Raw genomic sequence first — 51,294 nt, forward strand, 5'->3', positions numbered from 1 at the left:
AAATTACAACTTACAAAACAAAATATAGAACTGAATAATGTTAGTTATAATAAATTTATTTTAATAATATGACTAATAACAAAAACTGTAACAACAAAATTTTTGTAAGTGATTCGTACAAGTTGATTTTGTCCCCATTCACCCCATTTTTATGAAGAAATTACAAGTTTGATAAAAATCAACTGATCATTTTTTTAAAAATAGGAGGATCTTTAATATTTTTTGTGTAAAAACTTACCAGACTACACTAAAAGCTGACATTTACTTCAAGAAAACATAGAAGCTGAATAATAATCTTGTAGCAAACAACATTTGTGATGGCACAATATGGCCTCCCAATTCAACAGCTGTTAACTAGGGCTGCCAACATGAAATAAAAGCTACAAAATACAATTGCACTTGCTATTTTAGATAAACAAACAATTTTTTAACGTAGTCTACTATATATAAATTTAATACTCATTAGTTTAAGCAAAATATATTATAAATATAGTTTTTTCCCAGTTTTTGTCCCTATTCACTCCAGATTACTGTATTCATTATGTTTGTATTGTAAACAAATAGTTGGAAACAAAAGTTTTTGTTTGTCATTTTTTTCAAAAATATTACTAAAAAAATTTAATCTTAAAATGCTAGTTTTCTTACCTTGGACAAATGGATAATCTTTCCCTTGAATTAATAGGTCTTCTCCAGTTTGTGGTGGATTTCATGATTGTTGGCTCAATCAGTTCATGAAGTTCTTCGAAGCACGCTCTTGACATTCAAAAATATTTGAAGAAACGATCTTCATGGTCTTGCAGTTCTATACATAGAAGATGAATTTCACCTATGTTACTGTTCCCTTTTTCTGTTTATTTCGTGCACCCAAAACAGCCTACAATTTTTTCTGTTGCTAACTATTGCTAAAAGGAGATGTTCTTCTTCATCCGAGCTTGACATTTTTGAACGAACTATGCTGAAGGAATTCTGAAATTGAACTGAATGCTCGTTGAACTGAATATAGTGTATTGCCAAGCTGATCGCAGATCGCCGTTATTGCTCGCTCTCGGTCAGAGATCGCAGGACGCCGCATAAGGACGCGCCCTGTCTGGCCAGGCCTTTAATTTCGCAGGAGATACAATGTCAACATGAAATACTAGAAATAAATTAACAGTAATGTAATATAATTTTTTCTATAGAAAAAAAAGATAAATGATTTATTTTCACTTATTGAATATCAGTTTTTTTTACAATAAAATATTAAATAAAAGAAAATAATTGGTTATGTTTGTGATGCAAATCGTATATTAAAAAAATATTTGATTTTAAAATAATTTAAAAAAATAATAAGGTACAATAATACAGAGAATTTTTTTGGGTAAAATATTAACATATCGAATAGTATTTTGACTTTAAAAAATAAAATATACAAGTTAGTTAAATTTGTATGATATTTGAAACTGTCCGCCGCCGTTTCCTCATATGCTCGGCCGAGAGCGTGTGACAGCGATATCAGAAACTGTCCAATTACTAAAATATTTTAGGACTTTTAATTTATGCTCTAAAGTTTTGTTATAAATTGGATACCTGAAAATAACATTGTTTTCGAAAGTAAATGTTCTGTGGTACATATATTATTGTATTTTAACGTACATACTTATTTCAATTAAGTAAGTTGTAAAATGTGTTTGTGAGGCTTAAACTGTACTTTAAAAAAAATAATCAATTTGTTTCTGTGAATTATAGATTTTTTAGTTTTCTTTTTTATGATTATAATTTTTACAATGTAACATTTTTATAATAGAGATATATTTATATTTTACATGAATATATCTTGTTGTGTGATACTGCGTTTTTGACCATAGAGTACACTTTTGAGTAAATTCGTGTTGTCTGTTTTTATTTTCTATGGCTAATTGTGTCCTTTGTGTTTACGTGTGAAGTGTGTGTGGTGTTTATTTTTTATATTTTAATAACTCATATTAACGGGAAGACGTTATACAAATCAGCAAATGACATTCTGATAATTTTTGCGTTTTTCATTTTGGGTGTTTTAGCAAATGGTGGATTTAAATATAAAATTAAGTGTGGATTTCATTTTATTATCGTTAATTGCATTTAGTTAATATGAGGGTTAAGTGTTTCATTTAGTACAATATGTCAAAAACTCGTGCTGGCAGGCATGAAAGGGATCAACGACGTGAAGGACACAGTAGCTCACCCCCTCAAAATGTTTCACACTCTGAAAAGACACATTCGAGGAGTGAGGTAGGAGATCGTCATAGTAAAGCTGGCAGTGACAGATATTCAGGAAGGGAGAATGTTGTGGGAATGCGTTACTACGGCCAAGAGTCGTCGAAAGAAAGAAGTAATGTTGATTCTGAAGATGAAGAGGGCCAGCGAGATTCAAAAAGAGAAAATTATAAGAAAAAAAGATACTTTGATGAGAAAGAAAATGTAAGAGGGAAGGAAAGAGATGACAATTATGGTGAGAACACACATGGTAGAGTCAAAAGGACTCGCGAGGATGATCGTGATCGTGAGGATACTGTTGAACCTAAGATTGATAAGAGGAGGAAGCAATATTACGATCATGATGCAGCTATTTCTAACAGTAAATCTTCAGACAGAATTGATGCTGGGAAACAGAGAGAAAGTGTTCATTCCTATAGAAATGAAAGAAGAAAAAGGGAATTAGCTCGTGAAGATGATTTAGAAGTAGATGCACGAGTAAATTATAAGGAATCAAGGGGTTCTAATATGGGATCAACTAGGGAAAGGCATGTAGAACGAAGTCGAGGAAATGATGTAGTAGAGTTGCATAGAGAAGATAGACGTTTTGAAGACAGGAGTAGAGAAACTAACTTTGATAGACATACAGAAAGTTCCTTCAATAGGCGAAGAGAAAACGACAACAGCAAAGGAAAGCGTGATAGTTTAATGGAACAAAATACCAAGTTGCAAAAGAAAACGGTGGATATGCTCACATCTCGGACTGGAGGCGCATACATCCCACCAGCTAAACTACGAATGATGCAAGCCCAAATCACAGACAAGTCTAGCGCTGCATACCAAAGAATCGCCTGGGAAGCCCTTAAGAAATCCATCCATGGTCTCATCAATAAAATAAACACTAGTAATATTGGTCCAATAGTGCGCGATCTTTTCAAGGAAAATATAGTTAGAGGTCGTGGTCTTCTCTGTCGATCCATCATCCAGGCACAAGCAGCATCTCCTACTTTTACACACGTGTATGCAGCTCTGGTCGCTGTCATCAATTCCAAGGTAAAGCATCTACATGTTGTTACAGTTCTAGTGAGGATGATCACGTGATGATTTAATATTGTTGATAGGCTATGAGATTCTGTCTCTTGATTTGTTAAGCAATAGCGATTTACCTGTGCCTGTCAGTATGAGACGTTCTACGTCTCAAGTATAATTTTTTTACATGTAAATTTAATTAATTAAATAATTAAGGGCATCATTTACTTTTGTGTTTTCTGTTAGTCTTAATTTGTTTGTTATCCACGATTAATACTTAGCAGGACAAGATTAAAGACTCTTTGCGGTGACAAACTCGGACTAGCAGCTATAGCTCAACCTCGTCACAACTGATAAAGCTGTTATTTGTTCAGTAAAATAATTCTGGTAGAGTGCATGAATGTCATGTCGACTCTGCATATCAGGGAATTTCTTTGCTATTCCAATGATTACATGCAGTTTTAAAGAGATGTGGGCATGGCATTTATGTTTGGGTCAGATGCGAGGAAGTGCGAGCAGGCTGTGTGCTCGGGGATTCTGCGCAGGCCTGTTGAAAACACCATGGTGGTCCGAAGAAAAGACTAGGGTTTCTTACCTGAGATTTTTCACAGTTAATTTACCGTTATGAGACATAGTTTTAAATTGCATGTAGTGACATCAAACTTTTCTCCAACCTTTGTGTGAAACTTTGTACAGTTAAGTAGGCTTTTTCTTGTTTTATTTAGCATGAGAATTACGTTAGGTATGTATCAGTATTAACGTTAACGCTTGCGACAGGTTAAAAGACCCTAATTGCCATGATCTGGAAGTATGGAGCTCATATTGATGCTTGGTAATGAACTGTAAATCAAATCACCACAGTTTTGTAATCAGTATTATTGTATTTACATTCTTAATGTTTTATTTAGATTGGGTAATTCGGAGATGCACCCCGGTAGCAAGTGTGTGTTCACCCAGGCCATTATTTAGGATGATATTGTAATATCACTGTGTTTAAATTTTCGTAAAGTAAAGAAAACAGTGAACAAAATTTTAAGCCTTTTATTGTGTTTGTGCTCAAGTCAGAGTAAGATGCTTAGATGCTTAATTCATGATAACTTGAGCTTGCCTCTGACTTTAAATTTTATGTCCACCACCTGCATAAATACCTCACGTACAAGAAAGTATTTTTATTGTGGAAAATTATATTGGTAATTTTATAAAGTAGGTGCTCTTCTGAAAAAAATTGAAATAATGAAAATGGTATTTTTCTGTTCTGTTTGATGATTGTTAAACTGCATTGTGATGTTTCTAGTAGTTTACCAGTTTAATGTAACAAGAAACAAAGGAGCCTTCTTCGATTTCCTTGTGCTCATTGACATGCCATTAATTATGACTTGTCATTTATGCTAACTGTTCTTAAGGGCTTATGCCCAATTCCATGTCATTATTTTACATTTACATTTAATTCTGTTAAATTCTTAGAGTTTTTGAGTTACAAAAAAAAGATAAATATAATATTGTATGTGTATATATAACTATATTTTATATATGTAAAAAAAACTGTTAGATAGGGTTCATCACTGCTACTACTTGGTAGCCGCTTAAACACACACACATAAAATGCATATTTTTGACATAATTAGCTGACAATATAGAATGTTTAACATTTTTGTGCAGTATAGACAATACAAACCAGGAGAGGGGTGGAAACCAACCATTTTGCTTGAGTAAGGTAGGGGAGAGTTGATACACAGGGAGAGTTGATACAATAAAATTTTTTCAAGTAATTATCAATGTTGGTACCAATGATAAGTTGTGAATTATATGTTAGGTTCTAATAAAAAAACACACAGGTAAATCAAGATGGCAGCTTGAATAGTACACAAAGAAAGAAGCTCACAGTGTTTCTTCCAATGTAAGTTTTTTTTCAAGCCTACTGAATTCTGTTCTATAAAAGTTTTATACAATGAAAGCCTGTCATAAAACATTTAAATTAAAAGAATATATACACTCAGTGAACCATAATTGCTTTTATTAGTTTAATTCTAACCTGTATGAGTGCAAGAGATTATGTTTCTTGTATAAGGCACAACAGGGGAGAGTTGATACACCCGAATCAGGGAGACTTGATACAGTGAATCATTTCTCCTAAAAAACATAAGACTATTTTTTATTTTGTTTTGATAGCCTGTTTGAAGAATCTGTTTGCAGAATTTCTTGATATTATTTTATTTAACTGCTGTAAGCCTTTAAACTATGGTTTAGAAATGAAGTCAAAAAATATTGCCATATTGTCACATTTATTAGGGCTCTGTTTGGATTGTACCTACATTTGGTGTTAAGACTATTTTAACCTTAATATGTTTGTTCTTTTTTAGATGCCATTTTTCTACAAAAGAAAAAAGGAGAACTCCAGGACAATCTATGATCTAGGAGAAGTGATTGGACAAGCATTCCCAAAATCATTTACTCCTGCAAACATCCTAGCCAGTTTCAAAAAGGCTGGAATTTGGCCCTTCAACAGAGATTGTTTTACTGATAATGATTTTATGCCATCATTGGTTACAGACTGCCTGCTAAAAAATGCTGCTGAACCTCAAGATGCTATTATGAGTCACGAAGAGGCATCATCCAGTTCCAACACAAATAACGGTTGCAACAACATGGTGTCACCTTCAGATATTAGGCCCTTACCTAAAGCTAAAGCTAAGGACAATGTCCATAACACCACTAGGAAACCAAGAAAGAGAGCCAAGTCAACAGTGCTGACAGACACGCCAGTGAAAAATCAATTAGAAGAGGAATATGCTGAAAAACAAAAAACCATTATCCTCAACAGTGTGCAACTATTAGTTCTTCTGACAGTGAAGAATACGAGACAGAATCTAATAATGAAAACATCAGCAGCTCTGAATCGAGTGAAAGTGAAGCAAAGCGTATGCCTAAAAAGGGATAAACATAGCACACATAAAACATTATAAAATGCTTTTAAAATTATGGAATTCTATTTTGACGAAAATAATCATGTTCGGTTCTTGTGTCATTCACAACTAAGAAAACAATTGTTTATTTTGTGGGATTAATTGAAAATCTCTTTGATGACAGTGTGTGTAAAATAAAATTTGACAGGTATGTTTCCAATTCAAAGTTTAAGTGGCCAGAAAAAGAAGACATTACTGTGATAGATGAAAACCAAATAGTGAAAGTTCTTAGTGAACCCACATTTACTCTACGAAATGACAGGATTGAAGGATTCAGTTTCATAGAAGGTTTTCATGGTTATAACATGAGGTAATGCTGTTAAAGAAGTTTTTTTTTATGAGACTATATCGTTTTTTTCGTGTTCAAAATTATAGGTAATTTTCATGATTTGTAGAAAAAAATGTAATATAGGCCTATTTTGTGAAAAATGTTAAATGTGTAGTAGTAAAGTGTTGTGAAACTGTTGATTCTGTTTTGTTTAGTTTAGTTAAATGTATTTATGGGTATTATTTCAAACTATTTAGTTTCCTACCATTTAATTTGGTAAATCTTCATTTATTAAAACATTTATTTTTATTTAACATACTTTGTTACCATTATAAATAAACATACTTAACATGTGTATCAGCTCTCCCTAACATACGTATCATCTCTCCCTAGCATGGGGAGATTTGATACACTATGCAACACTGTGTAATATTATAATTTACAGGCACTCACGCAAACATAATTACTTTATTATTTTTTATTATGTGCTAATAACACCATGGATTAGGCAGACATGAAGATATGAAATATTTGGCTTTTATTGAGCACATAAAAAATATATATATAAAAAGTGTCTCAACTCTCCCCTACCTCCCCTAAGTCTTACATGAGACACAATTTTGTACCTCAAAAAATTTGATTTCTCGCTTGGTAATTTAATCACATCCAAGCTCTTTAAATTTGCTCATATCGTGGTTTCAGGTAGGTCATTGTTTTTTTATCCTTACGATTATGTGACTATAAATTAAATATTTGTTTCAATTCATTGTTTAACCCACAAGTGCTTACCTAAAATTTTATATATGCATAAATTTAAAGGGCAGTGCAAAGGCATGGCTGAAGGAACAGTTATAAACCAAGTCTAATTTATGGCATGCGTAGAGCAAAAAAATTTAATTGTGTTGATATTTTATAGTAAGTGCTTTTATTATTATCCATTTTCACATAATTTAAACAGGGGTAAAAAGTTATTGTATGTGAACAAGAAAAATTATAACAAACTAATTTTCTTTTGTTGGCACACTTTCTACTAAAAACTAAAGATTCACTTTTGTCATTGATAGTGAGCTAGTTCTGAATACCTAGTTTTAGGAATGATGCTGTTGGTGTTTTTTCAGCCTAACACTAAGATAAAAAAATTTTCAGGAAATTTTGTAGTAGGTAACTTACTTTTCAAATATACTGCAAATTTTTCAAAATTAAGTAATATCATTTAGGTTATCTCCAGACTTAAACTTTGATTTAATAACTGGGTTGGAAAAACACCAGGTTAAAAAAAAAATCGGCCATATGTTTTTTGGTTAAACTTTGATTTAATAACCAGGTTGGAAAAACACCATTTAAAAAAAAAACAGCTAGGCCTATATGTTTTTGTCTAAACCAGTTTTTTTTATTAAATTATATATTTTGGTTCTCAGCATGTACATATGAAAGCCATACAATATCACACTTTCTGCCACTCATGTTGGACCAGAAATGTTATAACATCAAAAAACTGAATTCCAGAAAATCTGCACATCTGACTGGGTCTTAACCACAAAAACATATTTCCCACAAGAGGAGGATTCTCCATAGAATGGGTGTTTCCCACAGAAAGGGGATTTACAGTACAGTCAGGGATTCCCCACAAAATTGGAATTTTTTTTAATATTAAATTTATTTATTTCTTCTTTTTTTACACTTTGACTAAAATTCGCTAATTAATTTAATTTTAGAGGAGTGTTTAGCTGGGTATAATTTTCATCTTATTCAGATACCTAATTTAAATTATAAAATCTTGATTAGTATATAAATTTTTGTTTCTGTAAATCACATGTAACATTAATAAGCAAACCATTGTTGTTATTACAGTGGAATAAAACCTGTCGTTAAAAATATTAGCGTTGAGTAGCGCGGCCACGATTTTGTTGATAACGGACATGTCTGTGCACGCACCTCACAACTAACTTCATAACCGTAAGTATTGAACGCTAACCATCATTGATGTGTCACTAATTGACCAACCTGAATTATTGGGATTTTGTAAGCCCCTTGAACAAGGGAATGCAGTCATATTTCTCTGCTGTTTAAATTGTAGTCTTCTCGAAACAATTTTTTAAATTCTTTAAAGTTGGGACATAGTCTTTAAGAGAATAAAACGCACTGATTTTTCTGTGTCTTCTTCAATTACTTTCCATGTACTGTTTTTTTACTTCAGGGTGTGAAAAAAGACAAACTGGTTTTGCTCTTTTTTTACTCTGTCAGAATTTGTTTGATTGTTGATATTGAAACACCTTTTGCAGCACTAGTTGTTTCAGCGACATTGTACATCAAATTTCCACTGAAATATGTCGCAGCATTGTAAACTACATCTCTCGTGCATGTACCTCGCAGTGGTGTATCCAATTTAATATGCATATTAAATTCCGACACAGAAGCCATTCCGTTAATAGAATCGTGCAACTTGCACTGCACACGGCCAATGTTCTCAAATACCCTACCTGATGTGCTGTCACGTTAAAGTTTACCATGTTGAACAGTTGGTTAGGCTAGCATAGCTACAGTTAAAATATTGTAAAAATCACTTGAATGGCTAAGCATTTGCTTCTGTAGTCCCATCTTAATCTGAACATTTTGGAACTTCTGATGGTCATGTGAACTATTTCACAAGATTCTGCTTACACGTCATATCTGATGGCGTTGTGGACACTGAACAAGAGGAAAGTGGCCAGGTGAGCAGGGGCAGACCTGTGTGCAGGAAGAGCAGTTGTTAGCGTCTGCGCTGTGTGTCACCAGTTCCCCAACATCGGAGAGCTGCTGCTGCGACGACTGGTGCTGCAGTTCCGGCGAGGCTTCAAGCGCAACGACAAGGCCACGTGCATATCGGCCGCCACCTTCGTCGCCCACCTCGTCAACCAGAGCGTTGTGAGTGGTCCACCTCCTGACCGCCTTCACAACTCCACAACTTCTTCTTGTAAAAATTCATTGAGGTTACAACTTATATTTCTCATTGGCTATGATATATGATATAATAGTAGTGATTTTACTGATACCACACTTAGTTGTTGACCTTAATGTCATTTCACAATCCAAAATAAAATAAAATAAAAATCCACAATGCACGATACAAAATTGTTTGCTAAATTTTCAGATTTTTGTAACCGTTTCCGACTATTCAAACAAGTTTTTATTTTATGACTTTTTGGCATTGGTTTATGGATGAATTGGAGGCTCCTATCTATCCAGGTCACATAAGGAAAACATTTTATAAGGTCATTTAAAACACATGTACAGTAAGGATGTTTTTTGTGGTAAAATTAAACTAATAACCCTTTCAAATATCAAGTCTTTTTTAAAGGAATTTGTAGTGTGTTTTCCTTTGGATGCATTACCACCAGATACAATTTTGTAATATAGTACCTGAAAATGCAACTAGGCCTGCACTAGGAGAAGAAACTTAAAATATTTGTTTGGTTGTGCAGTAGGTAGAGTGGAACACTTTGGTGAGCTGTGTGGACTCGTGTTTGCAGGCACATGAAATCCTGGCTCTGGAAATCCTGACACTGTTGGTGGAGTCACCGACCGACGACTCGGTCGAAGTCGCCATAGCTTTCCTGAAGGAGTGCGGCATGAAGCTGCTAGAGGTCTCCAACAAAGGGGTCACTGCAATATTCGAGATGCTGCGCAACATACTGCACGAGGGGCACCTCGACAAAAGGGTGCGTTCACTGCTGACATAGCTCGTCCTGTGTATTTCTTAACTTTGGTGAGTGTGGAAGATGGAGGTTTATAAGTTTATTTTTATTGTGGTCTAAAATCATATAAGTGAGTTCGTTAGAGGTTTCTTAACTTTTGGGTTTTAGCCACGTCATAAGTGGAGAGTATGAGACTCTGAAATCTGTGTGTATATATCAGTAGGAGACTGTTACCCTGATGATCAGACTTCAATGTTCACCGAAGTTCACTTTTGACGTGGCTTTTAGGTCGTCAGAGATGGTATCATTTGACAACACAGGCTCGGAATATTGGGAAAATACCTAACTGGCTTTGGTTTATACTCTGTGGGAGGGAACCATTCCAGTATTTGTCTGGAGTGATTTTGGGAAACCATGGAAAACCTAAGTCAGGTCAGCCGGACAGAGATTCAAACCCGGGCCCTCTGGGAGATGCGGGTTAAATATCTTTCTTTGCACCACCTTGCTCCATTTTATGGGTGTCACACAGACTATTAAAGCCTTTTGGTACATCATGTACTCTATTAAAAACTTGATATTTTTGTTGTAATAGGTCCAGTACATGATTGAAGTGATCTTCCAAGTGCGCAAGGATGAGTTCAAAGCTCACCCTTCAGTGCTGAATGAACTGGACATAGTGGAGGAGGAAGACCAATTTACGCACTTGATCAACTTGGACGAGGTGACAGATTCGCAGGACATCCTCAGTGAGTGGCTCTTGAGGTCATCTGTTCCTGACAGTTGTCACCAGTAATGCCCCTTCCATGACCATCATTGATTTCTTTTTTCAGATGTGTTTAAGTTTGATCCCGAGTATGAGGCATCGGAAGCCAAGTACGCAGCCCTACGCAAGGAAATTTTGGATGAAGACAGTGAGGGTTCTGAAGGAGAAGGATCGGGCTCTCAAGAAGATTCTGAAGAGGAACAAAGTGAAAATGGTAATGCAACCCGGTGGTTATCTTTATTTTAAATTTTGCCATTTAGTAGGCTGTAATGACATGCTGTTTCAAGGTACAGTGTAAAATATATATATCGACACTTAACGGACTGAGCATTTTTCGGTGTTATAGAGAGTGGTCGTTAAATGGAGAGAAATAAAAGATATGATAATATGTATTTACTAATATAGGAATACATTTTACGCATGAACATTAATATTCATACAAATAACACTTATCCGTATTGTAGACATGGTAGAGTGGCTAAATCCAAAGCATCTTCCAACATCACTGATCTTTTCTCTCGCCTCTTGAGCGTATTAATAAAACTTTTTTGTCAATACACAAATATTTTCATTTACTCGCCATGTTTACAGTTCAAAAGTCTGTAAGCAACTGCGATAATAATAACGTGTAAAAACTTGACTAAAGTCTAGTGACCGAGTTAAACATGTGCAAGTTCATCATACAAAAAAAAAAGACAAAATTTTGTAGAATCTCCGGTACGTCAGTCGAAGTAAACACGTGCTAGATAATACAACAACAAAACAGCAAACAACATAACGTACACAGCTGCAGTTCTTATCAACTTCGACAACTTAGAAAGTACTGCTTAATGATTTATAATTCTGTATTGTTGTCGTTAAATAGATTGAGCTTAACGCTATATAGAGTGTATTATTGTATAGAAAATAAGGTAAACAAACCAAAGTCAAGCAATTTCAACATTTTAAGGAGTTTGACGTTAAATCGAGTGACATTATAAAGAGTTTACACTGTATTATGATGTAGGAATGCATAGTTTAAGCAACAATATACGGTATGTGGCGTATCTCAATTTGCAGGACAGTGCTGACGTACCAACAGGTGTGTGAAGCAACAAAAAAAAAAATTTATTATTTTCTTTAACAAATTTTCACAACCGTCGATTTCCGTCAGTTTAAAAAAAAAAATGAATTAGATGTTCTTGGTTCAAACAGCTAAAATTATCAAGGTAAATCAATGTAACTAGTTTATGTGTCGTAAATAAAAGTAAATTGCGTCTGTAACTAAAGTAGGTGTATTTTAGACCTAATGTGAGTGCGGCAGAGCCGTTGCAGGGTACAATTATTATTATACATACATTGATCACATTTTTATCCTACTAGACTATTAAATTATTCTAGAATGCTTGGAATTCTTTGTGTATGTATGCAACAAGTTTATCCAGTTCAAAACAAAACAAAAAAAAAAAATTCATTCAAAGTTAGTGTAGTGTAAATATATCAACAATTTGTTTTATATCATGTAAACGATTCAATAATTCTATATGTTTCTGTTGAAAGTTAAGTTGTGGTAAGTTCAAATTAAGTAAAAATTATGTATTAAGCCAGGATAGAAAGCACTCGGTGAGCGTGGACCACTGAGTGTTGGTGAAACATTACTACATCAGAGACTAACGTTTATATCAAATTTAATGCCCTGAAAGAATTCCAAACAGATATTTACTATTCAATAGTCTTGGGATCCCGAGAGTTAATTTAAATTAATTAGTTTAGTTATTCTAATAATTATAGAACAAGAGATTCAGACTTGGATTTAAATTATGACGCTGGTAAGTCTTTCAGGCGAAAATCAATGGTTTTATAAAAAAATAATGTTCGTGAAATTCAACAAACGGGAAACGTTCCAAATCGACGACTGGACGGGGACTGAAAAAAAAACCGACCTCAGTGACAATTATAGCCTCTACAGACGTATTGACTTCCTCGATGACCAGTACTCTGCGACGATCCGCGTGTAGCTGGCTCTCCTGCTCTGGATAGCTGGTAGGTCGTTGACTCAGTCCTCCTCTCGTACTGGACTGCTGGGCTGTTCTACTGCTCGGCTCGTGGGCCGCCTCCTTCTTAGTTTGCGCCGTCGAGTCGGTCCTTCTCGCGGACCGGGCTGCTGGGTTGTCCTCCTGCTAGGCTCCCGAGACGTCTTCTTATTAGCTCGTGTCGTCAAAACTGCAGCACCTTTCCTATTTTAACGTGGTTCAGTCGTCGTCGATTGAATAATTGAATTGTCTCTCTCTCAAATCCTCAAGATATTTTAACCGTTCTTCTTTGCGTCGATTAAGGTAACATAATTAGGCAGATCTTCGTTCTAGTATAAAAGTTTCGTTGCATGTTCTTCCGTGAATTTTAGTGTTGAAATCTTCGACGATAATTAACAATTCTTATCAAAACACAATATTTTCCATAAATTTACTTAATTCTTGGTATATATCGATAAATAAATCTTACCGTTACTATAACAGCTCTTCGATATCTCTTTTAAGTATTAATTCAAATCATACGAAGTTCCCAGTTTGCTGCTAAAATTACGGACGCATATTATCAATGACCGAAAAATGGAACAAACCGAATATTCTAAAAGAATATTTTTACTTGTCCTTGTTTGTAACACGCGATTCTACAATTTTTCTTTAAACAAAAAAAAAATCAATGCTTTAACGCAAGCAAAATATAATCAAAATGAATCTCCTATTCTTTACAAATATAGTAATAAACAACAAATTTATTACTTTTTTTTAAAAAAACCAAAGATAAGCATACTTCCAGAGACAAAATAACGTTTTAGCTTATTTAAAATTTGTAAAGATTTGCATATCATAAATCAAACAATTTTTTGTTTCGACTTCTGCAACCACCAAAATTGATCAATATAAATATTTCTATAAAGTACAAACGTTGACTTTATAGATTGCCCCTTCTTAGAAATGTCTATTATGTGCAGTTTAAACATACATAGAACAAACAGAATGACATTTCTAATACACATAGATAACAGAATCTACATCTTCATTATTATTTATCGTCCACCAAACGAGGTTGTCATATTCCTACATTTACTAAGACTAATGACTAAACTCATAATATCCTAACAAGAATATATTACATACATGTTGCAATAAATAAAAAAAAAACATACAAAGAATGCTAGGTCAACGTAAGGATATTTTAAACATATGTACAAATCATTCAATATTTTCGGTCACAACAGGTTTGTGATATTCTTTCAGTTGGGTAATGTTGTAATGTCCTATAATCTGCCTGGTGTTAGGGTCTGAGAGTTCATAACAATTATTACGAATGACTTTAGTTATGAGGTATGGTCCGTCGAATAGTATAAATAACTTCCGGGTAACGTATTGCCAGAACTGGCTGGTTGGATTGGTTCTTTTTAGTACCAGGTCTCCGCAATCGAAAGTAGTTTTTCCAGATAATTTCTGATGCTTCTTTCTCATGTCAGCAGCGGAGGTTAGTTTCGCCCTAACTAACTCCTCGGTTTCCCGTCGTATTTCGTTCAGTTCGTCTTGCTCTTCCTCAGCGACATCATGTTGTAATTTTGGTACCATTGTTTCTGGAATGATATTGGACGGTTTTCCGGTAAGCACTTCGTATGGCGTGGTGTTGGTAGAACTATGGATGGTATGATTAATAACACATTCAATAAATGGTAATTTAGTCATCCAACTTTGTTGTGCATCATAACAAAACGCGCGTAGCATGTTGCCTAGCGTGCGCATTAGTCGTTCTACCGGGTTACTTTGGGGATGTCTAACCGAAGACATGGTGGGTGTAATATGCATCTCCTTTAATCCTTCTTGCCATATCGAACTGGTAAATTGTGTACCGTGATCTGAAATAACCGCTTCGGGGTGACCCACTTCAGCCTCGAATCTCTTCATTTTCTGAAGGACGACCTTGCCGGAAGCATGTACTATTGGGTAGAGCTTGGCGTACTTAGAGAAAACATCTAAGACTACAAATACATATTTTACTCCTGCAGTTGAGCGAGGTAATGGTCCCAGTAAATCTACCGACAACAATTGCAAAGGTCCTCTAGGAATTATCGGTTGTGTTTCTCCAACTAAGTTGCGTTGTGAATGTTTTGCTTTTTGGCATAGGTCGCACGATCTCGTAATTTTCACTACAATTTTGGGTAAGTTCGGACAGTATAATTTTCTACTTAAGGTAGCGGTCAATTTCTTGGAACCAATGTGGGCACAGTTATGATGTATTTCCCATGCAATATTCTTTACTAATTCTTTAGGTACGACCGGTTTCCATAAATCCTCGAATCGGGAACATAGTTTCTTTTGGTAAAATAAAATACCTTCGTTAGAAATGCAATATTTAGTATTGAGTTTGTGTTCTGGTACTATGTTTTGAAGTTTTCCCTTAATATTTTGGCAAAATTCATCCCCATTTTGAAGTTGAGCTAAATTTAGGAAAGCATTCCTGATATGATCGTTGTTGGCCATTTGTTCCGCCACTAGATGAGCAACTAAGAATTCTTTCGGGTTACGATGATTCGGTTTTTCGTTTTCCACGACATCCGGTACCCGGCTAAGGTAATCCGCTGCCACATTTTCTTTGCCTTTAATATGGCAAATCTCAATGTCATATTCTTGTATAAGTAGACACCATCGAGTTAGCCTACTACCGAAAATTTTGCCAGTTTTAAGAAATAATAATGATTGATGATCAGTAAGCAGTTTTACATGTTCACCCAACAATAAGTCCCTAAATTTTTGTAAGGCCCATACAATTGCTAAAGTTTCTCGTTCTGTGACTGTATAATTTTTTTCGGCACTATTTAGTGTTCGGCTTGCCATTGCGACTGTTCGTTCTATATCTTCGTCATCGATTTGCGCTAATTTTGCACCTAGCGCATAAGCGGAAGCATCTGTATACAACAAAAAAACTCTACCTAGAATAGGGTGATGCAATACTTGTTCTTCAATGAAAATTTTCTTCAAGTCCTCGAATGCTTTCTTTTCTTCATCGCACCAATTCCATGTTTGTCCCTTCTTTAATGAACCGAAAAGTGGTACAGCTATTTTAGCTATCTTATCACTATAATTACGATAAAATCCGATCACGCCAAGAAAAGTTCTCAATTGTTTGACGTTCTTTGGTGTTGGAAAGTTAGTAATACTTTGTAATTTTTCGGGTGATGTTTTAATGCCGGTTGGTGTCAAAATATGACCTAAGAAAGGTAATTATTGGCGACAAAACACAGATTTCTTCAATTTTGCCGTCATGCCAGCGTCACGTAGCTTGGTCAAAACAATGCCGATATGGATAAAGTGTTCTTCCAGGGATGTCGAAGTTATAAGTATGTCATCGACATAAGCACGAGCGAAGTTTTTGCATTCCGGTCCTAATGTTTGGTCTAGACATCTCGTGAATTCAGCCACGGCATTGCATAACCCAAAAGGCATGACTCGAAATATGTACTGGAAATTTTTAAATAAAAAGGACGTGTATTTCCGTGATTCCTTCTTCAATGGAATTTGCCAATACCCGGCTGACAAATCTAAAGTTGTTAGAAATTTTACTCCTTGATATAAGCGTAGAATGTCATTTGTCGGCCGTGGGCTTTCTCGGTCTCGTATGGTAATCTTGTTAATTTCCCGCGCATCCAGACATAGGCGTACGGAACCGTCCTTCTTTCTGACGCACAGGATAGCATTGGTGTATGGGCTAGGAGCTCGTTCAACTACCTTCCAGTCTAACATCAATTGTAAGTATTCTTCAGCTTCACTCAAAAATTTGGCTGGAATCGGGTAGGATTTTCTATGAAATGGCTCGCCTGGTTTCACCTCTATGCTAGCTTGGTATAATTTGTTTAGTCCAGGTTTGTCGGAAAATACGTCTTGGAAATGCTTTAAAACTTGAAATAGTTCCGTTTTCTCCTTGTCGCTAATCAGAGTAATTTCACTCATGGCATTACGCAAATCGTCATCGGTCGCATTTAAATTACTTGCCATGGTAGAGCATATCATAGCATACGAATTTACATCACGAAGTAGTGATACGCAGTTGTCCGTCACTTCCCATTTTTCCGTGGTGGTCGGGTTCTCTAAGCTATCCATAGCCGTAATCATCCATCCTCCGAAATCCATGATAATTTTGTATGTGGTCAAAAAATCGATTCCAAGTATAATTGGTTTTGCCAAACCTTTCACTATCAAAACAGGTACGCGCTTTACGCTACCTAATCCTTCAATTTCTAGCAAAGTCTGTTTATTAATAATGGGACTAGCCCTTGACGTTACTCCTAAAATTTTAATGGTCGGGACAGGCATACGTGGTAATTTGATTCCTGTACTTTCTATCATTTCTATACAATCTTCGCTAATACATGAAACTTCTGCTCCGCTGTCTAGTAGAACCGGTGATTTGACCCCATTTATGCTAAGTGTTATTTCAGGACACAAGGCTTCTTTTGCATTCCCGGCTTCGATGCACGGTTCGCTTAACAGAAAGTCGCGTTCGTTTTCTCTGAATATTACGGTATTTATTCTTTTCGTGATGACTGTGTTCGATTGGTTTTCTAGACAAGGTTCACGGTGATGTTTAGCCCCTTCCAAATTCGTATTAGGGAGTGGTGATAGGAGCTGTCATACGCCCTCCCTGCTTAGTTTTCCTTGCGGTTAACAAGTCCAGGTATCTGGTCAGGTTGCCATGTTGGTGTAATTCGACCAGACCTCTCTGAAGTAGTATGATTTGAGTCCACTCTTTGACTAAAATTAACACCATCATTATTTCGGTTACACTGCCATTTCGTGTCATTATCACAGTTACTTGGAGAAATAAATTGTCGATTATTTTCAACTCGCGATGTTCCTTGCTCGGTGTGGTTTGCAGTCGTTATTGCTTTCTCTGTCGGCTGAAAAATCTGTGCTTCTACTCGATATTGTCCGTGTGATGCATTTCGGTCACATGCGAATCCTTCTTCTATCGGATACGTATTAGTTTTTGGACCTGAACTCCAAACGGCCCCTTCCCGTCGTTGGTTAGGGTATTGTTCCCGGTTGTAATTACCCTGTTGTCTTTGGTTCCCATTAGTATGGTTCGGTTGATTCCAATAATTAAAGTTTCTGTATCGTCCCCTGTATCCTTTATGATACCATTGCTGTCTAGGTTGTTCTACGTTAAAAGCGTTTATGCGAGGTGATCTCTGTTCGTTATTCGTGGCTGTAGGTTTATTTCGCCAATTTTGGTACAGTGGTGCGGGTGGATTATTGTTCTTCCGCTCGAACGTCTCCTTATTCACACTAGTTCGGTCTAGTTTTTCTAGCCTGTCGTAGTTCAGTAACTGTTCCTTAAAATCTACTATTCCGTTGTAATTTCGTCCGCTTAACTGTAACTGATATCTAACGGGTAGCTGTGATAGTATCATCGCTATAAATTCCTCGTCTTCCATGTTGCAGTTCAAATAGCGAGTTCTCTCATACATGTTGTTAATGTGTGCTTCTAGATTCTGGCTTCTTTTAGGTTCAAACTTATCAGAATGCAACTGAATACGTAAATTGCTTTGTATTCTGGTGCTCCAGAATTGTTGTATAAATGCCTTACGGAATGTACTATATTCAGTGATAGAATCTTTCAGTAATTCCCACCAATAGAATGCAGTGTCTTTTAGACAATGGCCAATGCTTTTCATCTTGTCTGTCTCGGATAGGTTAAACGTATTACAATACTCTTCGAACTGGTTAATAAATTTTCTGGGATTTTATGTGCTTTTTCCGGCAAAACTAGGTACATTATATAGCCATTTTCGAGCAGGATGATGCAGGGTCAACATGGAATCAGTAACTAACGGAACATTATTTCTAACTATAGTGACTGGTTCTACACTTATCCCAGTTGAACTAGCTACACTAATGTTTTCGCTTCTGTTGTTATTATTTTCATTGGTGACAGTTGATTTAGTAATATTCAACGCAGTGTTTTGTGTAAATTTCCTCTCGATTTCTTCTACTCGTATTTCTACTCGGTTTACTTTACTTTCTAAATCCTTCTGTACTTGACTGACATTTTCTTTTAATAGCGGTACCGTATTCTCTAGGGTTTCAATCCGCTCGTGTACAACAAAAAAGTTTTGTTCCATGGTCCGTTGTGTTTGTGTAACCTCCGTCCTAATTTGTTCCGTTTCTGCAGTCAAATTATTTAACGTCGTATTCAAGATTCGTACAATATTGTCTAGTCTATTGGCATTCTCCTGTTTTTCGCGTTCCCGTTCCTGTCTTTCGCGTTCACGTTCCTGTTTTTCCTCTTGTAGCACTCGAAACATTTGTTCCAGTGTCACGGTTTGGTGTTCATTTTCTGTTCGAGTCGTTTCCTCACCTCGTTGTAACTGTTGGTTATTCGGGACGTTCGTATTGTCATGGAGTTCCGACATCGTCTCTGCTCCTATTTCTCCCGTTTCTAGCCTTTCTTCAGCATTCGTTTCTGAATGTGTGCTACTGTTCTCTTCTAGCGCATTTCCTCTGAGGAAGTATGGTTCTCTATTTTCTCCAAATGGCATATTTTTCGATTTCCAGACTAAATGTGTCCTAACGTTCGTATTCTCTACGTCTCAGTGTAGTAGTCAGTGTGTTTCACCTAAATTCGAGCCTAAACGTTGGGCGCCAGAACTGACGTACCAACGGGTGTGTGAAGCAACAAAAAAAAAAAAATTATTATTTTCTTTAACAAATTTTCACAACCGTCGATTTCCGTCAGTTTAAAAAAAAATGAATTAGATGTTCTTGGTTCAAACAGCTAAAATTATCAAGGTAAATCAATGTAACTAGTTTATGTGTCGTAAATAAAAGTAAATTGCGTCTGTAACTAAAGTAGGTGTATTTTAGACCTAATGTGAGTGCGGCAGAGCCGTTGCAGGGTACAATTATTATTATACATACATTGATCACATTTTTATCCTACTAGACTATTAAATTATTCTAGAATGCTTGGAATTCTTTGTGTATGTATGCAACAAGTTTATCCAGTTCAAAACAAAACAAAAAAAAAAATTCATTCAAAGTTAGTGTAGTGTAAATATATCAACAATTTGTTTTATATCATGTAAACGATTCAATAATTCTATATGTTTCTGTTGAAAGTTAAGTTGTGGTAAGTTCAAATTAAGTAAAAATTATGTATTAAGCCAGGATTGAAAGCACTCGGTGAGCGTGGACCACTGAGTGTTGGTGAAACATTACTACATCAGAGACTAACGTTTATATCAAATTTAATGCCCTGAAAGAATTCCAAACAGATATTTACTATTCAATAGTCTTGGGATCCCGAGAGTTAATTTAAATTAATTAGTTTAGTTATTCTAATAATTATAGAACAAGAGATTCAGACTTGGATTTAAATTATGACGCTGGTAAGTCTTTCAGGCGAAAATCAATGGTTTTATAAAAAAATAATGTTCGTGAAATTCAACAAACGGGAAACGTTCCAAATCGACGACTGGACGGGGACTGAAAAAAAAACCGACCTCAGTGACAATTATAGCCTCTACAGACGTATTGACTTCCTCGATGACCAGTACTCTGCGACGATCCGCGTGTAGCTGGTTCTCCTGCTCTGGATAGCTGGTAGGTCGTTGACTCAGTCCTCCTCTCGTACCGGACTGCTGGGCTGTTCTACTGCTCGGCTCGTGGGCCGCCTCCTTCTTAGTTTGCGCCGTCGAGTCGGTCCTTCTCGCGGACCGGGCTGCTGGGTTGTCCTCCTGCTAGGCTCCCGAGACGTCTTCTTATTAGCTCGTGTCGTCAAAACTGCAGCACCTTTCCTATTTTAACGTGGTTCAGTCGTCGTCGATTGAATAATTGAATTGTCTCTCTCTCAAATCCTCAAGATATTTTAACCGTTCTTCTTTGCGTCGATTAAGGTAACATAATTAGGCAGATCTTCGTTCTAGTATAAAAGTTTCGTTGCATGTTCTTCCGTGAATTTTAGTGTTGAAATCTTCGACGATAATTAACAATTCTTATCAAAACACAATATTTTCCATAAATTTACTTAATTCTTGGTATATATCGATAAATAAATCTTACCGTTACTATAACAGCTCTTCGATATCTCTTTTAAGTATTAATTCAAATCATACGAAGTTCCCAGTTTGCTGCTAAAATTACGGACGCATATTATCAATGACCGAAAAATGGAACAAACCGAATATTCTAAAAGAATATTTTTACTTGTCCTTGTTTGTAACACGCGATTCTACAATTTTTCTTTAAACAAAAAAAAAATCAATGCTTTAACGCAAGCAAAATATAATCAAAATGAATCTCCTATTCTTTACAAATATAGTAATAAACAACAAATTTAATACTTTTTTTTAAAAAAACCAAAGATAAGCATACTTCCAGAGACAAAATAACGTTTTAGCTTATTTAAAATTTGTAAAGATTTGCATATCATAAATCAAACAATTTTTTGTTTCGACTTCTGCAACCACCAAAATTGATCAATATAAATATTTCTATAAAGTACAAACGTTGACTTTATAGTGCCTCAGTTTCAAGAATGCTTTTTGTGTTTCCAGAGTTTTTATATAAAATTCAAAATCAATTTATCAATATATTGTTAACTTTTTATTTAAGACTTTTTGACATTAGCTTATAGATGAATTGGAGGCGACTATTTATCCTGGTCAGATAAAGAAAATACTTTTATAAGGGCCTTTAATTTTGAAGTCCATGTAGAATAACAAAAGTTAAAGGACTTTGTAATGTGTTTATTTTTAGAGACATTGACACCAGATTGTAAAGTACCTAAAACAAATGCAACCTTTTATGATACATTTTGTACAATATTTGTAGTACTGGTGTTGGTTTTGCATTAATTGCATCGTGCCTTACTGTGGTTAATTTTTCATTTCATGAGTACAGAAAATTTTATTTTATTTTCTTCCAGAAAATGAAATTGGTTTTGATTGGAACAAGATAATTTTTTGTATCATAAGATCAGGGGTTTTCCATATATACAGCAATGCTGGGCTCATCTGAGAACCAGGGTCATGCAGAATAATTATTTTTAAAATAAGTAGTGAGTGGCAGCAATTGCTGGACTTTAATGCACATGTTTACAGCTTGATTTTGAAGGCCTTTCCTATGAAGGCACAAGATATTCAAGCTGATAATGCCTTCAATTACCAGGAATAAATACATCATCCTAACCGAGAGGGAGGGCCAAATTTTAGTATTTGGAATAATTGGGTGCTATATGTGTTCCAGAAAAAAGCCAGAGAGAAACCAGTTCAACAGGTAGTCAATTCCTTTTATTTTTAATAATTATCAAAAAATAGTACTTTACGTATACCTCAACTTTATAAATAATATCAGTATTATATATAATGCTAATAATATGACTAACAACGTAGTAATGTTTCATGTTATTAAGTTTCAAACGCACCAAGCTTACACAAAATAAATAACAGAGCATTTATAACTAACTATCGCAGCAGCGATTCAGTAATTTGTGAACACATTCAAATAGTTAATCTGCAATGGGAAATTATTCCCGATAAACAAGAACACGAGACAACAAATGCTAGCAAGCATTACAATACCATTATAAGAACTAAAAGTATTATGAGTTATATGGACCCCTTGCGACCAAAGTAGGGACACGTTACATAAGACACAATGAAAGACTAAGACATCATTCACTTATGCGTTAAATAAAACACGTGAATTAGAATATACGTGTTAAATGTACATAACTATGAAAATTACAAAGTTACTGTGTGTGTGTGTTTTTTTTTTTTTTATAAACATCGCGGGGAGACCCAGAATTAACAAATATACAAGGTTGAGCAAGCCCACAAACAAAAAAGGGCAAAACATAATTTAACTCAAAGGAATTTTCAATAGGTGACATCCGAAAGAGAATTTAGAAAACAGGAGCATTTAAGCATTACGTCGCAATCTACATTACGGTAAGGGTCACCACCCTACTTACATTTCCGTCTCCGCGAAGAAGCTCTCACTACTAAATTACAGAAAGTTGACTACATGATACCTATTTGGTTCTAGCTCTCAGATGAGCTCTACCCAGACTACCTATGAGAATAAGGTCGAAAAATGGCTAACCAAGCCTTATAAATGATCGGTATGATGCAGCACGCATGCGCCAAACCCCAGGAGGGGAGGCCAAGACCGACAATGTACTAATTAGCGAGGAGGGGAAAGGGAGGAAGGAAGCGCCAACGCCTGCCGCGGCGCGAAGTTCAAAAGCAGCGGACCCGACTGCTTCAATTTTAACACACTGTTTAGTGAGGATTCCAGCTTGCACCAACACTATTGAGGCATGTGCAACCCTGTGGAACAAGCAACACCTTCTATAAAGTATTTTACATAAGAATGAAATCTGTTAAAGTGATCAACATAATTTATAAAGTACTTTCTTGTACTCTGTTTGTAATGAGTTGTCCCGAAAAATGTTTTTCTGCAATGCATTGTTACTGAAATTATGGAACCTAAAAACCTAACCAACAATCTTATTAAAGGAAAACTAGTTTTTTATACATAATTTTGAAATTCCATGTATTTGCACTGTTGTGTGTATGGTGGGTAGTACAGTATGACTATAGAATATGACTAGCAGTTAATAGCGTTCTCTTTTGAATAAGAATATATAATTATTGTATTTTGCACTTAACAGTTTCCGGGGCACTGAACTTGTAATGCTCTGATAGAAATGCAGCGACTGTCTCATTATTGCTTTGTTTTTGCCTGGCAGGAGAGGCTGGCGAGACAACTATCCTGGACAACACGGAGACGAACCTGGTCGCACTACGCCGCACCATCTACCTGACGATCCACTCGAGTTTGGACTTTGAGGAGTGTGCGCACAAGCTGATGAGGATGGAGCTCAAGCCGGGACAGGAGATAGAGCTGTGCCACATGTTCCTCGACTGCTGCGCCGAGCAGAGAACATACGAGAAGTTCTTCGGCCTCTTGGCGCAGGTCAGTTTAAACTGCTTTTGACGTGAGAACAAATTACTTGAACAGCAACTTTTTTTTTGGAAAGTAGAGTGTGTTATTCAGTCTGAGTGAACACAGTCGTGTAAAATCTCTCCAGTTAAATATTTTGTATTACAGTGGAACCCCTGAATTACACTTTTCAAAGGGAAAACTGAAAATGGTGTTATTCGGGGGAAAGTGTAATTGAGGGGAAAGTAACATTTTACTAAAAACTTTATGAAGATATGTATAATTCGACAAATCAACACTTGCTGTAATAAAGTTTTACAACAATAACTATAGGTATTATTTTTGTTTGCAATTAACTTGAGTAGTTAATAGCAATCTCAAAACTTAAGTAAAAATATGTTATAGGCCTACCATTGAACAACTTTATATTTCGAATTTAAACATTTTAAATTTTCAACATACCCTTCTCAGCTGTTAGACGTACGTACCGTAGCCATAGCATCATTATGTAATACAAAGGTATAGTGTAAACATACCATCTAGTACTGTATACTGTAGTAGTACACTAAAAAACTAAAAAAGAAACATCAATCACTGCCTCCTAAAAAAGTCAGATATTTTACTTTGACATTTAGACTTGATCCTGACACCCTCAAGGTGAGTTTGCACTTTATTCAAGTGATGAAACACCTCATCACTTCCAGAGACACTGGCTAAATAGCTTCTCACAGTGTCCAAAGCTTGTAGTGCCTCACTGTGGCTGCACGCTGGTACTGGCTCGTCTTCGTCATCCTCTTCCTCCTCTTCCACGTCTTCTTTGTCCTGCAAATGCTGGTCAATAATGTCATCCAGTGTTTGCACTTCTGAAGTGACCACAGCAGCATCAACATTGACAAACTTCTCAATAGTGACACCAGGACGGAGTGTCTCCCACTCTGAAGGCTGAACCTGTAGTGTGTTGGCTGCCTCTGGCTGGGTTGCAGCAACTTCACCTTCAGTTAAAAATCCAGCCTTCTTGAAGCAGTTTATGATTGTGTCAGACTTGACTTCTGACCATGCCCACGCTATATAATGCAGAGCAGTTAGAACACTGATATGTATTATGGATGGATCCTCTCCTGAATCCAGCATTGTAATGGCCTTCTGCACGAGTCGCTTCCTTTACTTCAACTTAAAAGAATGTATTATTCCAAGGTCTAGGGGTTGAAGTTCACTTGTACAGTTTGCAGGGATGAAAGCTATTTTTACATTACGTAGTGTAATTTCTTTAGGGTGGGCTGGGCAATTGTCAGCTAGCAAAAGAATTTTGCGGTGTTGCACCCCCATCCTGGCATCTAATGCATGGAGCTGGGAACTGAAAAGGGCTTCAGTCATCCATGCCTTTTTTTTGGCAAAATATTTTGTTGGGAATGTTTTTATGCCTTTAAAACACCTAGGTTTTAAAGATTTCCCAACAACTATGGGAGTCAGCTTCTCTGTGGCATCAGAATTCACAAACAACAAAACAGTCAGCCTTAATTTGCTCAATTTCCCCCCATGACACTTCTCTCCTTTGAAATTTAAAGTTTTGTTAGGGAGTACATTAAAAAACAACCCAGTCTCATCGGCATTAAATATGTCCTTAGGATGAAAACCCTTCAACACATCTGGCAAAGTGTTTTTTACAGTGTTCTGTTTTCAGATCAACACTTTTGCTTTCACCGCAAACAGTATGGTACACAACATTATATCTCTTTTTGAACAGATCAATCCAACCATTTGAGAGGGTAAACTCAATGCCTAAGCGATCCGCAATCTGCGTTGCTTTCTCGCGAATCAACCTGCCGTCCACTGGAATGTTTGCGGCCCGTGTAGCATCAAACCACTCCTTAACTAAGCCGTCCAGTTCTTGGTATTTGGACACCTTCACAGTTTTGAATTTTTTTTTTTTTTTTGCCATTGGTCCACTTTGTTTTGCGCCATTTTCGATGGATGTTGATGCTGCTGTGGTCACTTCAGAAGTGCAAACACTGAATATGCCTTGGCTAAGGCCACACGGGATCCAACGTGGTTGTCAAACTGCCTCAAAATATTACATTTTTGCTCAACTGTTAAAGCGTTTCTTTCACGACCACTTGCCATTGCACGAATATTGCGAAAATTTAATCGCAAACGTGAATAAATTATCTGTAGAACATGTCAATAAAGCGCGAAAATTTACGTCAAGGTAAAACAAAATTAAAGCCCAGAATCACTGGTACCAAACCAACACACGAAAACAGCGGTTTTCAGTAGTGTTGCCAACATTTGCCAAGGAGCGAGAAACTGTACATGTATGTGCTACGCGGACGTGTTCCTTTCACTACATGGAACGATCTGAAGAACAAAAAAAATTTTGTAACAATAAAAGCACCCAAATAGCCATTTGTGACGTAGTGCACAACATGCATGTACGTATTATCTTTGAAAGATTTGTGTAATGGGAGTGCATAACTTGATGTAAGCTTTTGGACATACGCCATTGCTAAGCATGTACGTAATGGAACGATATTCTGTTCGAGAAATCGATAGAATCGAAATGGAACATGTATTCTTACTACAGTTGCAGTATATCACGGGAAGGCATTTGATTTTACCGTGTGATAAGCGGGAATGTAATGTATTGTAAACATAGGACAAATGGCGGGACCAGCAAAAAAATGGTTTAATTGACGAGAAAACGCTATTCGCGGGAACATAATTGCCGGGTTCCACTGTATAAACAATTAGGGAAGTTGTGCAAGACTTTTGCTTTGCTTTATTTCTAGTCTATGTAATCTAATACTGTAATGATTTTGCCACTCTTTCCATACTTTTTAAACATTCAAAAGAGTACATAGAAGCAACAAACTAGTTTTTGTATGATTTTCTCCATAATAACATTGTGATAAAATTGGGAATATGATTTTTAATTTGATTACTGAAAATAGTTTTTACTTCTCTAAACAAATTTTTTATTTACTGTGAGGCATTCAATGTTGCACACACAAATATAAATACTTAAAATGCTTGCAAAATATTTTCTCCGTGAATATAGTCACAAATTACTTACAGCAATTATTCTTAAAATTCAATGCTCCTCCGAGCACACATGGCAATACATACTTGTTTAGGATCAGTACCGCATTACAAACATTACCTGCGAAAGTGATTCTGATGGTGTTCTAATTTTTACAATCTCGTTTTGTCCGTATTGTGCATCTATCTGCATTGCTTTGTGTGTAATGCATTGGGTTTGTGACATAAATTATATGCAGCATGAGACTTGAAATATTAATGGTAATGTCTGTGGTTTCAGAGGTTCTGCATGATAAACAAGATCTACATCCCGCCATTCCAGCAGATTTTCAAGGACACCTACGACACCATTCACAGGCTGGACACCAACAAGCTGCGTAACGTTGCCAAGTTCTTTGCCCACTTGCTGTTCACGGATGCTATCTCCTGGGAGGTTCTGTCGTTCATTCGCTTGAATGAGGAGGAGACGACGAGCTCCAGTCGCATATTCATCAAGATCCTTTTCCAAGAGCTCTCTGAATACATGGGGCTCACCAAGTTGAACGAGAGGGTGAAGGATCCGTAAGTGGTTTACTGCTGTAATTTTAGATTGTGTTCGACAAAAAATTTTGTGGAACAAAATGGTTTACATATTTTAGATCAAAGTCATCTAGTATAAATTCTCAGCAAACAATAACAGTACAAATGAAATATAACTAATTAACTGTTAAGTTTTTGATTATCATAATTTTCTGCAGTCTGTAGTGTTTGAAGATTGTGATCACATAATAAATGTAAAATATTTCTATTTTCCTCTGTATGTCATGCTCCTTACTTGTTCTCAGGCAATTGCTAGCTCTTTCTTCCACCTTCTTGTGTGTTTTTGTGCATACTTCATTATCATTAGTGTTGTCACCATCCTCTCTCCTCATGTGGTAGATGCAGTCCTCATTCTAGCATGCCTCATGCATAGTCCTGTTGGACCTCGTAACTGTCTTCATATCCTTCAGAAACTTAATTCTTGTTGCTCTGTTTCTCCCTGTCCAAGTTCCACTTGTATTTGTTCTTTGTGTTGACTATATCCCAACTATTGTCCCTGCACACCGGTAAAATTTATCTCTTCCAACAAAGTCCATTATAACTGAAGTTTTCACCTATTTTTGTGTTACATTATCCTGATTTCATTATTAGTTCTTGTCATCATATCACTTTTCTGTAACCTCTCCTTATTTCCTCATCTTTCATCTTATCTTCTGTGAATGATGTAGCCATTAATAGTCCCCACTTCTTTCTTCCAGTCTTTTACTCGTGTAAAATTTCTTCAGTTAAAAAATTGTATTGTAAACAACTAGGGAAATTGTGTATGACTTTTGCTTTGTTTTATTTTTAGTCTGTGTAATCTAATACTGTAATTATGTTGCCACTCTTTATAGTCTTTTAAAAATTCATAAGAGAAAAAATAAGCAACCAACTTGTTTTTGTACGGTTTCTTCCATAATAATATTGTGTTAAAATTGGAATATGGTTTTTATGTTGATCACTTATAATACGTTTTACTTTTCTAAACAATTTTTTTATTTACTAGTGAGGTATTCATTATCTGCACACTTAAATATGAATATGTATTCTTAAGATACTTGAAAAATATTTTCTCCATGAATATAGTCACAAGTGATCTAATGCAACTATTCTTAAAATTCACTTGAGCAAGTTTGAAGTATCATTTGCATTTAATTAAGCAACAGTGCCACAAGACAAGTTGTACAACATTTAAATGACATCTGTCAGTTGACATGGACCTGAGTGCACCAGTGCCTCTTGACTGGTTTGACTTGTCGCTTGACTCGTCAGTCATCCTGGGTTCACCAGAGAAACTACCGTGATTTCTGGTATAATCGTCGCACATTTTATTCTAAAATCAAGTTTGAAAAGTAGGGGTGCGACAATTGTGCGGGAAAAAAAAATTTTGTTAGGTAAAGTTATTCATAAAAACAAAACCAGTTCATGGAAAGTACGTTTATTTAAAAAAAGGTGGAGTATACAAGAGCACGCCAAACAATCTATATTAATAATTCCTTAAACAAATACCTTTCTTCAACTTTAAATAGAAAAACCAATTCTCTAACGCGAACGCAAGCCACTTGAATCTGACGTGAACTAACGTGTCGTAGTACACACTTGCCACGAAAGAATGCAGGCTATCAAATGTAGTTAAATCGGCACCTGACATAGCGCGCGTTGCATCCAATCGGCGAGATATCGATATTCAACTACGCTCTATCCGGGAAGCAGCATAACCAAACATGAATGATGTGCTGGCTACATTTTTATAAGCGGTACGCCGCGTTAACGCAGACAATCAGATAAAGGAAATACCGTTTAAAAATGTCTTTAAAAGAAAATTGACATGTCAGACAACTTTGTATTTCTGTTAGTTAAATAAATAAGTGGTAATGACCGAAATTAAATTTTAGATTATACCTACACCGCGGCGACACAGGCGATCAGATAAAGGAAATAACGTTTAAAAACGTCTTTATAAGAAAATTTACACGTCAAAAAACTTCGTATTTTTCTGTTAATTTATTAAGTAAGTGGTAATGACCGAATAAATATTAGATTTATACTTTAAAATACATCGTTTTATACAGAAAAGATACCTACACAAAGCGCTCGGCATCTACTAGCGGGACCAAAAACATCATGCGACGTTTACGCGATAAGTTTTTTTATCCCAATTTTGACAGCCTAAAATATGGTTGCGACGATTATGCGATAAAACACGGTATTTGGCTGACTAGTGAAACTGTTTAGTGACCTAATATGTGGACAGTGTCACAGCTCGTACTCACCCCTGCAGATTCTACAGATAGACAGTTCACTGTGCACCTCTCTTCTCTGCCTTGCTTGTTTCTTATTTGCCCCTCTCGTCTCTATTAAAAAATTTTTTACAATGTTCCTAGTGTTTTTAGCAATAAGTGCAATCCTTTTGTTAGGACACTCACTCAGCGCACAGGCGAGTAGGTCCTCTGCTATCACACCACGTCAAGACAGTGTTCACTGCAAGTTTTTCCGCATTACCAACCGCGGGGGAAGTAAAAGGGCATGGGCAGCGTGGCCAGGTGTTAAGACATCTGCAGGAGACCAGGGTTCACGGTGGTGCCATCATGACATGCTAAAAGGACCCATGTTTTCGGGTTCAAAATCATTTATGTTCCTACACCACGTCTATTTTACGGACATCCTCTTGACCCGCATGGTCCAGACAGGATCAGGATCAGGATTTCGGCTGAGGACAGTCTCATAATTCGACCAGGGGGAGAGTGTTAAGACACACACACAGTGTACGGGCAAGCAGGTCTCACTGCAACACAAGTGTCAACACAGGCATCAGCACAAAACAGTGGGATAGAGTGTCGTCGCAAGGCCGGCCTCCATTGTGAAAAGGAGGTAGGAACAATAATTATATCAAATACGGCAGCCACTCCCAAAAAAAAATTTTTTGTGGGGTAGCGGGGGAGACGACAGACCCCGGTGCGCTGTGGTGATTCTCGCTGCCGCATTCCACCTCATCAAGAGGTCAGCCGCAACCGCGACAGAAGAACAGCGAAGGTAAGAAGGACTTATAAACGGTGTGATAGCGAGGCGCTTAAGTTCCTTTTATCTGTGCTAGGCAGTACTAGAGGGTGACGACTGCGGCTCATGTAATTATTGTAATCAAAATCTGACAGTAAAGTTAATGTCCAGACTCTATTTAACAGTCTTTGATTCCCCTCGTGACCCTAGTAGGAAGAGAGGGTAATATCAACAAGGTCGAGGCAGCGACATAACACTTTGAATCTCGATTATTATTGTAATGCTAGGCTCAAGAATTTTTTCTATTACAGGTAGTTAATGTAAATAATTTATTGTTCAAAATTGTACCAGAAATTAATAAATGGGATGCAAATTGCATAAATGAGATATGCAGCAATAAAGGAGGTCTTGAAAATCAAGTTTAATAACCAGAGATTCCTAAAAATCGTTAGTAATTACATTAGAAATAGCTTACATTGAAAGTCTGTTTCACTTCATGATTTACCTATTCTCTTGCAAACCAATTTTACTCCCCCTCTTCCCCAAATCTTTCAATCTCTTAACACTTTCATTTCCATGCATATACTGTTTTTTTTTACATGATAATTATATTTTTTCTGGTCCCACAGTGATTTGAAAGGTAGAGATTAGACAACACCTTTTACATTCCTTAAAACAGAAAATATGTGACAGCAACACACATGCAGTATAAAGAAAACAAAAGATCATTTGACATGTCCTGCAACACACTTTGACACCTGACAAAGTATTCACAACAGACATTAATATGTTGCATGACAATGTTGCTTCAGTGAAGACATTGCTGTACAATGTTTGGTAGTAGATTTACTAGGCTGCCAGTAGCATATTGTATTATTTAATAGGTATAGAAGTAAAATTTAGGCTAAAAAAAAACTGAAGATTATTGTTATTATAGTTTGTATATGTTAGATTAAAGTGTCAACTGAGAAAGATTTTTAAAAAATATGTAATTTTTTTTATATTTTTTTACAGAACATTACAGCTGGCTTTTGATGGTGTATTTCCTAGGGACAATCCAAAGAACACTCGTTTTGCTATCAATTTCTTCACATCTATTGGTTTGGGAGGCCTTACGTAAGTGTAAATGAATATTTAATTTGGTAATTCATATTCGTTTTACTTTATTCAATAGGTATTCAGAAACTATAGATCACTTTATTAATGATAGTGGTACATTAAAATAAAATAAAAATTTATGTCACACTTTAAATGCTTTCAATGTTTGTGGTCTAGTCAGTCAATTTAGTTAGTCTCTTAAGTAACAAAATATTTGATTTTAATGAGGCATTATTGGGATGTAATTGTAATGTAATTTGGTAACCTTTCAGTGATGAGCTTCGAGAACACCTGAAAGCCCAACCAAAGACTCCGTTGGTTCCAAAACTGGTGGAGGCTCTTGCATCTAGCAATGAGTCTGACTCAAGTGATGAATCATCAGATTCTGATTCTAGTAATGGTAGGTTGCAACTGACCTTTATTCTTTTAAGTTTTAAGGAATTTTATCATTTATTTATTATTTATTTATTTATTTATTAATATTGTAACAAGCCCACAAACAGCCGAGGGCTTTAGCGGTGGGCACGACACATATATACAAGGACAACATATGAACAATACAAACAAAATACAAATGACAGTTTCTTGAAAAAAGTATTAACATTAAAATACATATATTGTGTGATATAAATATTACATTTTCATAAAATAAAAAGCATGTATTAAAAAACACAAATATCTTTAATTTTAAAAAATTTCAAATGAAATTGGGCTAAAAATAAAACCATAAAATTTTGTATTTAGTATTCATTAGTATGTGTATAGTGAAGTAAAATGTCTGTCAATAGTGCCACCATAATACCATGTTGGTATCAAGACCATGGATTGAAATGTCATGATCCTCACGTGCGTAGATGTAAAGCCTGACACACACTTGTTGATTCCTTTCCTGGTCTTGTTGCTGAGTCCATCAGCCCTGAGTATGTTTGGTAAGTGAAAGACTGGGGGGCAGTCAGTGTCTTACAGTGGTTCGCATCCACACCAAGATGATTACAGAGTGAGCTGGTGCAGTGGTGAGACACTGGACTCACTCCAGAAAATCAGGTTAGAATCCTGGTTCGGCAGTACTGACTTCTGTTTTCCAGGATTTTTCGAGATAACTCCAGCCAAATCCTTACCCTAGGCCATGGCTGTTTAATTGCCCAATATTACTGGTTTTTGTCGTAGTGTTGATAAAAAATATAACCAATAATGAAAAAAATATATATATACAAAAATATACAGATAAAATTAAAACAGTAATACAGTTACAAATATATGCTTTATGATTGAAAATAGAATTAAGTATACACACATACAGGAAAACAGTAAACAAGATGAGATAAAGAATTTACTAGGTATTTGCTAATTACTTAATCTTGCAAAAGATATATTAAATATTGTGGAACAGAGAGAATAAATGAGTAATGCATTACTGCTTTATTATTTTTTTTTTTGGTTACAAATTGTGATGGGCTGATTACATTCTTTTGCACCACATATTTTTTAATTGAGAATTTTAATCAAAGCTTTAAGGGGGTGCCTCCCATTTCAGGTCATGATTTTATATTTATATTAATCACTGATCAACTTTTAGACTTATTCAATTGTTTAATTTTCGCTAAGTGAAAAATATATACAGCATATACATTATGCATAATTAGCTGCCAAAGTTACATTTTTAACATTTTGGGTTGTACAAATAAGGAGAATTTAATTTATTGCAGAACTGAAACTTTTTAGGTTTAACTGCAATGCCACTGGCTACTTTATGATATGGTTTGCATTTCTATCACAAAAACTCATTTCATGTTTCTTGGCTATCAAAATTATAACAAATTCGAGAATTTTGCAATGTCAGGTAAAGTTAATTAATATTTTCTGAAATAAATTAAAATCATTTCTTGAAGTAGCAAGTGGAATTGCACTTAAACCTAAAAAGTTTGCAGCCTCCCGGTATCCCTAGGTCCCAGTAGCCTACACTTCCACGCTGAAATAGACACAAATACAATGCCCAATATGGTTTAGGCAGCCAAAGTCGGGTGTTCTGAACATAATAGCTGAGTGATCTTAAACAAGAGAACAAGCATAATTGTATTAACTAGACTTTATTCTTATTTATTTTCCAATTTAGTTGACAAAATTTTTATATTAAGACAAACCTCAAAATGCAAATATGTGATTAAATATGAAAACAGCAATAACGTACAATAAATAACATGACTTTAACGAAATACAAAGATTAATGCCGCAGCATATATATATATATATATATATATATATATATATATATATATATATATATATATATATATATATATATATATAGAGAGAGAGAGAGAGAGAGAGAGAGAGAGAGAGCGCGCAGCAACGCATCATATGCAAATACAATTACACATTAAAAAACATTTTAGTGAAATGTTACAGCAAATGACCGACCCATGGGCAGAAGGGCAATCAAAGACTAATAACCCACGTGAGAAGGCATATTTCACAAACATGGAAACGTCCGCAATTATGAAATCTAACGGGGCGAATGCACGAACAAGCAACTACGTAGGCGTGAGAACAAGCTATATAAAGATAAATTTATTTCATAGCCCAGACGGGGCGGGACACAACACAGAACAGAAGACATAACAGATAAGAATTTTAAAATGTACTGATCACTGCAAAAATTTAATTACGGAATCATAACAAAAAAAAAAAAAAGGAGAGAAGGCACTTGAGATACACACTTACCAGACATGGCTTTGCAACGCTCGATGTGGAAGCACCGCGCCCATCACGCACTAACATCAAACGAATTAAAGGTAGCTAAACACAGGAACTTGAATAGAAAAAAAAAGGCGGCTACATAGACCATTCTAACACCGCAGCCGTTGCAAAACCAAGACGGTTCGTGATCTCGTGCGATTAATTACGGCAAACCTATCACATCGCAGGAATATATTCAGCAGTAGTTGAATCACAAAATCTTAATGCTGCGACGGACTGAGGACAAAAAAGACCCCCGTCTGACAGCGGACCAACACTATATCGCCACCTGCCTACACCACTACGCAAGTGCCCCGGCGAGGTAGGGGAAGAAAGGGCACATGGGAGGAAAAGGGAAGGGGACCTATGACTGACGGGAGGTCGGAAAACGCGCGCACGTTAGTAGCAGCAGCCGCTGCAAGTTTCAGTTCTGCATTAAATTAAATTCTCCTTATTTGTACAACCCAAAAACATTAAAAATGTAATTTTGGCAGCTAATAATGCAAAAAGTATGCGCTGTATATATTTTTCATTTCGTGAAAGTTAAACAATTGAAAAAGTCTACAAGTTTATCTGTAATTACTGTAACTATAAAATCATGACCTGAAATAGGAGACACCCCCTTAAGCCATTACTTTCACATTGGATATAAATGTTTATCTGAAATTTTATCTAGTGGGTCATTAATTGATGGCATATGGGAAGAACCCAAGAAAAGCAAGCAACTTTCCTGAACTATTTTAGAAATTTCTCCTATACTACTGAAACCTGTGCAAAGAATGAAGCCTGCATAAGAAAATGGGCTATATTTTAAATTGTAAGTGACCTTCTCTCTGGTAAAGTTTTCTTTTGAAAGCTCTTAATTTTTTTTAATTTCTCAGCAATTACAGAAACTAATTGCATCTTAGTTATCAAAATATTTGGTTGGAAAATTATTATAGATTTAAGATCTGCTCTCTAAATTTGTGTTATTAATTTTGTAATTGTTTTAAAATAACATTGTGCCAGCTCTCAAACAAATAAAGAAATGGTCACTGTTTAAGTGTGTTGCTGCAATATCTATGGCAGGGGTAGCGGCCTGGTATATGGTGTCATAATGCATCACTGCACACACACTGAATAATGTGTGATGTTTGCTTATCCCTTCCTTAGTTTCTTGTGTTGATGGGCACAATCGCTGATGCACCATACTCATGTGGTAATTGGTCATGGGTTCAATCCCAACCATTGGCATGACTAAGTTAAGAGTATTGCATCATTATCAAACTGGTTTGGCACTGACAGTATAATAATCTTGTGGGTCCCGTCACACCTTCAGTCTGTGCAGATAGTGGTGAGACACAGGACTCAAATTCGGGAGGACACAGTTTGTATTCATCATTTGACCATCCTAATTCCGGTTTCCCGGGATCACTCAGCATTTTTTTTTTTTCTTACTTTAGACCATGGAAAATTCCTTTCGAGGCTGTCCATATTTGTGATGTGACCTCTTCATCAGTGTGAAAGAAATCACTGCACTTGTACTTTAAATTATGTTTTAAACGTATTAAAATAGCCTTTTGTGTTTTAGATTCTAGCTCAGAATCAGAAAAAGAGAAGCAGAGACACAAGAAACCTAAAAAATCCAAGAAGAGTAGTCAGAAGAAATCAAAGAAGAAGAAGAAAAAGAAAAAAATCAAAACTTGAACATATTATAGATGATGTGTGGAAATAGCTCCCAAAAAAAATTACAAAATTTTTTTATTATAGTTTTGCAAATTGACTACACTGGTTTTTTTATCAGTGTGTTACAGACTGTCATACTGTACTGTGTCATTCATGCTGTTATACATGTAACATGTTTGTATATTGTATTATTATTTGTGTTATAATGATTTGAATCCATACATTATTGAGCATCTCTTGTAATCGGTCTTACAGAACTCGCTCCTCCAGTCAATTTAATGATCTTGTCTGTAAAGAGAAAAGTTCGTATTTAATATTCATATTATAATTACCTTATTCACAAAGTGATGCAGAGAGGAGCTGTTAAACTAAACTTGACACAAACTAAAGGACTTGATTCTGCAGATAGTGTCTTGACATTCTTGATGATTTTTGAGCTGTATCAAGTTGGTAGAAGCAGTAATCCCAATTTTCTAACGGCTGCACAAGTGTTTGTTACTTACTCGTCATGGCATGCAACAATCCTTTTTTTCTTTCTGCTCCCAAACTTACCATTTACTGACTATGTTGTTTCCTGATTGACACTTGGTCACATTTGTTACAGTAAAAATACTAGCTGGTTTAAAATTCATCATAAGGTTACCTGTACCTTGCTTGCTCATAAAAGTTTAACAATAACTGTTGTAAGTTAACAATAATTAAAATAATGATTTTTATAATTTTGGAATGTTGGGACATGTGATTTTGACATGTCATTTAAATCCTATAAACCAAAAAATCAATTAAATTAAAAAATTTGCTAGAAAATTTTTTTATGCTTATGATTCATATAATTCTAATTCAACTTTTTTTTTCCAAATAAAAATATTTAATATTTAAATTTTTATTTCAATGATGGGTCGGCCTATCATTCTGCATTTGATAATTCCTAAATCCTACAGTACTGTGTTTATTAATTTTAAATTTAAATATATACAGGAAAGCAAGTACTCACAGACTAATACAAAAAAGACACATGTAAAAAAAATCATATTTTACTAGTATTAGCCTACAGCTACTTTGTTGCTGTCCTTTGATTTTAACAATTAAGTACATATGTTTTCTTAGGTATTGAGGGCGTACCGGTGTTACGATCTGAATTATTGGTGGAAAATAGTGGGCGCCATCACGTGAGTGGGCACGTGGACCCGGCTTGGTGCTCTTACTCAGGGCTTTACGTGGCCCGTGTGCGGCGAGATATTAGCCCTCCTGATATCTAATTCAGCACCTGTTCCTAACCGAGCCCGCTCTCAGCGTCGGGCACGCTTCTACTTAACCGCAGTGGGCTCTTAGGGCGTCCCACACGCCGCTGACTGGGTAAGGACCCACGTGGCCCCCCCAAACACAAAGACACATGACTCAATTAAGTTGGTTTTATTTACTTCTACATTACACGTCCTCATACAGTTCTTCCTTTACACTGTTAAAAACGCCCGAGGCACGAATCGGTTTAGTTGAGGAGGCGGACCACACACTTGGCCGCCTCAAACTTTTACGTAAAGCACAAGTGGTTAAAAAACTCCTGAGCATAGAAATTACTAATTAAGCAGCCCCACCGACCGAGAGAGGCCCCGAGGATGAAAAGAAAATGCTTTGAATAATTTAAATGAACAGAACTACGTATCGGTGAGACAGCGGTGATGTCCTCGGGGCGTCTGCAGAGACGTCCGCTCTCGGCCGGCTGTAGAAGGAGACTGGGGTGAGACAAGGGCTTGCGGCAGGAAACATGGCGCCCTTCGCGCCCAACACAATTACTGTTAACATCTTAGCTATTGCGTGCCCCGGGTTATTATAGAAAATAACATGAGCCCTTTATAAAATTACCAGATACACATCCACGACCAGACCGTCTGTAATAATTACTTATGTGGTAAATTAGTTTGAATAAAGTTGTATGTTGGTTCCGTTTTTGCCTGCTAGGGAGCGTCCTTGTCCATGCTTGCACGTACTTTATTACAAAAATATAACATATTAATAAAACAAACGACACTCACTTACTGACTCATCGTGACACTATTTTAGGGCGAAAAGAAAAGGTTACAATATTATTAATTACATATAGGGGTGCAGCGCACTGCAGCTAAGCGCCCTCTTGCCGGGCAACCAACACACACACGCACGCGCTTGTTATTGGGAGGTTTGAATATGAACAGAGGGTGGTGGTGTTTGGGCGGTGGCATATCGGGCTCAAAGGGGGCCGCAGGCCCAGACGACGACAGTATTTTGCTTGTCTAATCTAAACTTTTTTTATTCACAATTCTGTCTGCTATTTATTGATCTAAGCCAGTTGTGTGGAAATGTCTGAATTATAATTTTGTAATTTGTTAAGACATTTAAATGCCATGACTGGGTACACTTCAGATTACGGCTTAACTATCTGTCGACTTTTTGTTCATTGTAAAAAGAGGGTCATCATCTGCATATAAAGAGGTGCAATCATTTTTGTTCAGATGCTTGGTCAAGTGATGGGGTTCCTTACCGCATTATACACTAAACTTCTGTGCAGATCTCACATTAATATACACACACCGCATCCATGTAATCATCTCTCATTGTCACACTTTGTTGGACTACAGCTTGCCCAGCGAAGGTGAACAAGTCTCTCAATGTAGTGGCATAAATTAAAATAAATAGTAAGTGAATTTACTTCTACTCCAATGTCTGAGAATGATGCAAAACAGAAAGCATTAGCAGAGACAAGACAAAGTTAGGGTGCTTGAAATTGGGCTTTTGAGTTAACCAAAATAAAACATGACCTTTATAAAGGTATTAATATATTTAACCATAAATGTGCAGTATCAGTTATTACACAAGTGGCAGTATGACCAGAAACTAATAACAACAAACACAGCTGTAACAGGATTATATTAACTTACGAGCAAATATTAAATAAGTAATTTTTAAAAATGTTAAAACATACACTAAAAATACATTAAAATTTCCACTAAAATTGAAATGCAGCCAGAAAATTTACTTTAAGTTTTAATATATAAATTTTTATATGCGGACTATATTAAAATAGATTGCATTAAATAATGTTTTCTAAAACATTCCTTTAGGAAAATTTTATAAGTTCTGTGTTGCTTGATAATCTTGCAATCAAAGCACAGTAATTCTTTTTAAAAAAAATTAAAGCTGCCTTTTAAAAATTTATATAGCAACAATAAAAATATTGCATTTCTTTCAAAAACTGGGCTGCTTAAAATAATACATCAGAAAAACATAATTTTGTTAGTTAAAAGAATTTAAAATTTTTGTTTGATGGAGGTTAAACTGATTGTCTCCTGGCCACTGGTCACAAAATACATTGTATGAATTAATTGACTTTGGGACCCCGTCTCTCGAAGAGCTCCGTTAAATCTTTCTGGAGTTCTCATTCATGCATTGTTTTGCTGCCATAACTTGGAAGTTGGCAGCCCTGTGGCATGCACCAAGGGATCAAGAAGCACATTGGTCACAGTGGGAAGGTGGATCTCACACAACTCAAGCACTCCCCCTCCAAACTGGCCAGAGAAGTACAAAAGGCTGCAGCATTGCTATTATTACCCTTAGAATTATCCGGCTAACTCCTAGCAATGCTCAAGTCTTGTAGGTTGTGTTGTAAGGTGAAGTAGACAGGCTCTTCAGCTTCACATACGCAGGCCACGGGAGGCGATGCTGGTCAGCAAGTTCTTTGGGAACTCTCGAAGTGGTGCATAATTATATATAGGTGCATTTATTTGTCACAAAAAAATTTTGAGACTAGCTGAGAGTAAAACATTGTAGCATCGTCTGTGCTTGATTGGTTGAGTTTCTTTCAGGTACATGTTTACTGTTAGTACATTAATTACAGCCATTCAGTGTGGAAGCAAACAAATCCTGAATGCCCATTATAAGGCAGAAACTGCCGGCAGGGGCATACAATATTGCAGTCTGGTGGACATTTCCAAATTTTTTTTGTGAAAACTTCCTGCTTCAAGTATCAGTTATCTATTTCATTTGTTTATCATCCATCCATACATCCATCATTGATCAATCACATTACCTCTATCCCACCATAGAGCCACTTTGTTTTCATTTGTGCTTCAAAAAAATGAATTGTGTATGCATTAGTAGGTATAAGTATGATGTGCAAAGAAACATAATTATGAACAGTTCAGATAATATGCATGAATGAATATAGTGTTTTTGTTAATTTTTTGTGATGAGTTCAAAGTAAAAACCATTGACAGACCATTTTGACTCCAGGTTTGGTACAAATAACTGCATTATACGTATGTTATGAATATTCAGCAACTTTTATTTTACGTCAGTCCTGCTTACTTGATCTTGAATGATAGCTTTGTTGAGCTGGAACACAGTATAAAACAAACTAATCTCAAAACTTGAAGTCTTCATGTTGACTGTTTGATGAGTTGAAAATGCATTTAGTAATTGCACAGTCTCAACTGACCAACAGAACCTGTATTTCAATAAACCACTTTGAACTCTATCCTTAGCTGATTATTATGCATAGTGTTGGCATGAATTTAGATTGTCTTTATTGAAAACAATGGGAACTGAAAAATTGACTGCTTCCTGCTATACCACCTCTTTGTAACATAACTGTGACCCTCCACAATGAGCATGCAGCTATTCAGTCTTGCTGGACTTGCCTGTAGTGCTGTCTTCCAAAGAACATAAACATATTGTAGTGATGGAAGAATTCACTTTGAACAGACATAATTGAAGTTTTGCACAATTCTGCTCCACGGACCATTGGGATGATAAGTGCTAAATCACATCCAGTTTTTAAATATACCTGTACATGCAATCTGTACCTTTGTAAATCAATTGGTTATCATATGCACTTTGCAATAGGTGCACCAGGAGCTACAGAGGTAGAATGGCCAGGTACCATGCTTCCCGGTAAAAAAGATGGGTCCTACTCAGGAATTTTCATGAGTGGCAAATGCCAATGGGTTTCATTGTGGTACATACTCTTAGTTTCTCCACCAGTTATTTACATAACTGGTCCAAAGCCACCACATCCCAAATCATTAATTCATCAGGTTAGCTGGAATAACAGGTCTGTACCTCTTGAAGGGTAGTGGTTTCCTGTTAATGCCAGCCCAATTTCATACCATGGCAGAAAATTACGTTTTGATTTTCATTTCAATTAATGTACGACCATTTAGAGTTTTACATCTTTTGTCACCGAAGTGACGATGCAGTTTTTATCCTGCACCAAGTATTTTAAAATGTAAAATTCTGACGAGTAAATTTGAGTAGAACGACACCAAGTTGATCTGCTGTTCCCCAAAAGGGACACTCTAGTAACGCCATCTGGCCAGACTTGCCTGCAGGCACAGCTGTTTCTGAAAAAGGATGACGAATTTTATGTATTATATTTAAACCTAGCTCAAATGTAGCAACACTCTTAGAGGGTAACTTAAACTAGGAAAAATTATAAACGAGTGCACAACATGCAGGAAAAGTCTCCAGAGGTGGTGCAGGACAGAGGTCAGTGTAAAAAAGAAGCATCTAACACACGGACAGTGAGGAACGAGATGCTGTGCACCTTGGCCCGGTGTCCATACAACATAAAATATCACGTGCATTTAAACACGGGGACTAAGTATTTCTAAAACATTGCAGAATAGTGTCTTTTGTGCTCAATAAAATAGGTACCTACACACTAAGAATTTATGTAATAATTTTACTATACTCAACAACATCCTTGCCTTTGCAGATACTTTTGTAACTAATGGTTAGAGCGAGGATCCAGGTTTGATTTTAAGTGATTATAGGCATGAAATTAGGTACCTACGAAAGCCCTCCATGTTTACAGGTTTCTATTTTACTGAAGAAATGTGACTATAAAACAAAAATTATTTTAAAAATTATTTCAATATACACGTTCATTTGTGTTACAACGTGTGTGTTTATATTTTACGGTATGTTTCCTCGATGTTGGTTATTCAAGCGAAAATATCACATTTGTGTAGGCACTGATCTTATTTTTCAACATATTGACGCTATCCCCGCTGCCTGTTTAAGTTTTTTAATTAATTATTAGTATTGTAAAATATCTCAGGGTTATTAACGGGGGTTCGGCCTCGTGGCTGCAGGCAGGAGTGCGTCTCGGAGTTTAAAAATTACGTTCAGAAATTACCTGGGCTGTTTAGGCCACCCAGGACGCCTTGTAAATGAGTAATAAACATTACAAAAACACTGCACTTTATTCAACGTTGATACACGGATTGGTCCTGTTACTGGCCGAGTCCGTTGTCAAACCGCTGTGACACACGTTGACGTCGTCCGGGCCTGCGGCCCCTTTGAGCCCGATATGACACCGCCCAACCACCGTTTCAGTTCAAACCTCCCGCTCGTGCGTGCGTGTGTGCGTGTGTGTCTAGCCCGGCAAGAGGGCGCTTAGCTGCAGTGCGCCGCACCCCTAATTTGCTACGTTTTAATATTATTTGTAAACCCTTTTTGTTTTCATTCGTCTTTGCCCCAGTGTTGTGCAATTTACTTGTGTTTTCTGCAATTTAAATAGGTTACCTTAAATAACTATAGACGTTGCCCGGGCGGACCCGAACAGGCACGGACTTGGACGAGGATAGGAATGCTTTTATATGAATTATCATTAAATAAGTAAATAGTAACAAACTTTCCATTGTCAGTAATTTTTATATATTTTTAATGTTTATCTGTAATTTACTCAACTTTCGCCGGGGCACGGAGTCGTAGAATACAGTAACGGTAATTGTGTTGGCGCGAAGGGCGCCATGTTGCCACCTGCGAGCGATGAGCTCACCCCAGTCGATCTTCATCACTGACCGAGAGCAGACGCGCCAGCACCCCGGGGACTTCAACCTTTGTTCTGCACTGACCAAGTAATTCTGTCTCGTTAAGTATTTCTGAATCTCTTTCGCTCGTCATCCTCGGGGCAGCTCTCGGCCAGCGGGCTGTTTAATTAATTAATTGTCTCAGTCGAGTTTTTTCATCACCGTGTAATAAGTATACTTTGCAGCATGGCCACGTGTGTGGACCATGCCTTCACCTAAACCGATTCGTGCCTCAGGCTTTTTAACCGTGTAATGTGTAACGTGTAACGGGCGTGTAGAGAGACGTGTTAGTGAAATTAAATCTGGAGAATAAATATAAAGTGAGTACTTATTTAATCACGTGGTGAGTGAGTCTAGGAGTGTGGCGTGCCCGACGCCTAGAGCGGGCCAGGTCTGGGTAGCTAGGATAGAAAGGGCTGGTAACTCGTCCCCACTTGGGCTACGTCACGCCCTGAGTGAGAGACTCCGCCGGGTCCACGTGCCCTTCCACGTGGTGGCGCCCATAGTTAACATCTCGAAATCACCGGCAATGCGCGATCAGCCCTCAAATGGCGCCCAACGTGGGGCGAGTTACATCTTCCGCGAAAACCAGACCTGTACGAGCGTGTGAGATAGGCGGTTGTTACGCGGAGCGCGCGGAACTAAAGTTCGCGCTGGAACTATTGTTCGCGCGGAGCGCATAGCGGGACTCTGGCGCGCCAGCCACGTGATCAGCCAAGCGCACGCTTCCAGGAATCCGCGCACAAACAACGGACTCCGAGCGCAGTAAGTAACACAGTGCTGATGTGTTCGTGAGGACTGTTCGTGTGCAGAGTACCACGTGCGTAGACATGTATCCGTATCCGGACGAGTGTATCGGGTGTTACTTTCCCCGCCCGAGTTGGGACTTGCATGGCAGGACCGCCGCCGGATACGAGTGTGGCTACTGTACGGAGTACCGCATACACGGCGTGACGAAATGTGGAGCTAGGTCGTGTCCCGGAGGTAGTAGCGAGGGATACCGCTGCCAGGAATGTGCCGGCCTGTGGCATCGTGGCTGTATCGGCGAACGTGAATGGACCGTACTGCGCAAGTTTTTTACCTTCACGTGCGCACGGTGCACTGCCTACCTAGCCACCCAGGCGCAGTACGAGGCAGAGACGCTGGAAAATCCTCCACGACACGCCTCGACGCTTCCCGAAACGCCGACGCCGCTCACGCCGACACCGACTCCGATCACGCCGACACCACTCACGCCGAAAAAGACGCCGCTCACGCCGACGCCAACCACGCCGAAAACGACGCCGCTCACGCCGACGCCAACCACGCCGGAAAAGACGCTGCTCGACTCGCCGACGCAGCCCGTGCCAAGGACGCCGCCCGTTGCCGGAACGTCACCGCCGCACCAAGCCGACTCCTCACGCACGACGCCGACCCCAGCACCACGAAGGTACGTCCTGACGTCACCCGCACCGCCACGTGTTACGTTACCGACGCCTACCGCTCTGACAAAGACGCCCGTCGTCCTGACGCCCACGCCCGTCGTCCCGACGCCGACGGCCGCCGTCCCGACGCCCGCCGTGCCGACGCTCATCGACTTGACGTCTCCCGACACAAGTCCGATCCCGCCGCCGCCTGCCACACTGCGTTTCGTCGACCCGACGCCACTTATCCCGACGCCGACGCTCGCCGTCCCGACGCCGACAATTCCGCTTCCGCCACCTCCTGTCCTGGAGCCGCCAACCTCGGCACCTCTCGTCGACCTGACGTCTCCCGACTCTGGTCCAAACGCATCATCGCCAGCAAGACCTCGTTTCGCCGACCTGACGCCACTCATCCCGACTATGATGACGCTTGACTCGCCGAAGCCAACCGAGCGACGCCCGACAACGACCGTCCCACCGCAGTCTGCCACGCCGTCCAGCACCCGCCTCGTGTCGGAGACACCTCCCGACGCCGGAATGACCTCGCCACCGCACCGAACCGCCGTCCCGACGCCACCAAGGTCATTTCCGGCGAAACCCGCATCGTCTCCGCCACACGACTCGCCACGGACGCCACCAGACTCGACGCCGACGCTTCGTGTCACCTTGTCGCCACCACCTGGCTTCGACGTCATCCGGCCGTCGTCACCGCTACCAGAGTGCGCAGTCGCAAACAGGACGCTTTGCGACACGATGTCCAGGGCCATGACGCCGAGACGCCTGAGCGCCGCCCCGCCGCCTAGATTTGCTCCTCTGTGCCCGCCTGGCTTCGAGGCACAGACGGATGAACCGGACCGAAAGAGACGGACGCGCGCGACGCCGACGCTGACGCCGCCTACATGCCCACCTGACACGACGCCAGAATCGACCGAGGCGCCACGACGCCCGATTCCGACGCCGATCGCCGCAGTACCGGAACACCGGTCAAGTGCCCTGCCGCACGAGACGCCACCCAAATGTCGCAAGTTGGCAACATTGGGACGCCGCACCGTGAAGAGTCGCCTGAGCTCCCTACATCCGCCTGTCGCGATGCAGGTCGACGCCACGACGCCGGGACGCCCGACCGTCCCACCGCCGAACGTGACCGTCACCCGGACTTCGACACCTGTCACCCGTCTGTCACGACGGGCCGCGAAGCGCCCGCCTGTCGGCGAGGCTGAGCCGGGCCGTGCCGAGCGCCGCCCGCGCTTGCTGCCCGCCTGCCACGAGCCGCCTGACCTTGGCCGCCGCCGCCCCTGCCGGCCGGCGCCCTGGCCACCGCCACGCTATCACACGCAGCAGCCGCCGCAGCCGCAGCTGACGCAGATTTGGGGCTCGGGACAACTGGTGGGTCACCACCCACAAGGTTAGTCAGCCAGCGCCCATTCTGTCCGTGTGTATCGTCCTCCATAGTGTAAATATTGCTCAACTGTCATTTTGTAAACATTGCTCGCCGCCATCATGTAAACATTGCTCGCCCTTCCATCGTGTAAACATTGCTTGTCCGTCCGTCATGTCAACATTGCCACCTGCCCGCACAAACATAAACATCAACATTGCCACGTGGGAGTGCGCGACGTAAACACCACAGGCAACGCCCCCCAACCATCTGTCAAACGGCGCTGTCATATCGGCCTACTTTCGGAGGGGGCAATTGACGTCGTCCGGGCCTGCGGCCCCTTTGAGCCCGATATGACACCGCCCAACCACCGTTTCAGTTCAAACCTCCCGCTCGTGCGTGCGTGTGTGCGTGTGTGTCTAGCCCGGCAAGAGGGCGCTTAGCTGCAGTGCGCCGCACCCCTAATTTGCTACGTTTTAATATTATTTGTAAACCCTTTTTGTTTTCATTCGTCTTTGCCCCAGTGTTGTGCAATTTACTTGTGTTTTCTGCAATTTAAATAGGTTACCTTAAATAACTATAGACGTTGCCCGGGCGGACCCGAACAGGCACGGACTTGGACGAGGATAGGAATGCTTTTATATGAATTATCATTAAATAAGTAAATAGTAACAAACTTTCCATTGTCAGTAATTTTTATATATTTTTAATGTTTATCTGTAATTTACTCAACTTTCGCCGGGGCACGGAGTCGTAGAATACAGTAACGGTAATTGTGTTGGCGCGAAGGGCGCCATGTTGCCACCTGCGAGCGATGAGCTCACCCCAGTCGATCTTCATCACTGACCGAGAGCAGACGCGCCAGCACCCCGGGGACTTCAACCTTTGTTCTGCACTGACCAAGTAATTCTGTCTCGTTAAGTATTTCTGAATCTCTTTCGCTCGTCATCCTCGGGGCAGCTCTCGGCCAGCGGGCTGTTTAATTAATTAATTGTCTCAGTCGAGTTTTTTCATCACCGTGTAATAAGTATACTTTGCAGCATGGCCACGTGTGTGGACCATGCCTTCACCTAAACCGATTCGTGCCTCAGGCTTTTTAACCGTGTAATGTGTAACGTGTAACGGGCGTGTAGAGAGACGTGTTAGTGAAATTAAATCTGGAGAATAAATATAAAGTGAGTACTTATTTAATCACGTGGTGAGTGAGTCTAGGAGTGTGGCGTGCCCGACGCCTAGAGCGGGCCAGGTCTGGGTAGCTAGGATAGAAAGGGCTGGTAACTCGTCCCCACTTGGGCTACGTCACGCCCTGAGTGAGAGACTCCGCCGGGTCCACGTGCCCTTCCACGTGGTGGCGCCCATAGTTAACATCTCGAAATCACCGGCAATGCGCGATCAGCCCTCAACGTATAAACGCGGGCGAACAATACGTGCGACCAGGGTAGATTGCAAAGTGGAATCAACGGGTTGAATCGGTGGCTACGTGTCCCTGAGTAAGATTCAGTATTCAGTCACGGAATTATAGTTGCAACAAATTATGTAGAAAAGTAAACGAGTAGCGGCAACCCTGTGATTAGGGTGGTTTGCCGTCTAGCCTGCGACGAAAAACTAAAGTCTCGAAAAGTTATGCTATCACGTCAGTGAGCGACGTACGCATAAAGTTTCAATGCGTGGCAAGATAGTCACTTAAAACACACGTTACAAATTACACTAAAACACGAAGAAAGTTACAATATGAAAGTTATTTAGTCTTTCACAAGATTCTCGACGATAACAATTAATTGGCTACTGAAGCCGAAAACTGCGTGCCAATATTACGCTGTCCTTCAACTGGACATGGCCTTACGTATTAAGTTAAAGATCCCTATAGGGAATAATTATTAAGTTAGGAATCGCACAAAGTATCGTGCGATTGAAGTGGGGTCGGCGCCGAGCTGATTGAAAGGTTTGTAGGAACTTACACTATTGCTGAAATGTTGAAGAGAAACTAGAAGTGCTGGCCCGACGTTCGCGGAGCGTCCGACCCCTGAGAGCCCCCGACGAAGACTGAGCGCGAGACCGCCCTGCGGCCTCGCGCCTAAACGCGTGGAACGCGGGAAAACCGACCCGACCAGTTTTGGACTTAGAAACAAATTATACAACATATGCTTATAAGACAATTAGACATAATTACCCTTACATGAATCCTTCTTTTAAATTGTTATTAATTTGGTTGTTCTAATTAACAAATAATCAAGTGCTTAGTTAGGCGCATTGCCACACCCGGCCGGGCGCTGTCGTCGTCGCGGCGTTCGTTGCGGTGCACTTTCTTACACTTTGTGAAGATCACGCTCGGGCGTGTTCGTCGCACTTCGGAGCCAGTGTTGCTGTGGCATAACGACCGTCGGTGGTCGTCTCTCGGGGCGTGCGCATCTCTCTCGCGGGCTGTTGGCTGGGAGTTCCCTGCGACCTATTGGGTAACCGAAGGCTGGCAGTGCGTGTTGGTTTTGTGTGCGTGCTGGGGGCGGCCTAGCAGCGCCAACTGCTACCGACCGCGTCCCGCGGGTGGCAGATACGGGAGCCCAGCCCGAGAGTTGCAATCTCGCTGGGGTGGCTGTGAATAACCAATAGCAGTCCGCGGACCAATGGCCGGCCTGTGGAGTCGTTATCACGGCTGTCGGGGAGAAAGGTAGCCTGAATGTAGCTCGGCGCGCGACAGAAAGCAGCTTCGTCGGCGAAGGCACCGCAGGGGAGCTCGATGTGCCTTAGTAGCGAAGTGTAGACGAACTGCGGGCTGGAACTTGCGGAGCTGTGGACTGCCGCGCGCGCAACGGAACTGAACAGCATCGGAATTCTGAAGGAAGAGATGGCGGCGCCTTCAAGTTGGGGCCCTGTTGGAGCCAGTGGTAGCCTGGGCGGCGCGACCTTCAACCGACCCGGGAATTTGGGGGGCAAGAGGGTCCGACTCGCAAGATACTTCATTCGCCTGAACGACTTACCCCCACCCTGGCTTGAAAGGTCGTTGGCTGTTGACTGGAAGAAGGAAGATGAAGATGGTGCAATGTCAGGCTGCCTTTCGCTCCGAGAGCCAGCAGTTCGAGCCGGTTTACTGGCTCGTCTGCCCACTTCTGTTTTAACTGTGGCTGCCTGGGCAGCTGTGGCTGGGCTGACGAGTGAAGTCGCCCGCCCCTGGGGGTGCTTGCGCCCCTGGTTAATAATAACCCAGGAGTTCCCAACCTTTAAATGCGGGCCGCAAGGCCCAAGCACCCAACTCCAGCATGGCTGATTTTTCAGCCCCTCCAACTCTTCTTACCTGGACCCTTCTTCCTCTTGTCCAGTAGTTACCTGCTTGCTTAATGCATGTTAATTGATCCCCGCATGAACCGGCCCAGGGTTTTCCCTGTGTCTATGCAGGTTTTACCTGGGTCACATTAGCTAGCTTTTAAGCTAGGCGACCAATGGGGCGTCAGTCATGGCGCCAATTGCAGCCATGGCTGGCCAGTAAACCCCAATAGCACACGATGCACGCGCCCTTGTCCTGCATGGTTAAAAACCCGCATGGTAGAGTGTATAGGCTTCGGCCTGAGACACACTTAGGTCCTCCCCTAACCTGGACCCTCCCCTACACACTTAGAATTAACTTAGGCTAGGAAAAAAAAAAAAAATTGCATAACGACCTTTGCGGACCAGAGGGAGCACCGGCGGTTGGCGTCAATGTAACAACATTTAATTTAGAAAATAACTACAGACATAAATTATTTTAAGTATTATAAACATATAATTCATTTATTTTTATCTATAAGCTAAAATTTCACTACCGTTACTGTAGGGGAGAAGACAGCATGTGATGCGCCGAAGAATAAAATTGTTGCTCTTCATATATATTTACTCTAAGAGAAGGTCATTGATAATACTTATTGTAGAATACATATAGATACAGAGTACCTATGCGTTAGCACTGCAGTAACAAATTGTCCCTACCGTTTCTATGTTCGTGATCCTAACATTTAACAGCTTATTTGCCAATTGAATTGTAAAAAAAAAAAAAGCAATAGTGTAGGTACAGTGTGCCCTTTTTTATGATGTGTTAGCTCTAAAAGTAATTTGTATGTCCGAGTTTTATTGAAGTAAAATTTTTATAGTTCTTACACTATATCATCAATATAATACAGTGGTTTACATTTAATATTTTATAAAGAATTTTTAATGTTTGTATCAGCTACTTTTGAAATTTTAATATACGATTGTTTATAGAACGCTAGAAAAATGTCCATGTGGTAAAACCTGTTGATAACATAATTAGCTCATTGTTTTAATTAATTTGCCTTAACTTGATAATCTTATATTATACATACACAAAATTTACCATTGACTTGCCTTTTCCTGTTGCGGAGACATAACGGATGTTTCTTGGTAGCATTGCTGTTAGATGTTGCCTGGCACCAGTTCTCTGTAGGAAACCAACCTCCCCCAGACAGGTGAGTCAAGGACCGTTCGGCCTATGTGACTTACTGAGTGATGTTACCCACGCTGGAGAACGATGCTAGACTGAACACTCACTGACACATGTGTTGCGGACCCGTGGGAATGCCCTTAACCAGGCTGGACACTCTCTCGTGTGGAAACTCACTGGGAAAGCAGTACTGGGTGAAAACAGTACTCACACATCAGGTGATAGTCACGTCCAGCTCTAATTCTGCGCCAGCATGTACTTAAAAGTATAACTGCACAAACCTCCCTGGTCTTCACTAGAGCTGTAATTTTGAAGATTACGATGGCCCTTGCTCTTAAGTCCGAAATGTTGTAGCATTTACACATCTGTGCCTGCGATTAACTTTAAAAAAAGAAGCGCCGAAGTTGGCCAGTCCCGTAAGCGAAGTGCCTGCCCAAGTGTCCTAAGGTGCGAGGCGGAGAAACTAAAGGGTCATAACCCCCACCCCACCAATAAAGAATACTGTGTAAAGTGCACGGAGCTCCAGAAATAAGAGAAAAAATTAAAACAATACTTAAAGAACTCTGGCGTTAACTGAAAAATTAAAGGAAGCCTTTGTTGGGAGATCCTCGAGATTGTGTCTGACATTGCCGGTGGGTCGTGCAGGACTGCAGCAAGGATTGCAGGGACCCTCCTAACATCAGCATGAAACCTAGTTTAAATGTGAAATGCTGTCAGACCGTATCTGTATGGCTGTAAAAGAACACATAAATCACAATCAAACAATGACGCATTCCGTCTTGCTGATTACAGCCTTGAAACCATATCTTAAATAAACAATGCGGGTGGTGTGACATCACAGGGTGCACTCCTACAGTAGCAGATGGTACTGGGACCCGGGTTTCACATATTGCCCAGGGCAATATGATGTTGAATTAGAGTTATTTTGAAATACCAAACATAAAAAACACTTCTGTCTAAATCATACATTATATAAAAATTATATAAATTTGTTTTTACTGACCTTTCTGTTTATGTATGTAATTACAACTCTCAATAATTAATTAAGCAAAAAGCATAACTTTTTTAAAAGTAAAATTATTTTTATTTTCGAAAATTATAATTATAAACTATTAGTAAATAATAGGTTTATACACAAAATACTAAATTAGTCTACTTGCCATTATATTGTGGCTTAGAATATATTATGTGATAGTTTGTGCTTATATTGCATTGGTCTGAATACAAAAAAAAAAAAATTAGTTCCAGTTGGTAACTGTTGTATCTTACA

General features: G+C 38.7%; 1 protein-coding gene across 1 annotated transcript; it reads left to right on the plus strand.

The window, feature by feature from the left end:
* The first annotated feature begins 1,870 nt into the window (after positions 1 to 1,870).
* Positions 1,871 to 36,145, plus strand: LOC134535103 (pre-mRNA-splicing factor CWC22 homolog). The gene is made up of 10 exons (XM_063373984.1): positions 1,871 to 3,264; positions 9,247 to 9,375; positions 9,981 to 10,169; positions 10,738 to 10,891; positions 10,976 to 11,122; positions 23,683 to 23,909; positions 27,193 to 27,473; positions 31,482 to 31,583; positions 31,838 to 31,965; positions 35,872 to 36,145. The coding sequence occupies exons 1-10, from the start codon at positions 2,137 to 2,139 to the stop codon at positions 35,985 to 35,987; spliced, it is 2,601 nt and encodes an 866-aa protein (XP_063230054.1). The 5' UTR covers positions 1,871 to 2,136; the 3' UTR covers positions 35,988 to 36,145.
* The last annotated feature ends 15,149 nt before the right edge of the window (positions 36,146 to 51,294 follow it).

The sequence above is a fragment of the Bacillus rossius genome, chromosome 1 (genome assembly GCF_032445375.1).
Source record: "Bacillus rossius redtenbacheri isolate Brsri chromosome 1, Brsri_v3, whole genome shotgun sequence".
NCBI lineage: Eukaryota > Metazoa > Arthropoda > Insecta > Phasmatodea > Bacillidae > Bacillus > Bacillus rossius.

Excerpts from the sequence above, each read along its gene's own strand:
- LOC134535103 (XM_063373984.1), top strand. The coding sequence starts at position 2,137 with ATGTCAAAAACTCGTGCTGGCAGGCATGAAAGGGATCAACGACGTGAA. Across the intron at positions 31,584-31,837 it reads ATTGGTTTGGGAGGCCTTAC|TGATGAGCTTCGAGAACACC; the intron begins GTAAGTGTAAAT and ends GTAACCTTTCAG. Across the intron at positions 31,966-35,871 it reads AGATTCTGATTCTAGTAATG|ATTCTAGCTCAGAATCAGAA; the intron begins GTAGGTTGCAAC and ends TTTGTGTTTTAG.